Genomic DNA, 72,089 nt, shown 5'->3' with positions numbered 1-72,089 from the left:
TATTCGAGCGAAACTTTTAACAATCTCGCAACGAATGTTCTCGATGTACGCAACACTTCGCAACTTGTTCGTTGATAACCTCGTCAACGTTGTTAGTTACAAGAAACTATATCGTTGAAAAGTGTGCAAGAAAATGGGAGAGGAAAATCTATTACAAAATACATGTTGTTACTGTTACTGTTACAGCCTTTTTATCGTCCCACTGCTGGGCACAGGCCTCCTCTCACACGGAGAAGGATTGAGCATTAATCACCACGCTTGCTCAATGCGGGTTGGTGATTTCAGACTATATAGTCCAGGTTTCCTCAAGATGTTTTCCTTCACCTTTTTATCAGCCATTGGTGTCCAAGATATACTTAGAAAGTACATACAAACTTAGATTAGTTGCATTGGTACTTGCCTGACCTGGAATCGAACCCGCGCACTCGAGGGGATGGTTCTTTACCCACTAGGCCACCACGACTTTTTTAGTACAAAATACATAGTAATGCTTATTTGTGTGCTTTTGTTCTGTTCTTATGCAATTTTTTTTAAGTATAGAAACTCAATTCCCGCAAGTATATAATTCTTTTACAAGTACCTTTTAATAATATGTGGACGAATTACCTACTATAAGAATTTTGGTGACGACCACTTACACTCCTCAACGATTGATCTTAGAATGATCTAGGAAAGCAGATTTTTTCAAAATTTATTCTATTGAAACCATCCTATTCTATTACATACCTATGAAGAAGATCATTCTGCTCTTCTGTCCATACGAAATCCTGGACATATTTATCATGATTACCATTTAATTACACACCAAGATAAGCCAACATCTAAAAACACAATAAACAAAACCTCTTTAACCGTTTCCACACGTTATATTGCCCGCTAGAAAATTCAATGTAATAGCTTTAGAAAAAAACCTTACTATCCAGAAGGCTATTAACTGTTTTGAAAAAAAGACCACTGCACTCGCTTAGTGGCTAGTATGGGAACAAGAAAAAAATTCGTTTACCCATCCTATAACAGGGTTAATGGTTGCTCTCAACCAACGGTGCTCAGTGTGGCCCAAGTTATGGGAGAAAAGCTTGGGCTATTTTTTTATTTCATATCAATCATGTCATCATGAACGAAGGCTTCACCACCATGTAAACATCAAGGCCATCCAGCTCTTCGACAACACGCATATAGTGATATGGCTAAAAAGGACAAAACCTTTTGAGTTAACATAGTGAAGTGTTAGTGTAATGTAGGTATTCATATATTATCCATAGATTCATAGTAAGGTAACTGTAATCAAATACAGCCATATTATATTTTATGTGATGACCACAGTAACTATTTAATTACCGTAACTCTTTATATTTCTTCATCATCTCCCGAACCTTATTCCAACTATGTTGGGGTCGGCTTCCAGCCTAACCGAATGCTGTTGGGTACCAGTGTTTTACAAGGAGTGACTGCCTATCTTACCTCCTCAACCTAGTTACCCGGGCAACCCAATACCCTATGGTTAGACTGGTGTCAGATTTACTGGCTTCCGACTACCCGTAACGACTGCGAAGGATGTTCAATGACAGCCGGGACCTAAATTTTAACGTGCCCTTCGAAACTCAGTCATTAGTGTCCAAGATAAACTTAAAAAGTACACACAAATTGAGAAAATTCGCATAAGTACTTGCCTGACCTGGACTTCTCATGTTTTTTTTTTTTGAATATTTAACCCGCTGTCTCTTCTACCTTGAACTGAACTATCGGTATAACTTCCAGTTAACTTGGCTATACAGTTTAACTACGACTGCAGACGTCGCCCTTTGGATTTGTAATTAACACGAAGAAAAGTTAATAAGCGCTGATTAAATCTTACGCGTGTTTAACTAACTGGCTAGGAACTATGAAATTAAAGTAGACTGTTTATTAAAAATTTGATGCAGTCTGTTGTTGAAGATTTACGTTTTTATTTGAGGTAGGTTATTGACTGGTACAGTATTTTTATTATCTTATAGATGGTATTTTGTGATTTTTATGTATGAATGATTTGAAGTATAGAAACTTGTTTATAATTATTACAGGAGCGGTGTCGTATTTTTCTTGTTATTATATTACAGACTATTACATCAGTGACGGCTATGTATGTTAAGGCGATTATCACACTGCCCCGCATGATGCAGCGTAGCGCGTGGATGCGTTTTTTTCCGTTGCTTGTAAATATCTCCGTTTGTATGGAAAACACGCATAGTCCAACACACTGAAAATGCATCCACGCGCGTTCATGCGGATCACGCGCATACACGCGGAGAAACATGCACCCCCGCGCGTAGGTGCGTGGCGAGACGCAAGGTATGGCACACTGAATCCCACAGTGCCGCGCGTGATTTTGAATGGGCGTGACGTGTATATTTGAAAACGGATCTCTATGAGAGCCGCCGTGCGTGAATCTACAAAACGCACCTACGCGCGTGAGTGCGCAAAAAACCCGCACGATGATGCAGATCTGCACTCCCGCAGGAACGCGCGTAGGTGCGTCGACACGCAAGATGCAGCGTGATGCGGGGCAGTGTGAAGATCACCTAAGTGTTATATACGGCAAATAATATTTTTTTATGTAAAAATCGTTCTATAATCCTAACGTAGCCAACTACATATAAAACAACAACATTTTATACTGAACACACTTTTTTTTTCCAGTGACATTGGCAAACGCTCGTTACTATAAAATTGTTAAATTAATATGAATACAGAATCCACATAAAACCTTTAAACCCTGTCTATTTCAAAATACAGAACTTTTTTCTCATCGTTCGGGATAAAAGTTGGGTATTTTCGATATTTTTGTGTTTTAACGAGTGCTAGGTATTCCATTTCAGGTGGACGGTAGTTAGTAATATTTTATTTTTATTTGAAATAGTTGCCATCCATGTTGTATCAATAGCTAACACCTAGTTACGTTCATGTTTGCTTTGTTAGTTTTAGTACACAGTTTTGTAATTTGTGAGTTTCAATCAAAGCTTTTTTTATGTTTTTATATTGTTATTTAAACCCAAAATCGATCAAATATTGAAATTTTCTAAAATGAGTACGTAACGTATTTGAATAATAACTTTTGCTAAACCTGTGCTGTTTAAGAAAATTCGATTATGATATTGTAGCCTATCCGATAGTTAATGCTATCTGTCAGATAAAGGCTGCTAATAATTCGGAACTAAATGTTATAGATTTTCTTTCAGAATAATTCCTGATAGCCTATTACAGACTATATCAATAAACGTGGAATCTGACTATAAGTCTTATAAATCAAACTCACCAAGTGAAACAAATTATCAATTACATAATATTATATTTTAAAAGCTTTACTCTAAAATAAAATAAGTATTTCTTTAGAACAAACGCAGTTATTGGACTGCGTACAGTTCTAGTGTTTCCATTTTGTTGGCGGCGCGCAGCCTCGCTTGCACTATTACACGTCCTAACCGCAGCTGTGCCTTCGCGATTGTTTTATATCTTACGACTGGTTCATGTACTTTTGGTAGGTATTGTATTTATATATCTGAAGCATTCTCTAAATCTCTTAATATCACCAGAAGTTGAGAAACAATCTTTAGTAAATGACTTTTGCATTTCTGGACTTTTGCACTCTACCTGGGTGTTAATCACAGTAAAATGATTAGACGAATAGAATCCAAATTTGGCATAGAGATAAGTACCCTGTAGGTACATACATAGATGTACCCTGTAGGGAAAATTTCGGCGAAGATGGATGAAGCCGCGGCCTTATGCCAATATATTTTTGGCAGAATTACTATAACAGTAAAAGTTATTTCTAAATATCATTAACATATTCAATGCACGACATAAATAAAACAAAGCAAAAATAGTCGTGCGATCGTAGTCGTTGTCGTATCGTGCTGTGTAAATTCGACAAGTTTCTTAACAGTAACAGCTGTGCAAATTAAGTTCTTGAATAACTACACTACATTATTGCGTCCGAATATTTGTGACCACACAATTTTGTGGATTTAAAATTGAGGACCGGCATTTTTTTAAATAATATCAAATTAATTTTGACACAATGTGTTAATATACAAAAATTCGCAAAAACCGGCCCTAAAATATATAGTTCAAGTAAAAGCATGTTAAAAATAAGACAGAAGGATAAAGAACACTTCCTTATGGAAACCTAAAATCTGTATACAAGACTGCTATGAAATAAGTATTAATGATAACTAGACTAGCTTAAGTGTGTTTTTTTATTGTAAAGTATGGTATTCCCAATAAAACCGTAAGATTATGTGCAACAATCGCTTAGGAAATAACAGTCTGAAAGTTTTTTTCATATTTGGTTCGATATCAAAATATTATATCTCATACCATCTTACATAACCACAACACCATCTCACCACCCCATTCCACGAAGGACAGAAACTTGCAAACTCCACGAACTGGCCAGAAACTAACATATTCGAAAAGTCGTCCATTTATTTCCTAATTAACCCGGTATCCGGGCGATGGATGAATTTGCTCAACATGTATCGTACAACTTGTTTGATTCGATGTCGTGGCGTGAGGGGAGTATGGATAAGGCAGATTGTGGTTTGACAATAACTTGAATATAACCCAATAATACATAATTTTAGAAAGCAGCCATGTAAATCTACTTCAATAATTATGCAATATCTGCGCGTGCAATAAATGGGCTGTTGGCATTGCTACGTTGCCGTTGAACCAAGTCAGACGCAAGAAGCTTCTAATAAAAGAAAGGTTGTATAATTTTCTGCTTCATACACCATCTGCCTAGCCTTTTCCCAACTACCTGTTAGGTCTATTATTGAGGTCGGCCTCTCTCCAGTCCTACTGGTCACAGTTCAAGACGTGTTTTAAACCCCATAATTCCAGCTACCCGGATAACCCGATACCCCTAGGTAGATAAATCTGGTTATTAGACTTTCCAGCTCTTGACAGCTAGTGATCAAAGATGTTGGCAGACGAGATATTTTCCATATATACCAATACCAAGAGAATGGATATTATGGTTGCTATGGTATATAAAATATTTACGTATAAATATTTACGTATTCATATTTCTTGTCCAATCTTCCCACATCTCCCTCGCGTTACAGATTAGTGTATATCAGACATCACATCGTAAGAAAGTTATCTCGTTAGTCAGTTATCTACAAACTTATGGTCAACTCTCCCCGGGGAAGCTTTAATAAATAGAGATTATTGGCCTCTTGTAATTTACGATGCTATACAGAAAAATAAAGTTTTTCGCTTACGAATACGGAGCGAAATTTGCTTTATGAAAGACCCGTACGAAAAGTATGGTTAATAAATTAAGTAATATTGGGATTATAATATTATTGTGGAGGAATTAATATTACTTAAAGGCCATGGTTTTATTTTAGGAAGTACTGTGTTGTTTGTTTTATACGACAAATATACCTTATTTGTAGTGTCCTCAGTAAAAAGAGCAGTGGCAATGTTTTTCCTGTACTTTATTTCTACTTGTACCTCCTTGAACTTGTATCAAAAACTGTGTAGGGAAGAAGTCTAGGGTTGGTATATATAAGGGGACTGACATAAATACCTACTATTTATGTCAGTCCCCTTATATATACCAACCCTAGACTTCAAAAACCAAACACGTTTAGAATTCTTAGACATTTTTTCGTAGATAACATATTTACGGCAAACTGTAAATACCACTGTAATTAATGTATTTCTACTGTAATACCACAATATAGAAATACATTCCTGGTTAGTGAGGACGGACACATCATCCTCCGAGGATGACGTGTAGAACCAGAATTTGGCCTGCCTCCTAGAGTTACTTTATAACTGCCTACCAGCTCTTCAATGGACGAATACGGCCGTACAAAGTTCACACTGCTGACCCAGTCACACGCCGTTCTACTAACAGATTAAACAATATGAGGCCAGAATCGAGACATAAAAGTAAACAGGCAAATTGTCTAAGCATTCAAGCATTTTGCGAGCGTAGCTATAATAATAGCTAGTTCTGTATTCAGTGGCCTTACATTGGTGTCGGGCGGTCTAGTAAAATGTATTGTCTCTAGAAAGTATGATAAACATATCCAAGGTTAATATCAATAAGTTTTTTTTTAATATTTTTAGGACCGAATAATTAGTAAAAAAATGGTAAAAAAATATGTTTTTTTTTTAATTATTTATTGAAATTTAAATAATTACATAGGGGTGTCTTAAGTCTAAGCTCGCCAAACTTTTACGTTTGATGGCGTTTTGTTTCGAAAAAATATATCTAGTAAAAAATTGTTGAAGTAAATGGTGCCTTAACAGCAATAAAATAGAACTTAAAATTGTCTAAACATTCAAGCATTTTGCGAGGATAGCCATATAATAGCTCGTTCTGTATTCAGTGGCCTAACATTGGTATTGGTGTGTGGGGACGGGATGCGAATAAGTGGTAATGGCGTTTAGTTTCTGCGCCTGGGTACGCTTGGTGTAAACTGAATATAATTTTGTGATCTTTGGGGCAAGGTGTGAATGGGGAGTTTCATGTGTCAAAACGAGTGTGTAGTGAAATTATTGTTTGGAAAATGGGATAAATAATAATGGTAGATTCACTTTACTTCCGAAACTTTATGAATTACTTTCTAGAGATAGGAATTTGAATTACTCATATGGTAGGGTTAATAGATGTAGGATATTATAGGTAGATCAGTCAATAAGGGGCTAACAGTTGGCATGTAAAAATGTTATGATTAAAAAGAATGTTTTCAATAAAAATATTCATCCTCCGAGCCTTTTCCCAACTATGTTGGGGTCGGCCTCCAGTCCAACCGGATTCAGCTCTGACCTCCTCAACCCAGTTACCATCAAAATATTGATGGTGTAAATAGTACCCTAGAAACAATGAAATAGAGTTTAAAATTAATTCCTTTACACGTGTACGTGTACACACCAGACGGACCTTGAACTATTGATAGAATTAATATCTCTTTGTTGGTCTTTTTTGTGTGTTCTTCTAGCCAAAACATTTTTATTGAATAGGTGTGGGCCGGTCGCCCCTTATACTTTACATATACAAATATATTTTTCACATTATTAGTGTAACAATGTTTAGGTGAACATTTGAAACTACAGACTTGTATATAGAATCAGATTCCATCTCCATCTTACGACTTATCCTATTTTATTTTTAAATTTTACTAGTTTTAAATTGATATAGGTAAACATAACAATACCTAGCTAGGTATATAAAAAATGAAAATTCTTGATTTGCTAAATGATTTCACTGTCACAAAATTATTAATTTGCTTTTTGACTTCGTAGGTATGAAAATTTACCTTAACAAGTCAAAAATATTCTAAAGTACCTATTATCAATTTGACCCAAGTCTAAAGGTAATATTATACTCAGAAATAATGTTATAATGTTGCATTTATATGTTACCATATAAGTTGGTAGGAGAAAAGGGTCGCGATGGCCCCGTAATAGCCTATCAACCTGTTATTGTGACGATAACTCAGATTTGCGCGCGGCCCTATGTGTGCGTCGGCTTGTAAATATACAACTTTCGCTCGTGTGACAGTGACGTCGTCCGAGCATGACGTGTTCTTATCGCTTTTTGTTATGGGTACAGTCGTTTACAAAAATGTCTAGTTATTCACGAAGAAAATGTTTAAGGAGTCAGGTAGCGTTTCAAAAAATGAAACAACATCCAAAGCTTTTTATTATTACATCTTACAGTTTTTCATTATTTTCTCATAAGTTTTTTCAAATTGACATTGACAGTATCTAAGAAATAAATGAGGTGAAAGGTGAAGATGAATTAAATACTCCTTACATATTTTCTAGCTCGGGGTACGAGGACAATAAATAAAAGTGTGGACTTGATTTTTCAAGTAGCGATTCAGAATCATTATAAATAAATAAATATTTTTATTGGGTATTAAACAAATCAAAAACTAACTTAATAATTTCAATAGATATTTACACAGATAAATAAACATTAAATTACGTAATAACTGTTTTTCCTTAAACAGCCGTAACCCCTAAATAACTGTATTTGTACCCGACTGTACCTCTTGTCACGCACACAAAGTCACTGTATATGTACAAGGGTTACCCACACATAACCGCGCGCAAGACTGAGTTGAACTTACTATAGTACAGTCTATTATGTTTTCATAATATGGGTACAAAATGTTATAACGTATAATGGTAATTTTATAATAGTTTTATTTTATGACCTTTTGGGTGTTGCTAACTTTTTAGAGTATTCAATTGTTTATCTCGTTAGAATTTAAATGAGAAAGTAACTTACAATATCTTAGTGTTGAAAAAATTTACATTTCTTTTTAAATAAATTTTAGTTTGAAAAACATTTTGTCCCAATCAAAATCTCCTCAAACATATTATATTAGTTATGTTTATACTATCTCAAGGTCACACAAATTAATTTCGAATCAATCTGAAACTATTTTTACAAATATACGAAGAAATAGCTATCAATTTACTGCGATTAAGCAAAATATCAGATTCATTGAACAGTGAACTGCTACATTGCTGCGACGTAGCTGACGTAGCAACTGTCTACGCGGCCGCGTAGGCAGAGATTTCTCAGAGATGTTTGTTGCGAAGCCATGCAGCCACTTAACATTTAAGTAAATATGGGAAAATAATATTTCGGTGCATGATTTGGTAACCTTTACGAAAAAAGTCGTTACAGCATACATAGCCATTTTTTTGGTATTATAAAAAGAAAAAACCTGAAAGAAAATCATAAATGTCGGCGTCCATACTTATAATGCTTTGTATGCGGTAAAAAATTTGTTGAACCGATTTATTTGAAGATAGAACAGTCACTAGAATCAATATTCTTTGTTCTAAATAACAGTAAAAAAAGCTTTCTTGCTAAAAAAGAGGAAACAAATTAACAAACCCCATTAGTACCCATTTAGTATCCAACAAACAAAATGAATAAAAAATGGTAAACCAACCCACCACACTCATACATACGCATTATACAAATGCACGGAGCAATAAGTATCAACTTCCCTTAGAGGCTTATCAAAATAAAGGCACGCAATAAACGCGGGAGCATCGCACAAATTGATGCTATTACCGAAATTCACTGAATGTTATGTTTTTGTTAGTAAATTAGTGTTCAGGGAAGGATTGTGGGGTTTTTCGAATAATAATTGTTGGGAAGGAAAATGTGGTGGTTTGAATAAAAATTATGGCTGAAGTAATGTAGGGGAATTGGAGTCTCCACTGGTCCTTATTACCAACTAACCAGTAGGTGAGGACGCGACTACTGTGGAAAATACGGGTCTTATTAATAGGTTGCTCAGGACGCATTTTATAAAACAAAAGAAAATCAATTGTGTCTCCCGTATATCTGGGCGCGTATACAACGGGTTAAATCATAAAACAGTCTAGTTTCTGAAATTTTATGGCTTTTTATTCCGGCAGGGTAAATCAAGCTGGTGGGCCCCTACGACCCAGCAGCAGCCGTCGTAAAAAATCCATTTGGAAACCCTCAGACAGCCTTGAGAACACTGTGACATTGAGGTTTCTTTGGGGATTGCTCACTTCGTGGGAAGAAGAAGACCAATAGGTACTAACATTTTCGGATTTTGAAAAAAATCTACTAGAAGCTTCTGAAAAGCAGTTCGGAGATAAAGGCATATATAAATTGGGTGCCTATTCGAAAAGCCACGATAATCCCAAGAATATATGTATGTATATCTCTCCACAGTACCTGGCGTGTCCGCTGGAGGGCGCCACAGTGTCGTGCAGTGTCGAGCACGGCGGCGAGCGCCATCAGTAGCGCGGCGGTCACCGCCGGCGCCGGACGTGTGCGCCAGCAGGCTCTCCACAGTACCTGGCGTGTCCGCTGGAGGGCGCCACAGTGTCGTGCAGTGTCGAGCACGGCGGCGAGCGCCGTCAGTAGCGCGGCGGTCACCGCCGGCCCGGACGTGTGCGCCAGCAGGCTCTCCACAGTACCTGGCGTGTCCGCTGGAGGGCGCCACAGTGTCGTGCAGTGTCGAGCACGGCGGCGAGCGCCGTCAGTAGCGCGGCGGTCACCGCCGGCGCCGGACGTGTGCGCCAGCAGGCTCTCCACAGTAACTGGCGTGTCCGCTGGAGGGCGCCACAGTGTCGAGCACGGCGGCGAGCGCCGTCAGTAGCGCGGCGGTCACCGCCGGCGCCGGACGTGTGCGCCAGCAGGCTCTCCACAGTACCTGGCGTGTCCGCTGGAGGGCGCCACAGTGTCGTGCACAGTGTCGCACGGCGGCGAGCGCCGTCAGTAGCGCGGCGGCTACCGTCGGCGCCGGCGCTTGGTAACAACATCTCCCAAGCCTGATCGGAAATCCCCCGAAATTGTGTCTTGGCTAAATAGCAGACCACCACTGGTGGCAAGACACCGAGGCATCGCAGGAAGGCCTAGAGGCAGCGATAGGGATCGTGTTATCGTATGTCAAACTGCTGCATCTAACATCTCTCCGATCGTAGCGGTTCACCGTTCCATCGGATAAAGGGATGTTAGACGAGAGAGTGCTCTTGCGTTTGCGCGTATGTTTGAGCACTGTAATATATCCTGCGCATCTGACTGCTTCCGTATAATGGACCCCGATTTGGCGAAGACTAGTGGCGATAGGTTGAGGTAGAGAGGTTCGGGCTGATGCAACCTGAGCTTTGTCTGAGACCTGCACACTAGCGGCTCTGGGGGTGTGAGTACATGCCGTGGTCGTTTTCTCTTTGAGCTGGGGGGACAGAGGGAATCCGGCAGCACCCAGAGCGACAAAGCAGCCCTTTTTAGGGGAGCACTGCTTTCCTTGCTCAGCCTGGGAGGGGGCTAGAAAAGGTGCCCTAAAAAAATGCTCACCCCAGACACTCTTTGGATAGCAGTAACCACGGCTGCTTCCGCATCTTTTTATTCGTGGTCGACACAACAACAGTAATAAACGTAAAACACCTTTACTGACTTTTGGTGCATGGAATGTTCGCACCCTTCTCGACCGCGAGACAAACGCCTGCCCAGAACGGAAAACAGCCATAGTTGCTCGAGAACTCCGCCGCTACAACATTGATATAGCTGCTGTAAGCGAAACCCACCTTGCCGATGAGGGCGAGCTAGTCGAGCATGGCGGTGGCTACACTTTCTACTGGAAGGGCACTGCTGCAACAGAACCAAGAAGGTCGGGAGTTGGTTTTGTGATCAAGAATAATCTTGTGAAGACACTTCAAGAATGTCCAATCCACATCTCGGACCGTATAACCACATTGCGCCTTCACTTAGACGGTGACAATTTCCTTAATGTTATCAGTGTCTATGCACCGACGCTAGGTAGTTCTGACGACATCAAGGATAAATTTTATGAAGAACTTACACAATGTCTCCATAAAATACCGAACAGAGAAAAGATTCTCTTGTTAGGGGACTTCAATGCTAGAGTTGGTCAAGATTATGAAGCGTGGCCTAAAGTTTTGGGTAGACATGGGGTAGGCAACATCAACTCTAATGGCCAGTTGCTGCTTAGTTTATGTGCTCAATTCCAACTTGCAATCACAAACACCATGTTTCGCCTTGCTGCTAAGCACAAAACTACGTGGATGCACCCACGTTCTAAGCACTGGCACCTCATTGACTATGCCATCACGAGGCAGCGAGACATCTCTCAGGTCCTAGTCACTCGTGTTATGCGCGGTGCTCATTGCTGGACGGACCATAGACTAATTGTCACCAAACTGCGTCTTTGCCTTCGGCGACCATTCAGGGCTAGCAGGAAAAAGCCTCAGAACATAAACATTGAGAAACTCAAACATCCGGGACCCCAAAGCAAATACGCTGAAACGCTGGCATGTGATATACACTCTCATCAAAATACCGGTGATATTGATGCAGACTGGAACGCTTTATCGTCGTCCATTCTTGACGTAGCCATTAACACCATAGGGCTAAAAAATAAACGCAAGCAAGACTGGTTTGATGAGAACGACGAAGTTCTTTCTAAAGCTATTGCCAAACACCGAGACCTTCTCAGGCGCAGTAATAACAGCGCACTTATAAGAGAGAGTGACCGTGAGTTGCGTAAACTCACGAGACATACTAAAGATAAATGGTGGCAAGACAAGGCTCAATACATCCAGTCGCTTGCTGATAGTAATCAGCTCGGTGATTTCTATAGCGAAATTCGCAATCTCCTGGGTACCACCAACTTCATAAAGGTACCACTGAAGTCGCTGGATGGTAAAAGTCTGCTGAAAAGCAAAAATGAAGTGTTAGATCGTTGGGCAGAACACTTCAATAATCTACTTAATGTAGATCGAACAGCCGATCTACACTACATAGACAGTTTGCCTCAACTTCAAATAGCAGAAGAATTAGATGATGCCTTGTCTAAACATGAGGTGCTTTGTGCCATCAAACAACAGCAAAATCAGCGTGCGGTTGGCCTAGACCTTATACCAGGTGAGCTTCTGAAGTACGGCGGCGAGGAACTGCATTCGCGCGTCTGGGAAATGTTTGTGCTTATGTGGGAGAAAGAACAAGTTCCTGAAACTTTTAAGTTATCACACGTCAGGGCTCTCTATAAGAACAAAGGCGACCGGTCGGAATGTGGTTCTTACCGCGGTATTTCACTGCTCTCTGTCTCTGGAAAAGTCTTCGCCAGAGTACTTCTAAACCGCCTCAGGAACCTCTCTGAAAAGATTCTGCCGGAAACCCAATTTGGTTTCAGACCAGACAGAGGAACTTGTGAGGCAATATTCGCAGTCCGTCAACTCCAGGAAAAAAGTAGAGAGCAGGGACAGCACTTGTATCTCTGCTTTATTGATCTGGAAAAAGCCTTTGACTGCGTCCCTCGCGAGGCCCTCTGGAAGGTACTGAGAAAGTTGGGGTGTACAGAGAAGTTCATAAGACTCCTGCGACTCCTGCACGATGACATGCAATGTTGTGTAGCGGTTGAAGATGACCAATCGAGCTTCTTCTCCGTCACCTGTGGAGTGAAGCAAGGTTGTGTCCTGGCTCCCACATTGTTTGCATTATATTTCGCAGTTGTAGTCCGGGAAGTATTGAATTCTTCTCCTGAAGGAGTTCGTATTCGTTATCGGACTGACGGCAAACTTTTCAACCTGAATAGACTCAAGGCGACCACAAAGGTGTCCTATGCACATATACAGGACATTATGTATGCAGATGACCTCTGTTTCGTGGCTGAATCCCCTGAAGTCCTGCAACAGCTAGTCACGAACCTTCACAAGCAGTGCTGTACATTTGGTCTAAAAATCAGCATCAAAAAGACAGAAGTAATGTCTTCAGATAATCACGGACGTCAAGAACTGACCATTATGCTTGGTGAAGATGTCCTGAAGCAGGTCGATAAATTTCGATATTTGGGGAGCACTATAACAGCAAAGTGCGACCTTGACGCCGAAATCAATAGCAGAATTGGTGCTGCAGCCGCTGCTTTCGGCAAATTCGACAAGAAGGTCTTCAGCTCCCATGACCTAAAGATATCCACAAAGGTTTCTGTGTATATGGCAGTTGTGTTGCCTTGTATACTCTACTCAGCGGAAACATGGACACCGTACCGACGCCACATCAAGCAACTAGACCGCTTCCACCTCAAATGTCTGCGCAAAATATTAAATATCCGTTGGTTTGATCGTGTGCGTAACACAGAAGTGTTGAGGAAAGCCAATGTAGGTGGCATTGAAGCATACCTCATGAGGAGACAGCTTCGTTGGTGCGGGCATGTACTGCGCATGCCGGATACTAGAGTGGCCAAGCGCATCCTCTACTCCGAGTTGCAGGAGGGCAAGCGGAAACGTGGCGGACAGCTGCTGCGATACAAGGATGTGCTGAAGCGTCACATGAAAAGCTGTTCCATTGACCCGTCTCAGTGGGAGAATCTGGCATCCAACCGCAGAGACTGGAGAAGCCGCGTTAAAGCCAAAGTCTTTGACTTTGAAGCACGCCGACTTTCTGAGTTGGATGCCAAACGAGATGAGTTGAAAGCTCGACCACCTGTAGCTATCAACTACAACTTTGTGGCTGGTACCCTGACATGTCCGCAGTGTGCGCGGACTTTCACGCACAAAATTGGATACTCCAGCCACATGAGAGCACACGCACGCCATTAGGGTCGAAGTGGTCGCCGTTGCCGAAATCGGCGTGGAAGATTATTATTATTATTATATGTATATAGATCCAAAGTCACCAAACGTTCGCCAACCCAAATCTACTTCACTTGTCTCCTCTATACGACTGATTTTACAATGTTAATATAACACGAAATTATTGAAAATCACCCTTATGTCTATAGCCTTAGAGTTGGTGTGATATGCAAGGTTAACGTTGTAGGTCCGCACAGAGGCGTTTGGCGTAGATTCTCTGATTAGTGCTGCACCTGTCGATTGTCGATTATCGAATCAAGTACTGGGTTGATTATTTACGCCAAGCGCTGTGAAGCGTTAGCCACCGATACGACTGACATGTGCTATCTATAATTTGATTAATCCTTGAAGTTGTCATCTAGTCATGACATTTCAATAGACTTGAATTAATCGATATTTATTCAAGATGAGCGTTTGGTAATTGAATTGGTTTTGTTATAAGTTTAAAAGTAAACATTTGCGTTTCGAGAGCTATGATTGTGTTGTCTCAAAATTCAATTTTGTTCCATCATCATTTAACTATATTTAGATTAGTTTATTAAAAGCTATCATTGGAGGCTAATCCTTATTTAACCATCTAATTTTTACAGCTTAATAATTTATTTATTTTTAAATTCCACGTTTTTTTCCTAACATTTTCCTATTCTGACCCAAATCTATGATGACACAATAAGTTATCGATATCGACATTACAATACGGTGACATCACTAAAAGCAAAGCGCTCAACTGTGTTCGCATCCAGTTTCCCGCATATCTTGATTGTGCGCTCAAACACTCAGCTATACATTTTGTGTTCCGTTAATTTTGATTCAATTCCTACTGTTTGTTTTTATTAAAATATACAAACTACACCCTCCACCGCCATAATGTTTGCTGGAGCATTTCTGTGTTTAGTTTGAATGTTTTCATTCCCACGAGAGATGATGATGATGATGATGAGGAAAAGTACATCATAATTTACTTTAGAACCATAACTTCTTCCTATTTTATTAATTGCCTTAAATAAAATTTTAGATCAGAAGACAAGGCTAATCACTACATAACAAATTATTTGGTAGCATTTCTAAAGCAAACTTTGCAATATGTAATTTTTTAATCTGAGTAGTACAATTGTTTTTTTTTTATATTGAATTGTAAAAATTGTGTTGAAATGTATTCACAAGTTAATAATAAGTTCAAATCTTAAAGTTGTATAATTTTATTCAAACTTCTTTCATACTAGTAACGCCATCTAGTAGTCACATTGTGAACTAACTCGGGGCTTAGTTCGGGGATTACGAGAAGCTTGTACACAAATTGTTAACTTGGTGTCTGCTATTATTATAAGCATTTTATTCGATACTATGGTAAATAACAGGTGTAGCTAGGCATTAAAACTTATTCAATATCTTAAAGACTATGTTGAAGGAAATGACATTCTTGAATTATCACACCTTTGCGAGAATTACCTACAGTTTTAGATTTCAGCTGAGGTAGAAATTATGCTGCAGAGTATAGTGTGCTCCGTAATAGTAGTTTGACTCAGCAAATATATGACCAATAGGCCATTAAATATGTGATTTATGATATTATAAACACGTAACATAAAAGTTATTACGCCTGTTTTCCTAAATTAATAGGAGTAGGTTTATCGTTTCATGACATACTTAAGCATTTATTTTAACAAAGCATTTTGCCGCGGTTTCACTCGTTTCCTGTAGTAACTAGTGTCCTTACTGGGATAAAATATACTTAGTCTATGTTACTCGGGACGAGTGTAGCTTTCTGTGAAAGAATTTTTCAAATTGGTTGAGTAGTTTCAAAGCCTTTAGAGTACAAACAAACGAATGTTTCCTTTTCTTTAATTTAGTATAGATAGTAAAGACAAGCAAGATAATTTTGCATTTATAATAATTCTATTATCATTGTCATAAATTAAGAACATCTTACACTAATTACAGCATACTTGTTCCCCATTATTGAATGTAAAATCTCTAACGCAGCTTACCATGAGAGTTACCCTAAGCTACCAACGTAGGGTCCCTACACTCTAAATCTCATTAAGCCAAACTAATAAATTTTATTTTAAGGGACCCTCCGTCTGGATTACAAATAGTCTCATTACATTGTTTAGATAATACTGATAGTGTTTAAATTAAGTACGGATACTTACCCTACCCCTGAGTCATTGGAAAAGGAAGGGTAAAGATTCTATTTGCGATATTTTTAATTGTAATTTTATGAGGAGATTGAGAAATGGTAAGACAGTTTATTTGTGTTAATGGTTTTATTTTGGTACTTTTTTGTTTCTTCAGTGTATAATAGGAAATGGATTCCGTTTTTCACAACAGGAACACAGTAACAGATACATTTCAAGTTGACATGTTATAGAACTAATGTTGCTGGGCTTAATTGCTATTCTTTGTTCGGGTGTACAAAAAATTTGACCGTCCAAACAGCAGTAGCGACAATCTTCTGTACTAAGATAAGATGTCTCCAACTTGTTAGTTAAGATCAGTACTACCGGTACTTTGAGTCTTACCCCGTACTTAGTCCTCAAACCACAAGGTTCTCTCGAAACCTCACCCGTTAACTGAACACCACGAAACCTAGACCTTATATTATGCAACGACTTTAGAGTAAGAGGTTTATAAGTTAAGGACAATGATGTGGATTCTAATAAAGTCTAGATTTAGAAGAAAGTAAGAGATTTGACAAAAAGCTGTGGCTTGGCTTTTGATAGTAATATAGTTCTCGGCAAATAAAGTATACTCTAAAACCAGTTTTTGATGCCTCGCATATGCACAACTTTAGAAAAGCAAAGTTATTCGATGAGAACTGTACGTGATTCAAAATGTATTTCGTTTATTTTAAACGTGAAAAGAGACTTTCGATTTAAGTTAGTTTTACTGGTAAAACGACTGATGGCCGCCAAAATTTGCCTGCACTACTAAATAGGCCGTAACTATGATGCAATGCAGTAATTACATAACCACACTCATATACATTTGTTCCTACAAAGCTGAAGGAACTCCACAAATATTGGAATTACATTACAAGTCCAAGGTGCCACCAAATTTGCGGTCCCATAAACACGTCCTCTTGGCACTGCGGTTTGAGCGCAGTTTGCAACTTTGTTCGTTGTTACCGCAGCTCTCGGGTATAGTAAGACCCGCAGACTGCAAACTTTTAGCCGGCCGATGGTTTGTCAGGGCTCATAAATCAGTATGAAGATGGAGTAGTATGCTTATTGCAAAGACCTGTTATACAGCCGGTGTCAGACCGCCTGAAAATGTTTATCAGAATCCGTATTTTCTTTTAAAAAAATGTTGGTTATTCATCGTTTCAAGTGACCGCCAACTGTTTAGTCTGCAGTGTGCTACTCTACATCTTTTGTTTGAGCTTGATAAATGGGTTAGCTGTGTTTTTGCATCGGTTTGGCGTTTTGAGTAGTGTTGAAAGGAAAATGATGCAGTATTCTACTTCTTCATAATAAATACGTTGATTGGAAATTACTGAAGATGGAATTTCGTAGGCCTTTTGTAGATATTTAAATTACGCCATTGAGTTTAAATTATTTGCCTGGTCTTTTGGTCCATTATGTTACATGATCGAAAACGATATTCTGCAGATGCTAACAGATGAAATTCTTTACCAATTTAAGTTCTAAGATCAACGTTTCCAAATAGAATGCAAGTTATATATTTTTTTGTCTTAGAATAAGATTGAAATCGTAATTATAAATAGAAAATATACCTCGTTTAATGTGATCGAACAAAATTAATAAAACTTGATCAAATAACGTATGAAAACTCAGTTCAAATCAAGCGAATGATTAACTTCCAACGTGTTTGTACTTGTGTTTATTAATGGAATAAACACATCAAAAGGATTTCCGTTTACCGGTCAGGGGTTGCCATAATAAACTGAGCGAATAACGTTAAATCGGTTTACTTATAATGGGAGTTTAATAAACCAATGTATATTAGGATAATTTTGTTGTATTTTTTAAATGCTTAGATCCTCAATCCTTAGAGTTCTCCCACTAGTCTGGTGGGAGGATCGAGAGGTGTGGAGACGTGATAGGAAGGCCTTTGCCCAGCAGTGGGACAATAAAAGCTAAGAAAAAAAATATTCAAGGTTAAAGTATTTTTGTTTGCAATGAAATAAAAATCTAAGAAATAGAATACTATCATATTTACATTTTAATTTGAAGAGAGGAGATGAAGATCAAGTTCAATAGTATGCTATATCCAGCTAATATCCAGCTAACTGACACGACGATGACGTTGATTAAGTCATGATAGCATCTTTTGCCATCATCCTAGGTTTGAACATGTCTTCATCTCCTAAAGAGACAACCTAGACTGAAAGACAGCCTCACATAAGTAAAATTATTTCCAACTACATCATCTTTTTAGCATATTAACCTCTATTATGTCGCTATCAATACCTAAATTTAGCCAATTTCCATAAATTCCAGTATTACCCAAACACAATCACCCATCACCCGTACATTCGAGCTGCATTTACCGACGCGTACATTTACACCTCATTTATTCCGAATAGTTACTATCTGGACCCTTACGGAGTTAATTCACAAATCCCTTGAATCTTGTCGGGTCTCGAATAGAATTTATGCGACTGGCTTAGTTTTGTGCTTTTAAACGTGATTTGTTTGTGCCTGATATGGCTGGGGTTGTTGAAATGATATAGGGGTTGTGTGGAGTTTATAGTCATTTTATATTATGTTGTTGATAATTTTGTAATTTATAATATGTATTTGGTTGTGATAATCATTTACCTATCTCAATATTGTTTTCTTTTATAAAGTCTGTCTACTTCATCTTTATCGTCACAACTGTAAACCATCCACTGCTGGACAAAGGCTTCTCACAGCTAGGGGATTTTCCCATACTCACTGCGTATTCGTACCTTAGAAAAACCACTGTAGCAAATTAGAATGAATTTGTAGATAACTTAAAGTACAAAAGGTATTTCTGTTCCTTTATTTTAGGTAACTAGGGCCCATAGAAACACTACGTATTTTATGTCATCTATACGTATACCTATTAGTTACATTTAAGTAAATAAAGATTTTCTCTCTAGAAGTTTCTGATGTGGATATAAAATATGTATTGAGAACATAACGTATTTTTTTACCTAACATGAAAAAGAGCTTAATAAGGGCTTCCAAATACTCCCCATATCTACAATTCTTAAAATCTTATAAAGTACCTTCGCCCTACTAGTTTGTGTATCGAAACTTGGAATCACAATTAGTTCGAACTGTCGCGGTGAACCGACTACTAACACAAACACTTATAGTTTACTTAGCGTTTCACAAGTTTATTAATAACTAGCTTTCAGACTTACTGAACTTTAACATAAGAGTTTGTCCTTCATGCTCAGCATATGGTTAAAACAGGCACAGATTTTTAAAGTGCAGGATATGAAAAAAACTGAAAAATCCATTTAATCGGACTAGCTGTGAAAGGTGTGGTGGCTTAGTGGTTAGAGCATCTGCCTCCCCATTACGAGTGAGCGGGTGCAATTCGAGGTTAGGCAATTAACAACGAAACAGGCTAAGTGAACTTTCTAAATTTCTCAAGTAATGTTGAACAGTGAATGAAACCATCATGATGAAATCTAGTGTTGAAATTTAAAATAGCCCACCCATTGTGACTACGTCCTTTTCTGGTATGACAAGAGACCTAATAAACAATGACATAGATACTACAAAAATACTTACGATGATATATTCTATCTCGTCCAGTAGACTGCTTTTCATATCCTGTGATGTTCAAATCCTTGGCAAAACAAACATAATTTCCCAAACTAAACTTAACTATAGAGTAAAACTAGACTACTGAACGGTAATTATTAAATAGCTAACGTAGTGGCACGTGTTATTTTTCAGAATAAACAACTGACTATCAGTATCAGGCCACTAAATAATAATGGCGGTTCTCATATAAGGAGATCATCCAGCTTCGCAGGACATATAATAATAGTGCACAAGCATTTGCGCATACACAGGTGCACTCCTTTTTCCCTTACTCTCAAGCCCAATGGGACGGCAATCCAACACGACCAGAGCACAGAGCACGGGTGCATCAATCACCAACTTCCAGGCTCCGGGCTGCTTTGTGAAAGTTTCCAAAGCCTACAAAGCAATTTCGGCCTGGCCCTTGAGTCGAACCCGAGACCTCATGGACAGCAGTCACACTATACAACCAACAGACCAACAAGGCAGATAACTCAATAAATAGGTGACCAAACATTATTGCTCAATGTCCCTCAACAAGCGTTTAACAGTTGGTCCCAGGTGTCATGACCGTATCTACGGCAGTTGTTTAGAATATCAGTAATACCCAGAAGGTTCGTTATTGAGGTCAGATAACATTTACGTAAAATAGCTCTATTTACGTAAAATATTATTATGTAGGTAGCCTATGCAGTAGGTAGACCATAGTGACCATTTAAACCTCTGTGATGATTATCTAGAGCTTAATGCATTAATTTGCCTTTCGAAGCACGGAGGAACTCGTGATTATATAGATAGTCACCCATCCATGGACCAACCGCACCAAGCACTGTTTAAACTTACAATCTATCGCGACTTCTTTAGGATTTCTACTTAAAATATTTTTTCTTTTTATATGTTGGTTCATTGTACCTAGACTAATAAAATGTAGTACTTACCTATACTTACTTCTTTTCTTTAATGAAGGTCATAGGTCATTCTACTGTATTTTTCCTGAATAGCCACACATTGCCATTAGTGGTAAAAGTACATACCTACCTACATGAATTGGAGTTACTTACTAGCGATCCTAAATATAAAGGATGCTTCTTTATCAAGATTTGCATTCATAAAATACAATTTGCTTAACAATTGTTATATCTTTAAGTAGAACTAAGAATTGAATTTAGGTATTTAATTTATCAAGTAATAACTAGTAAGTTTCTGAAGAAGCGTGAAAAGCACTGCTCTCTAAAAATATCATAGGAAAATGGAAAAAAATAAAACGAACAACCTTTAAAAAAAATTTACACCATTATTATTTATTCATACAAAAAATGCTTTGTCAAAATACTTTATACAACGTTATACACAATAGATGAACGTACATGAGATTTTAGGATATTAGGGGTGCGAACATGTTATAAATATTTATGAATGTTTACGTTTTAACCCATATGTGTGTCGGTTTAAGAGCAAAGTCAGTTTGAGTTCAAAACCCACGCTATAACTCAAATTAGGGGTCTAAAACTGCTGCTTTGGAGATATAAGTTAATACGTAAACAATATTTAAGATTAATTAATAATAGGTACATTGGATATAAATAAACAGTTAGGTATTTTAATCTAGTTAGGTACCTATATAATTCGACATGATCAACTAGACAATTTACAGATTTCGTAATAAAAAATGAAAAAAAAATGTCATAGAAAGAAAAGTCGTCGTTATGATGTATTTAAAGCAATGTTTTATGTAACTGCGTCGAATTATAATATTTTCATAGATGAGATAGGAATTACACGTAATAATTATATTACAACCAAAATTAAAATTTACATCCTCATCTAATCTATTTTGTGAACATCGTTACAAAACAAAGCAGCTGCTAACATATCCAAAAAGAAAATCTTTGCAATATTACGAAAACCCATAAAAGAAAATAAGAAAATCACTCCAACTCCCTTTTACAGCAGATACCCTAATTACTATTTGTTCGCTTCTTATTTTTTCCTCTACACTAATCCGATATAAAAGAACCTAAAGCCAGTACTAAAATTTAATCACTAGTAAGGGGACTTTTGTTTTATTTGGGGCATAAAACCAATTTGCCTTTTGCATCGGGATCTACCCCTCTTTTCCTCACGTACATTTTTGTATAGAGTTGTCTTTCTTCCTCTCGCCCTCGCTACCCTTAAGACACTCTGCAATAGTCCATGATAGTAAAATAACAGTAAATTAAAACCTTAATTTAGATATGGGATTATAAAGCCATGATGTTTCCCTTCATTATCTTACTCAGCCATTTTGCTTTCGGAATGACTTTTATCGTATATTTTTATGAAATGTATTTTTTTCTGCATTTTCTTTTTGGTATTTCATTATAAGGTTCCCTATCAAACGTCCTTCATTTTTCGCAAGATCTGCCATTAAAATTCCAACTACACCATATCATTTTGGAGTTCTGTTACATAGAATTAGTTTTAACGTAAACCAACTTGCACTGGAAGCGACCAAACCAATATAGCAGTTCCACCACGCGATGCGTTAAATGTACCAAGGATAATACAGATGTATGCAAAATGCGAAACGTAGCCGCTTCTAGTCGTATAATGGTCTGTGAATGACCGCAAAGAATTTATTGTTAGTGCAATTGTGTCAATAGCCGTTTCCTTACAAGATAATAGTCTGTACAAATATTTGTTAGAGATCTTTATACCACTTGCCAAAAACGTTCTCAATTCAAATGTATGTAATTTTTTAACCGACTTGGAAAGTCGAATTTTTAAAATATATTTGACAAGCTTCAGGCAGGCATCAAAACTGTTTTTTCACGAGTTTTTACTTATTTTAGCAAACGTAGTTTTTCAAGAATGTTTATACTCTTTGTAATTGTCAATTCAAGATTTTACACACTTATTTGCGTAATAGCAAGCTCTCTGACCTTCGAACCACCATGATATTAGAAAATGGCAATTCAATATTAATTGACTTGCAATTGCATTCCTGTACCTATGATAGTAAGGATCAAAATCGAATATCGATCTGTATGTTCCGTTTCGGTGTTCCGCACACAGAACTTAGGTAATTCCATAATACTATTATGTTAGTTGAAGCGGAGCTTAGACTGCGATAATAGAATTAATACTAAGTTAGGCTGCAGTCACATTATCAAATTCCTTTAGTTGCTAAGTCAACGACATTATGCATTGAATATAAACATGACGTATGTATTAGCGTTTGTATAAGCTAGAAATTTTGTCAGAAACGTAAATTTTCTTCTTCTTACAGATTTTAATCACCTGACAAGCCCTAGTGTCAGATATTCTTCAAATCCGCCTATGACCTGACGACATATTATGACACCGAATAGTTGGTAAAATATTAAAATTTATTATTTTAATCCTTATTTTGGAATTGAAAGCTCAAAATTCTGACTCCTACTTTTAGAGAAATTTTTGAGTACTCCATTCCGAACTTAGCAATATAGATATTGGATAATACGTAGTAATTTAAAACGTTCAGATGTAAGAACCTAATTTTGACAAATAGGTAATAAATATTTCAGCTTAAAGATTTATTGCAAACGTCTGGGACAAGCCCTCGGTTTATTAGTGCTAGTCCCTTGAGATCTCAAAGTAATAACTTTAGTTTGAAATCTCATTTGAGGCATATTAATTTAGATAAAGAACAATTACATTGAATTTGTTTAAATTAAGTGAGATGGATTTCGTATTTGATATGCCGTCGGATTCAAATTGAAAACTTGAGCAAATTATTTTACTGTTTTTTTTTTATTCTTTTGATGTAAAATGTGTCATTTTAAATTACAAACGCTTAAATTTATCATGTCTATGATGGTAATAAATTGACAATATTTGTTAACTAGGTATTAGAGAACCTTTTTCTATATACAATCTGGGTTGAGGAGGTCAGATAGTAATTTTTTTTGATAATTTTCAACGCAAAACATAGATTTATGGAGATAAAACATAATGATTGTGTTAATTATTATACATGACTGAATTTAAACATCAAACGGTAAATATTGAAGAACGAATTCGCTCATCATTTAAATATAACCTCGAAAATATTTTCTGGAAACACATTAACTCGAAGATTAGAAATTCAAACATGTTCGCACCTCTTATCCTTAAAACAACTTTTAATGAGTGAAAATTCGAGTGCGTTAAAACAGAGCTTTATACATTACATCTACTTAACATTATTATTATAATTTACAACATTCATATGGATAATCACGTTTTTTTGCGTAAATACTGTGTGCTCATAGAAATTAAATCTGCAATGAAATCGTGGCCTATTTAGTACTTGTGGCTTTTGATTGCTGCAGACGGATAGACTATTTCAAATTCTTTATTCTTTTGTTCTGTTTCTAGAATAGTCTGCTCTCAAGCATTTTTTTCCTCTTTTTTGTTTTTTTTTTTACTTACATTCGGCAGTGAAAAGGCTATTCATTTAAGGTTAAGCTACTTTGAATACAATATGTATACGATCGTCTATTGTTTAAGATATAACATTAACTCTGTCATGTAATTCATGCTACTCTAGAACCTATTTAGTGTTCTTTTTTTTGCTGTATCAAAATGTAACTGTTAATCAAGTGCAATTTATTAATTCTTATGAAGATGATGAAAAACTTCCAGTACATAAAATTACTTGTTTAATTTTATTTACACAGCAATTTATTTCAATAGTCGATTTTATAATTTCATTACACATACGTATCCCAAATAAATTGACCCTGTTTTTCAAACAACGTCACTCACCTTTGTTTTTCCTGCTCCAATGTTGTTCAACATCATAATAGATTACGTTTCTATTCGTCGTAAATCTCCCTTGTTTATTTCATACAGGTCTTAGTAAAGTGTTAGTCATTATACCCGTGCGCAGCCATCAATCGCCGGCTTAATAGTCTGTATCTCACTTACTTTAACGACTAAATACTTCACTTACTTAAGTAAAGAAAAATCTAAAACAAATGCTCCATAATACTACAAAGCTAAAACTAGACCTCAAATTGTTATAACCGGAATTCATTTCGTGGAATCTGTATGTTTTCATTTCATTCTGTATTGGTATCACAGGATCTACAATATAAGGTGGTATCTCTGTTGTTTTTATTACTTCCCTAGGGCACGGAAGGGTTTCTGCTGGGATTTTCAAAACAGTCCTTTTAACACCCTTTTTGGATATTTCATTACCGTCGTCTTTAGATAGGTCGCCTGGTAGCGTTTTCTTTTCCGTTACATTCATTTTATCGTTCAACGTTTCGATGGTGAGACCAGCGTGCAGTATGTCTTGATTGTAATCCAGTTTGTTGTCCATGGCGTCAGGCATTTTGTTGTAAGCGGAGCTCACTATGGGAGGATCCATTTTGCACGTTACGCCGTCGAGGGACTCCTTTGTGTTTTGACTTTTTGTCTCGTTTCGCAGAGAATGCATCCATTTTAATCTGCAGTCGCATACGAAGTTGTTCTCTGCAAAAAGAAATAATTAGGGTTGAGTACTGTAATAGTTTAATGCTTCTAATTTGAGGAAAATAAGTTGGGCAGTGGACATTATAACAAAAACTTTTACAAACAGCCTTGAGTCGAAAACTTTAAACTAATTTACAATTAATTTTGGAATAAAACGGATTATACAACATTTACCACTTTTGTCTTGCCCATTCTAAGCCAACTAAGAACACCCGTAGGCACCATAAAAGAGCAAACTTTCAAAGTGTGTTCAAGTTAATAATAACGTCTCAGTTTCTACACGTTTAATATTCATCGAGTGTTTTAAGTTCACGAAACTCGACATGAGGAAGTATTATGTATTCATTATTACCTTCGAGTAGTAGATTGCTGTTCTGTGGTTTCAAGTTGTCCAATATAGGCTTGATATTGTCGAAAGTTAACGCGTGCAGCTCGTTGGAGCGCAAGTCCAGGGAGCTTAGCCCCCTCACCCCCTCGAACAGCCCCGACGGCAGCGACGCCAGTTTATTGTCATCCAGGGACAACTTCCGAAGTTGAGACAATCCGTCGAACGCTCTCTCCGATATGTACCGCAAATCATTCTTGCCCAATAACAATTCTTGTAAATTCCACAACTCTGCAAACGTGAATTCTGTCAAATTCTGTATTCGGTTCTTTCTCAGATCCAACTTTCTCAGATTCGCCAATCCATCGAATGTCCGGCGGTTCAAATAGTAAATGTTGTTTTTATTCAAATCCAATTCCAGTAAATTGAACGTGTGCTGGAAAGTGCCGTTTCTGATCGTCGATATATTATTCTTGGTAAACACCAGCTTCTGAAGTTTTGGCAAATCATAAAAAGCTTCGGCATCGATATCTATGATCATATTTTCTTCTAAGTTGAGAGTTGTAATGTTGGGCAGATGAGCGAAAGAGTATTGGTGTAAATTTTCGATTTGGTTTTGAGACAAGATTACTTCTTTAAGATTAGTTAAGTTTGCGAAAGAGAATGGTGTAACATCGACGATGTTGCCGTACTTTATATTGATTGACTTCAAGCGTTGTAAATAGAACAGTGCCTTTGTAGGTATATAGCCTAGAGCGCCATCGACTCGGACGTTAAAAGACAAAGTTTGCAAAATTGGTTGGGACGCAAAACTCTGCCAGATGAGGTCGTCGCGCGGTATTCCGCCGTTGAACACCCAACATTCCGCTTTAGTCGCATTCCTGGGCTCTCTAGTATTTTCGCAGTAGCAGTGAACTTTTGAGTCTCTGTCTGTGATATCGCAAATATTCTTTTGGAAGCCCCCGCTCTTCTCTTTGGTGCGCCTTTTGTTGTTGTTGTCCCTGGCGTATACGTTTATTGACATTTCATTAACAAGGGCGAAAGTGATCAATATGTAGATTACGCCAGCGATTCGCCGCTCCATTGTCATCTGTAACAAGCGAGAGTGATTACGTTAGAACACCGTGTTTGTCCAGATTACGTTTAATTTGTGTTTTGTTTATAAATAGTAACTGTGGCACTGTTTGATTTGCATGAAGTGTGTTTGCTGTGGAATTAATTAACATCAAGATTTCGTACTTTAAATAATCTAGCATTTGAAGTTCAAATCTGAACAAATAGATTAAAAATACCACCTAAACAACAACGGAATCTTTACTTCCATTATTTCAAAGAACCCATAGTTCGATACTACCTAATTACCTACACAAAGAAAACAAGAAAAAATAAACCTATCTCTTTGAAACAAACTTCAATCAAGTCTTCCTTTCGACGCTGAAGCGAAACACAAGCTACTGTAATCCCTCAGAGGGCTTACAGGCGCTTTCAAAATGTAATTTAATTCACCAAACGTAGATAATCCAAATGAGTTTCAAATTATTAATGGGCGATAGTGTGACGTTACTGGAATTATGATCCAAACGGTTAATATGATTCGGTAAGCGTGATTTGATTGAGGTCCTAGTATAAGCAGGTTTGTCTGTCTCCTGTCTGCAGCAGTTTTTAACGATAAATGGTGTCTATAACAAGTGTATGATGCAATTTTTTTTTTGTAAAGATATCCATCAACATGGAACTACTGGTTTCGCTTATGGATGGTAACGTTACCATTTGCAAACAAATCGAAATCTGGCAAAATAGATTTAGAAATAATTATGCCAATTTAAATTACATTTATATATCTCTTATATATGACATATTATTTGGCGGGACATCAACAGTTAAATAACTCCATAAAATGTCAGCTCAAACTAAATTTGATTTCCGTAATTTTTAAAATGGTTTCTATGAACTCCACCACATAATTAAAACCGCGGAACAAAGTTAATTTCATAATTATTTGTTTGGTCAACCACTTTGAATATTATTATGAATTTAAACATCATAGGCAGAACTTGCTAACGGCTGTTTGCATTGAATTTTAAAAATCTAATTTATATGTTATATTTTGCTAATCATTATCGATATTTCGACCATTTTGCTTATTAGAAGAAGGCTAAGTATATTTATTTATTTACAAATTTTTGTACACACACATAATAAAGAAAGATGACAGGAAAGAAAGAATTTACAAAGGTAATGCTTATTTCTAAAGAAATCTCTTCCAGCATACCTGCGAAAGGAAAAATAGTAAAAGAGATGTAGACAGTGTGTAAAAAGCAAGCTATATGCTCATTCTTATATCAATCATTTATGTCATTTTATTGCTGATATGACCTTAGAGTCCTAATAACACCTTCAAGAACAGAGCGGGCCCAAGACAATCTGTACTTAATTTTATTCCGATAAATTGCTCTGATTCGGCTATCGGTCTACACGTGATTTCAAGGTCATAGACTGAGGACGATATACAAGACGGGACGGAAACGCTAAGAAGAAGAAGAAGTCTGAACTGATGCTAATATAAGCGTGTGACGTGTTACTGATTAAAGGTTTAAGCAATTGTTTTCTAGAAAAAAAGTGCAAGAGACAGCTAGTTTATTCGTTTAGTACCTACATCTTTTCATTCATTTTATAGGACTTAACATTCACGAATATCAAATCATTAAATTTAACAAGTTTACATGTTTCATAAACATCGTTTCCACCATCGGCTGTGTATTTCCTGATGCCTATTTAATTATGCCTTTGAGTGTACAACACTATGTTACGAATTGAATTACACAATTTATTGGTTTCACTTTGCATTTCTGGGAATTAGTACTGGCAATACCAAAAGCAATCTAGAAATGAATATGAGTATTATAGTGATTGGTTGAAAAGGTAAGACACGAAAATTAATTTACAGTAATATTTGGTCGCTATTGGACCCGCTCAAAGCGAAGTTGCACATTCATTAGAAAGGTGTATGTCTTAAGATGATGCGGTCTGAAGAAAATCATACCACAAAATACACCTAAAAAATTCTCATAAACAAAAAAAAAAACAAAAAAACTTTCCGAACACCTACGGAATACGAAACAAAAACGCCTAATCAGTACCCCGTTTTTCTATTACCCGAAAAGCCGAAACGACACTTAATAATCCTTTATTGGGGACCGATATAATTCTAATAAGTATGAAATTTACAGCCGTTTCGTTCACTGAATCCCAACGGGGAAGGTTCTAGAGGGTAAGTAACTGTGTGTGCAGCATTTTTGGACAGGTCTAGTATGGTAGGTGTTTTTATTGTTGGAGTAATCATGATGAAATCAATGTATGTTCATAATATTATGTATTTGTTGCATAGGTGATATTTTTTGTTGGGGCAAGGTTGAAATACATGCATCTGCATATGTAGATGTAATCAATTGATTCTGAACATTGGATATTTTGTCAAGGTATTGTACTTAGGTAAAAAGTCTTGACGCATGAAGTCAATGAGTTCATTTGTTAGGTCAGTACGTGCAGAAGAATTGTAATCTTTGTCTTTCCTATATTAGGGCAAAATATCTGATAGTTAAAATCTTTCTTTAGGATAATTAAATACAATTATCATTTAACAACTAATAAATAACAAAATATTAACTTCTACTTTCTTTTCTGTTAATAAAACTCTTAGAAATTTTTATCACGTAGCTAGTAATGCCAATATATCATTTTTGGGTACCTATTCTACTTTATACAAAAAACGGTTTAGTTATAGAAACAGTTGCTTAAACAATGAAATTGAATTTGTATCGATTTGTATTAATATCGATAACGAACTTAGATGAACTTGAAAATGGGATAATGGGATGATTATTAAAATTGTTAGTGTCTGAAGAACAAGTCAGACAAGTTATCTGAGTATGAAATACGATAATATGAATGGAAAAGGATTGAAAATCGATTAAAATATTGAATAAAAAATTATACATGGTGGAATTTTGAAATCATTAAAACTACTATCTCATTAAAAATGATTTTTGGATAGGCAAGCCTGTTCAGTTCATTTGACAGAAATTCAAAACAAAGTAGGTACATTGATTGGCTCAATTATTATTTTCATTACGTTTTTTTACTAATAAAAAACATTGAGTTACTAATACAAGCCGAAATCACAAAATCTGTTTTAAATTAATCGACTGAAAATCGATTCACACCAAAAATGCACCGAATAAAGTTCACAACGATAATTGTTTGAGCATAAAGTAATATTGTTAAAAGCGGAGTATTCCTAGTTGGGACCCACAGGTTATGCAAAGAGAATACAGATAAGCACGCTTTATGAAACATGCGTTTGAAAATTTGAATTTCAAAGCGAAAGTCGACGTTGTACAAACGGCAGTTCGAGGCAACTCTTTCTTTTTATATCGTGGATTTTGTTACACCGAACTGTATTGTTTGTTGTTGCTAATTATTATCTTCATGGAATTTTTATTATTAGATTTTATATAAAAAAGCCGGTAAGTGATAATTTGTCACGACACGCTGCGTTAGACTAAGCTCATTTTTGACCGACTTCCCAAAAAGCAAGTTAATATTCAATTTGGATGTTTTCAAATAAATGTTTTTTTATGATTACATGATTATGATTTTAACTTACGCTAAACTGAGAACATGATAGAATAGAATAGAATCATTTATTTGCCATAAACATGTATACATACATACACACGCAGGTGCATTTATATAAGATGGTACAATTAAATATGTGCTTAAAAACATGTTTGCCATTTGCCATGGCATGCAAATATTTGCAAAATTAATTATAAACTAAAACATTAAAACACTAATACTATAAACATTTTCTACTTAAAATCTAATATTTTTTCATCGAGAAACTCTTTAATATTATAGTATGCTCTTTGTACTAAAAATAATTTGATCTACAGTTTTTCTTAAAACAACTGTTTACTTGGAAAATTCTACGTGAAAATTAGGTGCTCTCCCTGTGGCGGCATATTAGGCTGACAAAGTGTAGAATCACTGTATATGACATGTCTGTAAATAGATCTCAGTGGCGTGCACTTGGAGAGGCCTATGTCCAGCAGTGGACTACGATAGGCTGATGATGATGATGATATGACATGTTATCGACACGAAAGAAGAAGACATGAAAATACTTAATGAACAGTTATTTTTACCAAACTGAGGTTTATGTGAACTAAACTCAGGCTATTCCTTCTGCTAGGCCTTAAAATAATGTGCCTAGTACCAAAAATAAAACTTCAATTTTATAAACAAACCATCTTCATGTTTCTCCTTATCTCCCATTGCTAAAAGGACGTAAATACTTAGTGGCTACTTTATCGCTTGGCCCGTTTTACCCCGAGGGACCTAGGTGGCTATCAATTTCCCTAGTTGACTTACAAATGCTGCAGACAGATAAAAGCTAGGTCGGAAATAGGAACATTGTGTGAGATACTAAGTGTGGTTTACGGTCCAATACGCTTAGAGGATACAAATCAATGCTGAATTATGCTTTGTGTAGGCTCGGTATAAGGAAAATAATAATGTTCACAATATTTTTTGTATGTGGGTACTTTCTTTCGAAGGGCACGTTAAACTTTGGCTGTCATTGACCATCCTTGGTAGTCGATACGGGTAGTCTATAAGTCTGACCAGTATTGGGTGCCCGGGTAACTGAGTTGAGGAGGTCAGATAGGCAGTTGCTAATTGTAAAGCACTGATACTCAGCTGCATCCCGTTGGACTGAAATCCGACACAAAAATAGTTGGGCAAAGGCACGGATGATGATGATGAAGTCTGTACATAATAATATTTTCTGGACAAGACAAAACAATATAAATCACCAATCACGAATTACAGAATCTTACGCCGGACTATTGTAACGCCTTCTAATTTTAAGGACTGCAAAAATAGGACTCGATCTCTGTCACACTTACAAACTGCGACAGTAAAGATAAATTTAAGAGACGTTTGAGCATTTCGAGGTTAGAATACTTTTCATACAAAAATAATCTTAGTTAACAACGCTTTACTCACCATATTAATAACCTTTTATAGATTCACCAGCTCAATTAACCAATTCCTAGAACTAGCTTTTGCTCAACTAGATTGATTCCTCCATAAGTAAATATTTGTGCCCCGTACAAATGGAATTAGTTACGAGACTAGACGTTAGTGAACTTCATAATTAATTAAATTGATGTAGACCATGGTCTATTGGCTTGGCATTAGGATATTTTTCATAGATTCATCATCTGCTTAGCCTTATCCCAACTATGTTGGGGATGGCTTCTAGTCTCACCGGATGCAGCTGAGCAAGCTGAGCGGAGCAAGGTGCGTCTGCCTATCTGACCTCCTCAACCCAGTTACTCGAACAACCCAATACCCCTACGTAAGACTGGTTGTCAGACTAACTGACATCTGACTACCCGTAACGACTGCCAAAGATGGTCAAATGACAGCCGGGACCTACAGTTTATCGTGCCCTTTGAAACACAGTCATTGGTGTCCTAGATATACCTATTTAGAAAATACATAAAACTTAAAAAAAATGTATGGGTACTTGCCTGACCTGGATCCGAACTGACATGTCATACTCGAGAAATTGGTTCTTTAACCAGTAGGCCACCACGGCTAATTTTATCTTAGATTAAGAGAATATTATTGCCATTATCGTCTTAAGAAGGCAGAACATAGAACATTCAGAATTCACTACGCATACTTCGGGGCGATTCGGTGTAAAAAATCCAGACTTAAATTTGTATGCTCAAAAGAATATATCTGTTCGTCTCGAGAGATTTTCAGTAATAAATCTCTTCTATCAAGTGGGACTTTGGCGTTTGTTTTTTATCTAGATACTGCTAAAGGGGAGAAACGGGTGGTTCTTTTGTTCCAACTCGCCTCGAGGGTGCATTTAGGGTATAACGATTACACGTTGATTCTGCAACTTTTATGGGGTGAAATGAGACGAAATGGACCACTTGTGGAATTGTATTGTGAATGAATAGGCAACGTTATTCGTGGCATGTTTCAATCTTTTCGAGTAAGTCTCGTAGGTGCAATTTTAAATTCAGATTTTTAAAATGGTGGGTAAAAAGATCGTTCGATTTATTATTTGAGTTTGGTGGTACCAAAGTCGAGTTTAAGGAGAACGAAATCGATATTATATCGGGTGTGTCGTTCATAATCACATTAAATTCTATCACATGTACTTCATGATATTCTATAGCGAATTGTAAAAAAAATAACATAATCCATTCAGTGGTTTAGCCACAGGACTCATTTTTCGTGTTCATAATTTACAACATCATGTGTAAAGCAGAGATAAAGTTAGGAGTATCGAATGTTTTGATCAGTTGACAGTTGTCAGTTCTCAAGGGAGAATTTCAGCTGTTTGTAATGACTGACTTCTATATGGTGTTCTAATTTTCGCACATTTTTATTCTATTTACTTTGTTTGACAAATGATTTTTTTTATTTTCACGTATTTTTCTTTTTTCTTGGTGTTAATCGACATATATTAACCAGTATATTAACGCATTTCATTTAATGTGATTATGAACGACACACCCGATATGTTTGAGATTATTTTATTAAGCAAAGTTTTGATTAGATTTTGTATTAGATCCAAAAATACCCAAGTGTCAACTTTATTAAATGTGGCATAGTATTTTTTTAATGGTTGATCATTTTACATAATATTTTGTTTAGTCACCATAAAGGTTTTCAATTTTGGCACTGATATTTTAAAAACAGGCTATAAAAACATTTCAAGTTAGGCTTTTTAAAGTATATTAATAATCTGGCTATTATGATGATGATTTAGTTGTCAAATGAACATATTAGTAATTCGGACACTATGTCATATGAATAACACCAATAACTAATGACCAATAACTGACACGAAACACTAAATATCAACTTAATGAAATACAATGTGACAACATAAATATCATAGACCAATAGTAAATTACTACACAATCATTTGTAGTACCATCCATTACAGGTTAAAGTCAATTTGTTACAGAATCCTAGTTATTTTCATAATATCTCATATGTTTAGAGTAACCGCACACAGCAAACTTTTAGTCGGCCGATTGTTTGGGCTCATATTTCAGTATGAAATATAATAATAGTGCGTATATTTCACAGATTTGCTTATTGGACCGTCTGAAATCTTTTATTAGCAACAAGATTTTCTTTAAATAAAAATTGTCAACCTTCGGGAGAACTGTCGTTCAACTATTTAGTCGACAGTCTGTGGTACGGTTAGCTTTCAGGTAGAATTTATGGAACTTTCATAATAATGTATTCTCATTCGTAGGTTTTAGTCCCTGTAAACTATTTAGGGATTTCAAATTAAGTGTTCTAGAATTTTCGGCGCTATGTTGTAGTTGTTATCAGAATGTGGGTGTTTTCGGAGTTTAAATAAGTTAGTCGTTGTGGGAGCTTTATAAAGATTTATTTATAAGCCTGTATATTATAACGTATTCTAATATTGAAGGCAGTATTTTATGAAGTAACTGACTAAAGGCAGATCTAAATAATAAATTATTTATTTAACGACGTTGACCTTCGTATAAGACAAATGTATACAGTTCTAAGTTTCCACTATTCCCCACGTCTCTGAAGCTCTTTTATTATATTGATCAATAATAATTTAAGACAAAACACGCTTACATAAATGACCGTGACAAAAATACCTTAAGGAAAAAAATACCCAAAACAAACCATGAAAATAAGTCTAAAAGCATAATGAAACTCATCAGAGGTATTGCTATTCATTGTAGCGAGAGTTATCTCGAGGAAGCAGGCAACGTTTCCGTGATAGATTAAGGATCAGCCGAACATAATCCCAATTCGTCGCTTATGCTTTTATGTAGTGTGTCTTAAGGTGGGTTATGTCTTGATGAGGCTGAGGATTGTTAGTAAATTACTTATGTGTAAGAATATGTTAGTTTTTCTTGCAAAAGTGTTTTACCTACTTGTTTTTATTAGGCACACTATCAAGTGGTCTGCAAGCTCTAGCCTATCCCTAGTGTTAGAATGTTGTCTTATTCTAAATACGCAAATTATAAATAAAATAAGCGCAATCGTATTTTTTTTTAACATGCTCCGGACGGTTTTTGACAGGTGTAGCTATTCATTGTTGTTTTCCATCAAATATCAACTTAAAGTTGTTAGGTATGCATGCCGAAAATTATATAGGTAGGCTTTATCGTGCACAGAAAGTAGTAAGGTACCTCAGACCTTAGTGAAACTGCGAGAAACGAGAACAACGAACTCTATATTATCATGCCAATTTTATGCAACACTAAGATCTGTCTACAAATAGGTACTTTCAAACCAAACACCATACCAAAACGCCCATAACATAGCCAATCTAATTCCCCCATCCATATCAGTCAAGGTTATCATCAAAAGAAGCCATGTTCCCTAATTACCCGTTTAATTCGCGAAGGTTGTCGCCAATCTCATCAGGTGACCCAAGATGGGTTTCAAAGGTAAGCCCCTAAATGTGGCCTAATTACTTTTGCCAATATTACAGGGGGATGCTATAGAAATTAGGGACGTACGGGGATTTTTGGATGGTGGGCGTTACTCGTTTGGTTTGAATTTTTGTTTCTGTAACAACTGTAGTCTTTTGTTTCGATAACATGTTGTATTGGTTGGGAAACTTGAAGGGGTTAAAGTTGTAGGAAAAGATTTATTTTATGTACAATTTGGAAATCAGCGACTGTCCTGTAGTAGGCGCTTCTCATTTGTTAAAGTGTGGAAATGCTATTACGAGTGCCCCATCTCAAAATTCTGGCCTTTATCATGAGAAGTCAATGTTCATGCTCAGTATTAACGTTATCTGTACGTCGATTTTTGTGCTGAAACTCTTCATCCCGAAATCTTAACAATGTCCCTAACAGAAGTTAATTAAAATAACAATAACTCATACATACATAAAAGGGCAAAGAATCCCGTTATCCCGGGTTTAATCAAAAAAATATCCGGGTCCAACATCATAATACCTTTTATATCTATTATGATATAATCTATTCCCGGTCCAGTTTTCCCGGGGGATTATAGTCCGATGATTAAATTGACGTTAATGGCAAAAGTGTTGATTGATTGCGTTCATAGTTTGGGAATAATGAAGTTTTCCTGGCTATCTTGTTTCGATCAAATTCGATTAAAAAGGTTCCGATGGTACTTGTACAGGGTTAAAGGTGGAAATATTTGGGCAGATATTTATCAGTTAACGATTCTGATTTCACGTGCTTTGTGAAAAAAATAGTTCAATTTCAGAAATATTTTATGATATACCTATTAATGGATGTTTGTTACATGTCGTTATGTACCTACTACAATTTATTTATAAAGGTTTTACAACATTCTTGTAATACAAAGACTTACAGTAAGTTTTTGTATTTTATTTCTAATGTAAGACTATTTACATTCACATAAGATATAAGATAATTCACATTTCAGTAGACTTTTAGATGTAAGTTCCAACGGAAAAACTTTTTACCAATAAAAAAAACTGAGAAAAATTGAGTAATTACAATAACAGTGTAATCACATAATAGGTTCTGTTCCAAAAGTTATTTGGCTGAGCACCAGCGCTCGCCAATAGCAACCACCTCGTTAAATCTTACACCATTTTAATATAAGTGGTTCAACTTGTTACATTTTGTGGTGGCCTGTCAGAAGTATGAAGTTTTTATGTTATGGTTATAGAGAGAAAATATTGGATTCCTCCCTAAATATAACTGGTATATGGTCATTGATCACATATGCCATTATTATGCTACCTACGACAAGAGTCAAAATTGCAATCTTTAGATGCATACGCAGTGAACTTAGCTAACTACTTATATGGTACATACCTACATGCTAAACATATAAATACAATCAAAACAGTCTGTTATTTCACGAGAGCCAAAGTACCTATACTAAAAAAAACTTGTTGATGACTTCGGAAACTCAAATTGTTGTGACGTGAATTAAACCTTCTAATTACACACTCATCTCTCCTAAACAACATTGAAATTAACAAAATTACCACTCCTCCTCTCTTCTAAGTTTCACTCGGCCCATCAGAGTCCATAAATGCAACTACTATTTTATATTTCCACCTTATCCTGTACATTTTGGAACGCAATAAAGGATTACGAATATGAATAACCCATTCAGTTTCAAACCCACCAAATCATTACAGCCTGACTTATTACGCATATAACAGAATTTCGCAGCATTACATCGAATCATGTCCCGGATAACATTGCCAGATAAACCAGCAAACACTAAAATTGAAACATAGGTACTACGAAATAGTTGGAATTCATACCATGGAAATTAATTAGTGCGAATTATTAGCTCAGTAGGAGCCGTACACTGTAAACTTTTAGTCGGCCGATTGTTTGGGCTCATAAATAAGTATGAAGATGGTAGTACGCACATTACAAAGATCAGGTACTTAGCCGATGTCACACCAATTGAAAACTTCAGAACTCTCAAGACTTGGACAAAAGATTACCATACCGATCCAAAGAGATAATGTTGCCAGTCTCTTGGGCACTCTCCCAGTGGACAGCCATGGGATGGAGACGAATTCTTTAACTTTAACTTTAGTTACAGCTATTTTTTACTATATAGTATAGACTTTATTGATTATTGTAAAAGTATGACAATGTTTTTGAATGTGTAAATTAAAAAAATATCTAAAAAAACTTTTTTTGGTCAACTGTCGGCCGACCATTTAGTTTCCAGTGTGTGGTACTCACAGTATTCTGACGATGTATGGACATAGCGATTCAGAATGAAATATACAACGGTACGGTTAGAATATGGCAGTCAATGTGGGCAGTGATCAATGTTTAATTACACATTCGTTGTGTCCAATTTTAGAATGCTAACGGTATTGGGATTAGATGTTTCGGTTTTAATGGTTGGGGATTGTTATTGTGGAAATGTGTGGACGGTGTAATGATAGCGATATAATGATTGGTTTTGACGTAGGCGAAACTGCAAACCTAACATAATAAATTCAAGAAAAAAATGTTTCTATTGTATATCTATTGTAATTTTATATGTTAATGTATTGTAATCTGCAGATTGACGAAAGATTTTGTTTAAATCAAACAGGTATAGTACCAAATACCAGTAATTCAGACACTTAAAATTTTTGGGTCATTTGAGGTTTGAAAGTAGTAAAAGTTTGATTCTAGTTTTATTTATACACTTATTCACGGGTCAAGTGGATAAAAAGACTGCAAGAATAAACACGTCAAAAAATACACAGCTAAAAAAACGACCAAAGAGACTACCCGTCTCAAAAAACTCCTCACACCGAAATCACATAAAAGTCCCATCACCGTTTACACAATTGATTGTGCATCATCATCGCAATTTCTAACTAGTGTTTGGCAGACAACGTGACCAGTGTTGCCAACATCATGTAGTCGCAGTATTGTCACGTGTTCGCAATACCAAACCATGGCAACACATTTTATTGGGGTTTATTGTGGATTATTGGGTGCTGATGGGAATTTTATTGATAAAGGTTAATATGGGGTAGTTGAGTCGGAAAAGTAAATCGAGTAGTAATTTATTGATTGTTGGTAATGGGATGTGTGAGCAAATGTGGTGAAAGCCGAAAATAGACGATTTAGCGATGAAAAGCTGTATTATTATTGTGTGCTATGAACACATGAACACATAAAATCTCACCTAGTGGTTATGGGTTGCCCTGGTAACTGGGTAGAGGAGGTCAGATAGGTAGTTGCGCATTGTAAAGCACTGGTACTCAGCTGTATCCGTTTAGACTGGAGGCCAAAGCTGTATAAGTAAAAAATTACAGACACGCAAAAAGAAAACTCAAAGATAACACTAAAAAAAGCAGACAACCATATAAACTTAACGATAAACTTTACTAAGGCAATAGATACCACCAGAATCTCAGAACAAAACCAGCCCAAAACCAGACAAACTTCAAACAAAATAACTCCCAAGACAGCCCGAAAAACTCACAGAACCACTTTATCCGGCCGCTTTTTACAGCATATAAGTCATAGCTGGATTATACTACTAAAAACCTTTTTGGCAACGCATATTCTGGTCGCTGCCAAAGGGGACAGTTGGGGTACGCGATCATACTTGGATGTCCATCAAAAAGTTATTACTGAGTTCAGTACTTGAGACGCATTTTTTACTGCACTTACTTGTTGGTCGGTTGATCGTCGAGTGTTCGAATGTGTGCCAGATTGCGGAGTTGGGGTTTTGTCGCCTATGGTTATAAGTGGCTAGCCCTGGTAAGATTTAATAACGTTATTTTCTGCTGTTGGAAATTAAATTGAACCATGGTATTTTAGGAGTTAATGTTACATTCTAAGCAATAGCAATAAATACGTTAGTGCCAAGGATAGCGATAAAACAAGGATAAATGACCTCTATGGTGCTGCTATGTGCTATTTGCATGGATTTTACTTTACTGTCCAAATTCAATCAAATCTTTTTTGAGAAAATTACTACGGCATACGATATGAACTTACAGCCAAGAACACTATACCAAACTACATTTTTCAATTCAAAAAGTAACTTTTAACTTCACACTTTCACCCACACCAAACCATAAACACACCATAATCTAAAAAAACCACGTGCTGCCAAACACGAAAATATTCACGATATTCAATAAACAAAATGGCGTCTAAAACTGCATGATCAGCCATGAGTAGAACCGTATTTATGTCCAATAAATCATGCGGAACAGAAATTCAATCAGGCGCCCGAAGTGAGGATCGCGGTTATTTAATATCAGACTCTTATGTTGCCGCTGTTTCGGAGTCTCGGTTTACGAGTACAAGCCTTTTTTGTTGTTGTTTTTCACTCTTTCTTTTGTGTTCTTTTTTGTGGTTTGTGAGGTATTTTTGAACTTCGTTGGGACTTTGGTAATCAAATTATCAAAGTTAGGTGTGTAAATTAGCTTTGATGTAGGGATATAGTTTTGTGCTTTGACATTTAGGTACGAGTACATTGGGTCTTATGAGCTCATGGCAATAAGGGTAGCTCACATTTGTACCTACATAACATTATATTCATACCTATGTGACATCCAAACAAACCCAACTACTAAAATTATTAAAAGAAATAAACAGCAATTGGCTGAAAACCTTACAAAATAACACAAAACAACTCGGTAACAATCTGTATTCAAATCCGCAAATAAATTTATTCTCTCGAAGCTTGCTCTTGTTCGCAATCCGGCCATTAGGAGCAGACACAATGCTTTGAGAAATTCGATAAAATCAAAACATTGAATAGCTAAAGTTTCTGCATCATTTATTCATTAAAGAATCTTGACGGCTCCTCTTCGAGGATAATTCGATCCTCGCTTTAAAATCAACTGTAGCTGAATTGTTCTGTTGAATGATGGAAGGGCTGAGACGGTTAATGTTGAAATATCAGGAGACTGATATTTTGTAGGTATTCCATTGTTTAGGTTTTGGTAGGAATTTGAACTCGGATTTTTTTGAGGTTTTGTGATATTAATTTTAAGAAGAATTTTTGGCTTATAATATAGCAGTAGATATTTGAATTAAAATAATATTTAAGCGCTCAAAAGACTGAAGCGCTAGCCACTGTGTGGAAGATTAGCAGCAATACTTTAGATAACAGCTAGCTAAAACTTAAAGTTATCCAATTTTTTGTCTTCAAAAGTTCCTATTATCTACTTTTTGTCCCAGTTATCAGTTAACCAAAGAGTTTCTTTTGATATCAATTCATTCAAACAGATTACAGTTGATCTGAATCCTTCACTATACAAGTTCTTTGTCCTACTTCACCAAAGTCTGACTAAACCGTAAAAGGTCATAATATACAAGGGATATTAAATAACCTTTTACGATACACACCTCGGGTGCCTAATAGAATTTCTGTTACGCACAATGTATCAGGTTATATTTCTGCCTTCGGTTTACCTTATGGGATCCGGATGTTTTCGATACTTTTGTATACTAGTAGCTTCCGATCGCGGTTTCGCTCGCGTCCCGGGGGAACTTCTTTCTGCATGTTGATGAAAAGTAAAAGAGCGTATTTTTTTATTTTGATTTGTGTAAGAGAGCTATTGTTATTGCCAAGTTTCGTCGAAATCTATTCAGTCGATTTTGCGGGAAATTGTAGCAAACAGTGCACACATTGAAGGTAATCATTGTTAGTGTGAAGTGTAATGGTGTCGGAATTGACTTTGTAACTTCTTCTGGAATCTGGATTTTTGTGTTATTTTAACCCATTAGATCTAGTATCCAAGATTCAGTACCCGATTCGAGATAAGAGTGATTTACGAACCACGTATATACCTACAGGTTTAACATAACGCTAAAACACTAATTTCACTGAAGGTCTTGTGACATTTAAATGCCACGTCAAATTACATAAAAAAATAACAATCTCATTTAAATTGCAAACACAATTTCTTAAAGTAAAATACTAGAATTTTGAAAAATATATTTTTACAAGAAGGTATCTTTGTAATTGAAGTCTTTAATGTTAGTCTATTCAGATCAATTTGAGTTTCACGATTGATTTTAACGAAATTACGCTTACCTGAGTTATTCTTAGTAATTGGTGATAACATTATAAATGGAAATGTTATTTTAGTTCCAATTAACAGTACTTGAGTAGTTTTCAATTGTTTTTTAATTTATATCTGATTGTTTTATAAGTCTACTAGCGACCCGCCCCGGCTTCGCACGGGACAACAGTAATTCCCCTCTATTTAATGTATATTATTAAACATATAAACCTTCCTCTTTAATCACTCTATCTATTAAAAAAACCGCATGAAAATCGGTTGCATAGTTTTAAAGATTTAAACATACAAAGGGACATAGGGACAGAAAAAGCGACTTTGTTTTATACTATGAAGTGATGGAACTCGTCTCTAAGTAACAGCTGCAAGGGTCGATCGATCATAAGGTTAACGCTAGGCGCGGTTTGTCCATCGATAGGTGACCATCTTGTCATGACGAATTCCTCCGTATTTCGAATGGTACGGGTGTCATTTGGACATATTTAGCAGTCGTTCCGGGTAGTCCTTCAATCAGCTTTACCGAGGGGCATCGTATTGCCTGGGTATCTGGGTTGAGGAGGTCAAATAGGCAGACAGTCCATGTAAAACACTGGTACTCAACTACATGCATGACTTAAAGCTGACCCCAACATAGTTGCGAAAAGGTATACTTTTTGCGGGTCTATCTTTTGTAAAAATTGATATTGCCCTCTTGGTAATAATATGAATTTTTGAAAGAGTTCAATTATGCAAAATTTATTTGAGCAAGAAAATAATTTGTAATAACGTGGGTTGAGGCATGACCCATGTCAAATAGGCTGTCAATTTAATAAAACCGAAAAGAGTGAAACAAAGACTTTTATCGTGTACTCGAACATGAATTATTATCTGGTATAATGTATGTAGCATAAAGAGATATTGTAAATAACAAAAAAGGTTATCTACGTTTTACAGGTTTTCAGCCACCGAAACGATGTCTGAGTTAGATATAATTCACAAAAGTCCATTCCACAAATTCATTGAATCACAAAGGAATTATGGTTAACAAATTAGCATAGAGATGTGACCCTAAAACTACGATATATGTAATTACTAGAAGAGAATTCATATCTCTAATTCGTATGAAAATCTGTGCAGTTAAATGTGACTTTATCGCGATGAAATTATACACGGACAATAGATTGCATTGATTTCGATATATTAGTTTCCTTGATTGAAAACTACACAAGAAATATTCTAAACTACGTCTCCACATACATTGCAAGGCCTAGAAAACAGTCCCAAATTCGAGGGGACCGCCAGAACATCCCGTGGGGCCCATAGTTCGGGTTTACGAGGCTCTTTAAGTAACACAGGGAAATAGTTTCGTTTAGCTCGGTCAGGTTACTGAGTCCTCAGTGGTTTCACGTCGCTCTCCTTAGTTTTATGTTGCCCTGGTACTTTTTGAACGATGCTGTTGGTGAATAATTGAGTGGGAGGACAAAATATGGGGTTTAGATACGTTTAGTTTTGGGTTTTATGGTGGGTATAAAATTGTTTGGTAGGGCTTAGAAATTAGTTGGAGTTATTTAATTTTTATTAGTACCTTACTATGCAACAAGCTGTAACGAAATCTTGACCTCAACTAACTAAATAGTTCAAGTTCAATAGTTCACAGTCCAATGAATTCTTAATTATTGCAATTAATATTACCGTTATTGTATCTAAAACACTTTAACAATGAAACTAACGAAAATAATAGTATTTTTTTTACAAAAAATTCTTAGTCTTTCAAACCTTGTTACCGTCTAGTCTCAATACAGTTTTATATCGTTATTATATTTTTTTATAAAAATCTTTGTAAAAAAACTAGAAGATTAAACTTTGAGGAGACGATAGCACCTCTCTAGTAATTAATTAAGTTTTCAAAGTACTTAGAGTTTCACTGGCCCTTATTAGTTTTGTTAAAATAAATATTATGAAAATGGCTTTCAGATTAATTAAGGATAAAACTAGGAATGGATTAAAACCTGTCATTAAATTACAAGATGGTTTTTCTCGTTATTTCGTTTGTAATAATTAAAAATAAAAATACAGATAGAAAAAAAGCAGTTACTTTAAATAATTGCCTTGATATTTTTCAATAAGTTGACATTTTCATACTTTAGTATACCAAAAACTTCGTGGGTGTTTGAAAAAAAATAATTAAATGTATTTTCGAACACGTTATTTATGAGTCCTATCGTTGCACAAATTCTACGAACCCTCTAACAAATACAAGTCCTTTTGGTACTCGAAATGCACTTAGGGATTATATCAATCAAATGTACTACTACACTTGTACATACCTATATATATACATACAGATAAGTGCTTTGGGCTTCCGATACCTTTGGAGTGCTTTTCCAAGGATTATTGAGAATCCATTCGTTGCACATTTGTGGCATTCACCACTTCTGTTAAATTTGCGTGTTTTACGTGAGTATTAAAGGTCCAATACGAGTATTTAATATCTTTAGTTACTTGAAAAATAAAAACTGGAGTAACACCTAGAATATACTAAGCATTATCCAAAATTATAGTTCGGCCATTCAGAGAATGCGTTCCTGACACGTCGCGATTGAACTGACGACGTAACTACATTCATTGATTATTGATATAATAATGTTGTTTTAATGCTCCTCAATTGTTAAAACGGTAAACAACCAGCAAAAATATTTTTATCGTAACTGCAACGCCATTGCAAAGTTACGTCGTCAGTTCAATCGCGACGTGTCAGGAACGCATTCTCTGAATGGCCGAACTATATTTGTCCTAATTTTAAAATATCATAAAACTATTTGTCGAATTGCTGTATTTAAGTTGATATAAATGCACACGTAATACTCGATTTTCAAACTATTGTAGGTTTTTTTTAATTAGGTAAATTTTATCTTCACATATTAAAATGTTTTGTAATTTTCAATGTTTATGACACGATATATGCGAAACATTACAATTTGTTCACCTAACGTAGCGTGAAAACCCGTGTTTTCGCAACACTGCATTTCTTATCAAAGAATATTAACGTTTAAAGGCGCAATTAGGTAAGTGAAAACGTCAAGCGCACGAAAGGTAAAAAGCATGAGAATTATAAAATTCTTTGTTGAAAAACTATCGACATGCAAAAACGTTGTTAATTTCAGTACTAGTAATTGTTAGGTACATTTTATAACGTTTTTGTTTAAGAAAAACTCCCGGCTTTGTGTTGAAAATCACTTGTAAAGAGGCAATTATGTTCAAACTTGTATTAATAATTTTACGCTAAAAGTGGAGTTTAAATTACGTTGTGTCACGAGCTTTGGAATATAAAGTACATAATTATTGTAAATATCTTATTTTAAAAACCTTTACCATAGCGAGAGCCGTATTTAAAATCGTTCTCAATATGGCGCTTGGGAACAGTTTCAAACATTAATTAATAAATCAATTTTATACGAACGTACTTTAGTTCATTAAAAACCTTTGGGCCAACGTTTTAGTCGTAAACGAAAATAACTAGTTTGACGAAATTATGGACTTTGGGCTAGATTATTTTTGTTAATATTTTATTCAATACTCTATCCAGAGGTTTTGCGGTCAGTTTGGTAGCGCAACCCAAAATTTTTGACTATCAAACTGATTGCAAAATATGGCGACTGCCTAGTAAAATGACGAGTACCTAACATTTTACTACCCAACAGTACCTAAAGTTTCATAACTATAACAACAAAGTAATTGATATGAATTTCTACGCAACTCGAAGTTACCTACAGGTATACATTTCACATCTCACGTGAACACCTGAACCTTGTAATAAACTCGTAACTTGCCCAACAGATATTGGCCAAGTAATTGTTCTACAGAGTAATCCTACCCTCTAGTTTGAAGCTTGAAATTCAACCTGTTTTACTACATACATGCAATGTTGTAGTTACTGTAGCAAGAAACTAAAATACTTTGTTTAGAAATTACTTTGGTTTAACTAAGTATACTGCAAGATAAACTAATACAAACACAGATACAATAGTATGTAAAATTTAACAGAAGTTACTTTTTAGGATCAGTTGAAAAACGTGGAGATAGCGATTTGCCAATCAAGTTATGTCCCTTCTTCTTACACAAACACCATTGTTATTATATGGAGACTTAGGAAACAATATTGACCGTTAATGTAGCAACAATTGTAATATCCTAAACCCCTGTTCCACTGGTTACCGATAAAATTTCAGTTAGTTATCCGATAGCTAATTTTATTTTGCTTATAAATTCTGCCAGATATTGCTATGTGAAACCAAAAGTTATATATAATTTATCTGTCAGATAGCTTAGAGACTTTATCAGTATCCGCTGACACTAGCCATCTTTTAGCTCAACAGAAACATCACAAAAACAAAACACAAAACTACCAATAAACAACAAAAAATAAACAGAAACAACTATGCATTTGCAACAAGCATTAAATAAGCAATTGTTACTCTATTTTATTGAGGGCACGCGAATTCCAATGTTTATACTGCAGAATAGTCCATCTGCCGGCTAAAATAACCTGCGGATCAATTTGTATTCATTGAGTATTGTTTGCCTCGCTTTACACACCAAATGCAATGAAAACTTTGGTCTAGTATTAGTTTTCAATTTCCTGACTCATCTCGTTCGTGTATAAGAAGATCTCACGTGGTTTTGTGGATTTATTTTTTGTTAACTAGTTTGGCTTTTTTGGCTCTCTATTGTTTTGGTTTACATAGATTTACAGCCAGTTTCTTCATCAAAAGTTAAAGCCAAAGTAAAAGTCAAAGTAATGTCTAAAGTAAAAGTAACGGCCAAATTCAATTTTTCTATTAGTTTTGCTGTCACTTTAGCCTTGAAAAAACGTATTTGACCGTTACTTTTACTTTAGACATTACTTTAACTTTAACTTTTGATGAAGAAACTGGCCGTGAGACAAGAAATTGTTCGAATTGAGAACCTCCTCCCATTATAAAACGATTATGAATATACATATACATACGTACTCATGCAGTTACATTCTTCTTTTTGTTCAGTATTTTAAGGCTTTAAAAACTTGACAAATGTTAAAATTACTTTCTTACTTTCTATCTGGAACTTTGTTAATACCATGGCAAAAGCCTACTTATACTAACTATACATACACGAATATTTTTAACCAAAGTTTCTATGTAGGTATTGATGTATGGACGATTGTACCTCTTTCACTTGAAAACTCCTGGATGAATTTTGATAAAACTTGACAATAAAATAGAAAAAGTAGATTATATATTATTCTAATATATAGCATTTTTACTTTCTGTCCTCATGCAGGGATTAATTCACAAGTAAAACTGCGGGTAAAACTAGTGAATGAACAAACTATTAAGGGTCTACTAATGTGGTACGGATCGCAAGACCGTCAACCACAGCGCGTTAGCAAGCTGATTTATACTAGTTCCTTCTTAGTTTGAGTGGAGAAATTTACAGCCTGTTACAAAACTTCCTGGTTGCCTTTGTAACTATTTACTGTGGTGTATGACGTTGAAGTATTCGTTTGGGTGAATATGCTGCAGAATAACGTATTTAAAACGTATAGAATACAATGTTAGTATTTTTGGTATTTGAAAACGATTAAAATTAATTTAATTCTTGCGGATTATGCCAGCTACAGACCTGTAACAGTGCATAAGTCTGACAGCAGTCTTACCAAAGGGTATTGAGGAGGTCAGATAGGCAGTCGCTCCTTGTAAAACATCGGTACTCAACTGCATCTGTTCCCAACATAGTTGGGAAACAGTTCGGGAAATGACAGAACTGAATACAGTTGAACTATGCAGTTCAAAATGCGAGTGAATAAAGACATTAATATTTTTGCGTTAACGCTTTTATATTAAGTTAAAAAAAAATTGCGCATCATAAGCCTAATGTCTAATCCATCTTAAAGTCTCTATTGCCACTAAAAACTTATACTCTCAAACATTTTCTAGCCCATATTCTTGTCTAAACATTACCGTATCTCCAGAGCTAGTAATCGTGGCTCCCAGACAAGTGAAGATCAAAGCAATAAAGGCCATGTTTGCCCCGGGAAATGATATCCATTGTAACTTTACAATGTTTACGTACAGTAGACTTTGTGCTTTAGAACTTTAGACTTTAGAACGTTGAATTTTGTATGGTTTTTAGTGTATTGGTTCTATTTTTTGTGAGACGTATATTATAGACATATATTAGTAGTAATTTTTATTGGCTAAATGACAATTAACATACTTTTTAGTTCTATGGAATTTCTTATGGTGTTGTGATAATTATTTATTCTTAACCCAACAATGAAGCTTTATCTTTTTATGTTTTGTCTCATTTTGATAATTTTGTAGATTTTATCCTGTTGCTATTTATAACCGACTTCCCGACAATCTTCCTAATTTTCAATTTGGATATTTGTATTTTTCTCGTAGATATAGCTGTAAAATATGTATAATAATACATATTTTTTCAGTTATATTTCCAGACCACTGCCTCCATTATATTAATTCCTAGAGCTAAATCACACACACGCACACTCATACACTTAATCTAACATATATATCAAGCACGTATATATAACAAAAGATTGTGTATGTCCTTGGTGAGATAGTGAACAACCGCGGTGAGATCCGGAGAGGAAGCGGTCCACATTTTGCCTCAGGATATTCGCTCCGGCTAACATCCCTAACACGACTCGCTTTACCGAAACCTTATTCTTTTAGCATTTAGCTGGCATTCTTTTGTTTTGTCCTTTTGTTGGTATTAGTGAATTCAAAGTGTTTCGATATTTAAAAGGTGTCAAAACACATCATGTATGTTGTACATATCTTTTTTTTTTTTACGATGGTATTCCATAAGCAGTCTATACTAGAAATTCAGTGCAATTTATTAGCAAAACAATGGATAGATCGGTAACAGGAAAATGCAGTAAGTTTATTTGAGAATTCAATATTTCAGGAAGAGTATCATGTCATCAACGAATCATGTAAAGCAAACAATGACTACAACATAAATAATAGTTTCAGTAACACAAGACCTAATAACCTGATTTCCACTAAAAGATTCCTATCAAGAAAACCGGTAACATCCGCTTTAACCATTTATACCCTCGGTTGTTTGAACAAAATTAACATGAACCACCCATAAAAGTGTAATTGAATTCCAATCGTATAACAGACGACTGTTTACAGACCAACATTCGAATGGAAACACCAAACAAACCATAAAATAAATTTATGTCAACCTATCAAAATCGATATGTACTTACGTACAAATAATATGTAAGTAGTTTGTGGGCTAAACCCTAATAAATAAACATGAAAATTGTATGGTTGTGTATAGGGAGGCAGGCGATGAAATATGGAGCTAGGATTCTTTGGTTTATGTAGTTAGTAGGCGTTTGTGGAACATTCTAGGTACTGTAACTAAGCCTTGAAATATTATATTTGATATAGATTTCATTAGTGGTTGTTGTTAAGGTGAATTTGGGTATAAATGTCTATATAATGACAATATGGCCGTTTGCATATTTGCCATACATACTGAACTCGTTGATAGGACTGCAAAAAAAATACGGGTCACGATTTTTAAACAGTGAGTTTCGTTGTGATTTTGATCTTAAACGATCCGAGTAACATTACGAAAATTTCGATAATTAATTGACCCAAATCTTTACGTTCAAACATTAAAATTCAATGAGCACCATGACCCTTTATCAAGCCACAACTCAGACACGATAACCAAATTTATTCGAGAAAATTCTTCGACATCAGGAGTCGTCATAAAAATGTGTGTCACGGACGAAAAAAGTCGAGTCGAGCAGTATTGGTGTTGGATGGCTTCCAAAATCAGAAGGTTTGAACGTTGCCCGTTCAGCCGAAATCAATTTTATATTAGAAACTGCCATTACTGTGGCAGATAATATGTTGTACGTGGTAGATGTTACTGAGTAATACTGAGTCACTGTAATTGTTTGATTTGAGGATGTGAGCTGGATATTTTAGGGTGCCTGAGGTTGGAAATTTTTGTGAAGCAGATTTTTGAAAATTGGGTACTGGATTGCTCGTATAGGTGGTATAGGTAATTGCAGCTACGAAATAATATTTTGATGGAAGATTTTTGTTGAATAAGGAAGCAAAATTGAATAGAATTTAATGTCTAATTAAACCTATTATTTGTAATGTATATGTAATATGCGGGTTGGTGATTTCAGACTATATAGTCCAGGTTTCCTCAAGATGTTTTCCTTCACCTTTTTTATCAGCCATTGGTGTCTAAGATATACTTAGAAAGTACATACAAACTTAGAAAAGTTGCATTGGTACTTGCCTGACCTGGATTCGAACCCGCGCCCTCACACTCTAGAGGTTGGTTCTTTGCCCACTAGGCCACCACGACTTTTGAGCAAGCGTGGGGATTAATGCTCAATCCTTCTCCGTGTGAGAGGAGGCCTGTGCCCAGCAGTGGGACGATAAAAAAGGCTGTAACTGTAACTGTAACTGTATGTAATATACAAATACTCAGAACTGCTCTAGTTTGTGGTGTGCACCTATATAATAATTACTAGAATTATTTTAATTTAAATAAACATTGATTTAAAATTCTTACCTATTTAATATTCCCTCCGCTCAAGGTACAAAACCTGCAAACAAAAAACAAAATAAACTTTAATACTTCCATAAAAACTAAATTATTGCTTTTAATTTAAAACAGTTTGCAGCATACAAAAAGTATTTTACTCTTTATTTAACATAACTGACATTTTATTACAGGCAGCTGTGCGTCGTTTAAACTGTGTATATTATTATATTTTCTCAGAGTTCTGGATTTTTCTCAGGGTTTAAATCGAGTTCAACATCAAAGGGTGTCAGGCAGGTGAACTGGCAGTTGCAAAATAAAATATTGGACAAAAGGAATTGTTTTTAAAAAAAGTCGTAGTGGCCTAGTGGGTAAAGGACCAACCTCTCAAGTATGAGGGCGCGGGTTCGATCCCAGGTCAGGCAAGTACCAATGCAGCTTTTCTAAATTTGTATGTACTTTCTAAGTATATCTTAGACACCAATGACTGTGTTTCGGATGGCACGTTAAACTGTAGGTCCCGGCTGTCATTGAACATCCTTGGCAGTCGTTACGGGTAGTCAGAAGCCAGTAAGTCTGACACCAGTCTAACCAAGGGGTATCGGGTTGCCCGGGTAACTGAGTTGAGGAGGTCAGATAGGCAGTCGCTTCTTGTAAAGCACTGGTACTCAGCTGAATCCGGTTAGACTGGAAGCCGACCCCAACATGATTGGGAAAAAGGCTCGGAGGATGATGAATTGTTTTTAACCTGGAATATTTCCCGGTATGAAACGTAATAATCATGTATGTAAATACATTAAATACGTAAAGTAAAATTATTTATGATAATACAATGTTGATTATAATATGATTGAATTCCAAGAAAGCTCTGAGAGGTATTCTTTCTTACTTTAACAATGTATAAGGGAATTGTTTAAGCTTAAAAAAAAGAATTGTTATGATGTTATGACTTGATATTTTCAGTCATAATACAAACAGTTTCTACTCAGAAATCGACATCTAACCACGGCCCTAATCACACACATACATATTTGAATGTGATTTTTGATAACTTCTAATGTTGTTCATGTTAGAGAGTATGCGAATGAATTACTATTACATTAGTAAGCTTAGTTTATATACAGGCAGCGCCTAGTACAACAACATATTTAAGTTTAAAAATAAACCATCCTTTGTCCTCCCTAATTTATACACCTCACAGATAAAAACGAGCCACCTGCCTCAACGTTAGACAATCCAAACCAATTTATGCGGAACCACGAAAAAACCGCCAATCAATTAATAAGTAATCACTCACGCCACAAACTCGAAATTTACTGTAAAAACCTCCACAGACAAACCGTCATAAAATACCTTTCACAATTCACCAAAGTACTTGCTTGAAAGGTTAGTTTAAAAAAAACCGGTCAAGTGCGAGTCGGACTCGCGCACGAAGGGTTCCGTACCATTATGAGTAAAAAATGGGGGAGCCCCAAAAATATTTATTGTATTCTAGTTTTCAGTATTTATTGTTATAGCGGCAACAGAAATACATCATCTGTGAAAATATGAACTCTCTAACTATCACGGTTCATGAGATACAGCCTGGTGATAGACGGACGAACGGACGGACAGAGGAGCGAAAACAATATTGTCCCGTTTTACCCTAAAAAAAATTGCTAAAAGCGCTTATACATTTTTCACTCGGCTATGGCTCATTGTGATTCACAATAACCCATCTCTGTTATATGAGGAACGCCTAAATATCCCTCGGGAGGAGTGAACGTGATGTTGTTTTGAGTGAGGTATAAAATATTGTACTAGGATGTGGCAGTGTCTAGATGTGGCTAGGTTTAGTTTTGAAAGTATTTGAAGTGATCGGTAAACACATTTTTCGGATGAACAGAACTGTGCATCATTTCGGCTTTCGTCGTTCTCATGGAAAAAATGAAACAAATGGTTCAGAAAATAGTAATTTAAAATAGTGTATATTTTGAGACGCGTTTTATTTAACTCAGATGAACGAATGACTAAGCTGTTCAATACAGAAGAAATTACTTTATTAAGTGCATCGAATTTTGAAACAGAAAAATATGTTCTTGAAGTAAATAAAAGAAAAATATGTTCTTGAAGTAAATAAAAGAAAAATATGTTGATGATTTCAATAAAAAAAAATGTTTTTACTTGACCCCTAAAAAATTACCTCTTCCATTTACCCTATCTCTTAGTGAGACATCACGCATAATAACATGTTTTACACCCGCCCGTAAGATTTCCAACAGGGGATGATCGGGGGCAATGTCTTTATGTTCTTCGTAAATGCTGCATCCCCATATTGAAAATTACTGAGGGTAGCTTCATGTTTTAGGCCGATTATTATTTTATAGGATGGTAGTCTGATTTATTTTTTTGGGGTCTTTGTTTTATGTAGCTAACTGATATTTTAAGCAGTTGAAGTTTGGAGTCACATTCACTTGTCTTAAGTTACTTTAGAATCTGGACAGCATGTTCGTCATTAAACTCAATGAATTCAACTCTATGAAAACTTTTAGTATCCAAATAGTTATTTAAAGTTAAATTTTGACACAGGAAGGGCACTTTTATGACTTAGACAGTGATCTCCCATCTACGAAAAATAGTCTTTATAATTGTACCTAATCAAGTTTTACAAAACGACTTGATACCTATAACTGATGATAACTTCACATTTACTAACGAAGAAGAGTAAACGCATTTACCCATACTGCGCAATCTCCTAGCACTAGTATGTTACTTCCACTAAACTATTTACCATCTCGCATCCACCAAGTTAAACCTAGAACTCCATCAATCACTAACTCTATCTAATCTCACACTAGTACAAACTTGCCTAATTACTTACAAACACATTTACAGTTCATTATTAATCTGAAGCATTTATACGCAAAATTTCCTCATAAATATGATTTATTAAGCACATATTTAGACCAAAACGCTTCGGTCGCTTCAAAGCCTTTCTGTCTATTAGAAATATTTTCGACCATAACACTGGTTCAGACAATTTAAGACTCTATTTACACGGGAATAAATCCTACTTTTGCTTGTATGGTAGTTTTGATGCGTGGAATGTAAGCTTAGCTAGGGTAACCACAATATTATGTTGCTAAAATTGGATTTTCGATGTTTTGAAACCTGTGAATGTTAAGTTTGGTTGATATAATGCAATAATGGTGTTCGTGATTAGCTACCAATTAACATTAATTAATGATTGAAATATTCAATGTAATTAGCCGGTACAATTTTGGTTGAGTTTGTTGCTAAGTGACATTTCTGTTTGAGCTGTGCTATTATTATAATTAATTTGTAAAATACTGAAATACGAATTACTACTTATCAATTTGTAAACTGTGTTGTTTTTTATATGAATTTTATTTAAATATTCATATTTATAACGTTCGCAAATATTTTTTTGGCAAATATTACCAAGCTGTTAATTAAACATTAATACATTTAATGCGTTCTTTCTAACTAAGGATATTATATTACAATTTTTTATTCCAGTTTTGCTTATACGATAATTGCACTAAGCACTTTAAAAAATATATAATTTCCTCTGCATTCTAACTTTAGATAATAACAAAATGTCTATTTAGAAATCAACTGAACAATATAACTCAAAACAATATTTTATTCGTCCCATGGTCATATGAATTCAGATCCGATATTGAAATAGAAATTAATGTATTGTATGAAATCGGACTACGCTGTGGCTACGATGTAGGCGTAGCTGCTACGCTTGCTACGAGTTCGTAGCCGATTATAGGTTGGATCCGCGTCGCCGTTTTTGGATTTAACTCACACTAAAAGCTGTTACCAATTTGAATCCCATTATATTCGATTCGATATTATCTGAATATATTGCTCTGTTCACTTATTAACAAGACAATAATAGTTTAAAAATAAAACCGATTTTTGTTATAGAAGACAAGTACTAGTAAGTACTAAAGGGATTTAAAAAATAAATTCAACAAAGATACCTAAAGAAATGTCAGTCCTTAAAATCGACTGCTAAATTCTTTTTAAAAGAGCTCAAACGAACACAGTACAACCAAATGAGCTCCATAATAGTACAAAAGACAGTTAAGTACAACACAATGGTACTAAAAAGTGCCATTTTGTATCGCAGGCAGCTGATACCCTACTTTTAGTCAAAGCACCCAATCAGCATACAAATGTTCTTATAAACCTGTATAAGTTTACTTTCTATTAGTTTCACTACATTTAAAAGGAGAATAAAAACGTTTTTTTTTTTGGGTATTCGTCCGAGTTGGCGTGCCAAGAGATTTTGTTGAGGTGTTACTCGCCAAGTTTCGTTGCTGATGCCAGCAGTTTAGTTAAAATTACGAAGTAGGGAAAGATGAGCGGAGATGCTATAATGCAGATAGGTCAGGCGCCTTCTTCTAGGTCAAATTCATACATGAGCATGACCACAACGATCAGTTACGAGTGAGTTGCTCTTTGAGACATCTGTTAATGGTTTTTAGTATCACAAAAAATGTTCGGGTCCCAAGAAAGTGCATAAGGGTGGAAACAGTAACGGTCCTCGTTCCCCGCTCACCGACATTTTGACGCGCTACTTTCATAGGCGATTTTCCGCTATGGCAACTCCGCTAGTAATTTTGTTCTCCATGGTTAAAACGTAAATACAATGTTGTGTGTCGGTCTGTCGAACGTGACCACGATTTTTGCATACAAAAGCGATACGATCTCGATACTCTTTTGTCATGTCGGGAATTGTAAAGTGTAAAGACTCTTGAAGAGGATAGCTTGAAGCTTGTTGATAATTTTTGGAACGAATTTTCTTTGCAAGATTTTACTATGTATAAGTTGTAAAATCTTCGCATAAACCTAATTTTCCGTGTACTATGAAGAAGTTGTTAAAATCTTTGCTTTAAAAAAGGTTATACCTGTACCGTTTTTACCCACGTGAGTATTTTTATGCTAATATGTTATTCTTATCAATTTAATTACGCTTAAGCTGACCAAGAAGAATTTGATCGATTCACAGTTCACAGTTTTGCCAGAATTTTGATAAAGTAAGAACAAATTTATACTTGAAACTATACACTTAATCATGATTATCCAAGTTTTATTTACCTCTTTAACTACCACAACATATTTTATAACAACCCAACCAAACTTTTCAAAAACCTCTTCCTCAAAATTACCTCTATCCTTCCAAGTCTAACATTATAGTACCTTCATCCGAACCAACAATGTCTGTTCCCCCTAGTTACTCAAGTAAATGTAAACACACATACTTACCTTACATTGTCTCATGGAGTGGCAATTTGGCGAATTAAATTTTGATACGGTCGTAAAATGTACTGACAGGTAGGTTTATATATGGATCGGTTACAATTTCAGTGACTTGAGCTGTAAATAATGGTTTTGGTTGTCTGAAATAGAAGATCTAGATAGACGTGATTTGAAGTGTTACATTGTGTTTTAAATGTCTACCAAAATTGTTCGTGAATAAAAAAAATACCTCGGTACGAGCCCAGTTTCAGCACAATATTTGCGCACGAAAGTTACAATTTCGCGGACATTAAAGAAATGTTAGCAGATCATTTGTTGCTACGTTGTCGCGTGTTTTTTTGTCTAGCTTTTTTTCTATAAAACTACTTGAAAATAGACCTTTGTGTTTTAGTTAGGAGGAACCCATCAGTTTGATAATACCTGTCTTGTTCACCACCAGAATCCTAAAACCATGCCTATTCTTACCCCGGCCTTCATTATACCTGTATGGCCAATAATTCTACCTAAAACTACCTTTCCTAGCTACCTCTCAATAGCCTTTTGGCCTTTATCAGTAAATAACGGAGTAATTACCGTAGTAAAATATGTGGTATCCAAGCTACCAAAAAAAAGACCAACCGACATACCTTGACCTCCACATTCCTTTATTGCAAACTTAATTCTAACATGTGTTATGTGTCTTCAGATAATGGTCGAGTAACTAGATCGGTTACCAACCCCCACTGTTTGGTTTATGATAGCGAAATTTCTTTTTTAGTATAACAACGTTTTATTCGTGAAAAAAATATATTTTCTCTTTAGGATAAGAATGGGATTTTTATTGCATGGAAATTGGTAGAACTGTAGCGGACGGTAGAAAGGTTTACAAAAGGAATATACTGCATGGGAGTGATACGCGTATTCAATAGAAATTCGGAAAAATATCGCGGTCCAATAGAACCGGGAAGAGAGTTATTGTAATTCCGAGATACACATAGTTACTTAGAAAGTAAAATGCTACAGAGTATTATTATATTGTAGTTTCATGTAGTATCCTATAATTTATTTATTTATTTGTTTGATTTACAAGACTTCAAAGGTCAACAAGTAGATAACTTATAACGTAGAAGTAAATAGCTCCCCGTACTATTTCGAAAATTGGCTCAGCAAGTCCAGAAATTACTCCCTACAAAATAACGTACTCCCAAACTTTAACTCTTTATACTATAAGTATAGATTCTGGCACAAACCACAAACCATAATGATACCTACATAACTATAATCCGAAAATGGGTCCCAGAAACTGTCTTACATTTCAGAACTAAGGAAATATCGCCCTTATTAACACTATTCTCTATACACCTACCCACAGAGTAAGAAAAGATGAGTGGAGATGCCATAATGCAGGTAGGTCAAGCACCTTCTTGTAGGTAAAATACATACGATTGGTATGACCAAAACAATCAGTTACGAGTGAACCAACGAGGCGTTTGGTTTCTTTAACGCATTGGTTAACGATTTTCACTATTACAAATTGATCGGGTCTAAGGCACGCGTATTAGGACGAATAGTAACGTTCTTCGTCCCATTCACACCCGCATTTCGGCTTAGGAGATATTCCGTTATGGCACCTCCGCTAGTCATTTTTGTTCTCCATGACACCTACCCTTCTTTAAAAGTTCTGCCCGAGTCCATGTTCTTACATTCTAAGTTACTTACCCTTAAGGAAAAGAGGGTGATAAATCTTCCATATACATGTAGGTATGTATATCATAATTATTTATTATATAAGTCTTAATGTACGGATGAGATTATTTCCTGCGCATAAATGGATTTTTTTTCACTAGTGATATTTTAATACTAGATTGCGTGACCACAAATCGCAGGTTTAAAGTTCTTTAATCCAACTTATATAGTAAGTTTTATGTTTGGATGTTTGTCCATCTTTCAGGCAAAATCTACTCAATGGAATTTGATGAACCTGAACAGTAACATAGCTTTATATCAAAACAATATTTTTATCCATGTGTGGCGACGTACTTCCGTTGGGACGCGGGTGGAAACTAGCACTTTATAATCAAACATGACTCTAAAATAAATCTATTTATCACCTTTCAGGGGACGTGTTACTAAATACATAGGAACTCACTTAATTACGAAGTTTCAAAGGTATATCGGCAAGCCATGTGTAAAAACCACTGGGAACATGTTACGCAATGGTAATATAGCTATATTTATAGTTGTAGATAGTTGTACGGAACCCGCAATGTATTAGGGCGACTTGTGAGATGAATCTGTGTAGAGTTATTAGGATGTAGATGTGGTATAATTAATACTTTTTTAAGTGTTTATCGGTGATGAAGTTTTGAACTATGTTCTATAGGGAAAAAAGTTGGGCAAGGTAGAGGTTGGTTTTCTTAAAACCTGAAGTCGGTGCAGTCAGTGACATTTATTATCATTTCTAAAGATCTAAAGATCTGAATTAAAGACGAGCCAGGAAGGAAGTTTTGTTGCATTTAGCAGCTAAGTAATGTACTTTTAATTTAAAGGTGGTTTTATTTCACTGCATGCAAACAACTTAATAATCACCTTACTTGACAAAAGCATATTAGATTTTTTATTATATTGCACGGGTACGCAAAAGATACTAAGGACAAAGAGTATTATTATTATCTTCCTCATCCTTGACCAACTATATCCGCCAAAAGACATTGTCTAGAATGGTCTTGTTAATGCGAATCGGTGTGATCATTAATCTAATGTCACAGTTAAACAGTGACAACGCTATACGTGTGAAGAGAGTAGAAATAAGTAGACGACAGTATCGTCCATTCGAAGTTGGTCTTTGTGGATTATTATATCTGTATGTAATTTACGTGTATATGTTCTAGTTTCTGACTTTATCTACATGGACCATCATTTGTTGGGAATAAAAAATCTATACATTCCTAAAAAATGGGATATACAAGATATGAAAACCAAGGAAGGATAGTCCTGAATAATCTTGACAAATCGGAAAGTTAGACCATTTAGTTAGTATTCCCAGCACGATCTTTTCAGCTGTGAAAGCGGTACAAATATTATTCAGATGTATACTTTATTATTGAAGGAACAGGTTCTATGCTATAATTTGAATATATTTACATCAATAATAATACATGTTTGCCAAAAATAAACAATTTTGAATTTAAATAAACAAAATTCAAAGAATATTGACAATATATCAGTTTGCCGGCCATTTACTTCCCTATTTCTTTTTAATCAACATTATTTTTACAACAACAATAAAAATCATTACAAACCCATACAAAATAAGAAGATTAATTCAATGACTCTCAAAATAACTATAGAACTGCACACCCTACGTCTTAAAACACCACATATCTTTCCAACATCATTGGCACTACGCAAGGGGGACTCTTCAACTTCAAAGAAATCTTAGCTCCATAGGATTATCCTCAAAGGCCTTAGGGTGCCTTCAGATTGTCGTAAACTATTATCTACTTAGCATTATACGGTACAATGTGAGGGATGATTTGGACGGCTTTATAATTCAGTGTTGGGGATTTTGGGGGAGAAATAATGTGAGTAATGTATTAACATTTATCTGGGTACGAGGTCTTATATTCAAGTTATAACTATGTTTTTTATGGAATTTTCATACGAGTGTTTTTTTTTTTTATCTGGCGTTTAAAAATATGGTCATATAACCATTTCAACAATGTAGCTGACAAAATCCTGTGCCGCATTTATCAAAATTAAAAATACTACACAGATTATTACGCTGCATGTATGTTATGCATAGTGAAATTCACAATAATTATTCTTATAATCACAAAGTAAACGATACCTTTCAAAAACTCCAAAATCAAGGTAACATTTCTCTCACTATAACACCACCTTTACTATTGATATTTTCAGCCGAATAGTGAGGAACTCGAATGCGTGAAATCGGTTTATCTGAGCATCGGCAAAACGGGATGTGTGAGTTTCGCATTGTTTGATGTTGATCGGCCATCGGGTAATAGAAAATTGATTTGGAAGCGTTCAGCTGGACGTTAAATTGGGATAATTTCCTTTTATGATTATGAGCTGGGTTAATCTTTATTTGCTTGGCATGGTTTTGGGTTATTAATAACGAGTATGATAGTTTGGTGACAATGTTTACAAGGCATGTAGTGGGGACACCTTAAGGTCGGGTTCCGTGGTACCTACTCGTACGTTACCTTAGAAGCTTTAATTGTAGCTTCTATAGAACATAGAATAAAATATTTTGTTGTTTTTTTGTTTCATTTGATAGCTTATTTATTTTTTGGGTTTTCCAGTTAATGTTTATGTAACTGTCGAAATGAATACAATTTCCCCAACCAAATTTATTCGAATAATAAATCGGATAATTAGTAATTTTCCGTGAATTTTCCTTACTGTAAAAGAGTCACAGTTAAATTCAATTAAAGTCAACGTCCGATATCTTTAACCCGTTTTAATTCGAATCAAGTTTAACTATCGAGTAATGTTTTACTGAGTAATTTGTTCAGGCTTAAAGCCCCAATCAACTGCTCTCTTGCTGATTGGGAACGCACTCCATCAACAATTAAATGCTTGACGAGGGGCATATAATTATGTGGACTTTGTTGCAGTTTGTGCTAGTAGCAAGCTGTTAAAACGAGCTTTGAGTCATTTTGTAACGGTATTTTATTTTTTCTGTAGTTCAAGATCGATTTTTTGGTTGTGATGCTTTCTTAATGACTCAAATTCTCAAAATTGTTGATGCCAAAGGTTTTTGTTTTTTTTTTTTTGTTTGCTATTTATTTATAAAACCATACGAGAAAGCACCACTTATAAAACCAGTTTTTTCACCTATTGATTCGGTAAATGTAAGTGTGAACTACAGTTAAGTGTTCCAGTAAATTTTATTTGAACACAAAGCACCAAAAAGTCCTATTTGCTAGTGTCCAACCCAATTTCTGTTTTCTTCAAGCAAACCAAAATATTTCCACTTGCATTGCACAAACCACGGTATAAAAACAAGATAGTAAACACTAGCTGGCAAGCAAGAACCCGGACCTTGCTATCTCATATCTTGCCAGCGATATTTTTTGCCCACTCCGGCTCTCAGGCTTAGGGAAAAATGGTAACACTGATAGTGGTCATGGTCAAGAGTGGCTACAGATTATGGTGTGTTTTTTGGCCTTTGGAGCTGTTAAAGATGGTTGATAATTATACTTTTTGGTAGTTATTCTTAAAACTACAAAAAAGTACCATTAACCTTTAATAGCTGCAAAAAACATTCGTTAGATTAGGAATTAAATGTTTTGATAATAAAAAACATATTTTGTAACTGTACTTTCAACAGTTTAAAGTAATAAAACGTATTATATTTATGTGTCTCGAAGTAACGATTGTGTAAAACTTTCAGGTAGAACTGGACAACCAATGACTGATTTAAGATGAAGAAAGTATTTTGAGGAAAGCTTAATTAAACACAATATAAAACACACACAAACGCACCTCTCACAATAAACGCATATACCTGCTCCGTTCCGTTGTGGGTAAAAAACACACAATATGATACATTTTTTATTTTTTCATAATCTTCAGAATTAACAGTAACTTGATTCAAATTCTTTTCTAGAGGAACTATTGTTTCTCTGTTTAAGAAATAAAAGAAAACAAAAGACGGTAAAATTCGCCTTGCTTTTTTAGGCATCGTTCACACCAAACGTATTGTCCGCCGCTGACTGTGAGCGCGCGTTACGCAGTTTATTGCTTTTCCATATATATTGAAATTGTCGTTCACACCGAACCGACTATACGCTGTTACGTCGTCTGTTGTAGCTGACTCTCAGTAGCCGATTATTTTACTACGCGACTATGCACGGCGGACGCGGATTGGCTACGCGGACGCAGTTGCCGAATAGCGCCGCTCCGCCGCGTACGCACCGCCGCTCCGCCGCGTCCGCACCGCCGCGCAGTGATGCCAGATTGGGGGGATTCCCCACAAATTTGGGGGTATTTTCTGCCCACGGGGGATTTTTTGGGGGGAACAATCCTTTGGGGGGATCAGCGGGGGGATTAAAAATTGGCTTGGAGGGAGTTGGAGGATTTTTCGGAAAAGTTTTATGACTGAACGCGACCAAATTACTTACTACTTCATTTGATTCCACCATAGAACCACACACAAAAATGCAGTTGGTGATAAAACTTACGGACATATAAGCAAATTGACATTAGGAATTTTGTCGTTGCCTTTTTCTAACGCTGTTGTGGAAAGAACTTTCTCGCAAGTTGCGATTGATTGAGGATGTGTTAATTTTAAAGTAACTTCAAAGATGCTCAAGAGATTTAACTCGCAGAAAATGTATGGAACTGCAGCCGACGACGCAAGTGAGGATGCTGATCCAGTAATGGAAGCGATTGCAAAATTATTATAAATTATTGTATTTAAATAAATATTTTTCTATTTATATTTTATTTTATTTTATATTTTTTAAAAAAATACACTAGTTTTATCGTATGGGAACCACGAGTGATCTCAGAGATCGTTTATAAAATACTACGAGCAACTTCAAATACTGAGCTCTTTTATGTGTAGAATAGTCGGCCGCTCAGCGTACGCATCTAGTGTGAACCTACACGAGCGTATTCTTTTGTTCACACATGTAGCGCATCGTACGCTATAGCCTATTGTCGGCTTGGTGAGTACGCGTACTGCAGATTGAGTCGACGTTCACACTGAGGCCGACTGTGAGTATACTCACAGTCAGCGGCGGACAATACGTTTGGTGTGAACAATCCCTTAGTAAACATTTCACTACGCCAAGTTGACTGAAGCAGAATTTGGAATATAACTAGAACGCGACGAACCGTCTTGTCACATGTCAAGTACATTCAACCTTTAAGACCTTTCGGATATATTTTCTTAGAAATAAAAGTATTTTCATATTCATATGAGCTAAACAACACCTGGGCTCGCTTCACGGATTGAAACCGTTTTGTATTTTGGAAAGCGCTTTGATGGTCATAGTTTACAAAGCTCTTATTTATTACTAGTAGTTTCACGTGGTTTTATGTGGACTAAGATAAAATACAGTCTTTGTCACCTGGGAATAGTGTAGCTTTCTAACAGTGAAAGATTTTTTAAGTAATTGCAGTAGTTTTAGAGCCTTTAGGGTACAAAGAAATAAGAAAATATATATTTTTAAATGATTCAATACAAATCTCTATAGTCTATACTAATATTATAAAGAGGAAAACTTTGTTTGTTTGTTTGGTTGTAATGAATAGGCTCAAAAACTACTGGACAGTTTTTAAAAATTCTTTCACCATTCTAAAGCTACATTATCCACGAGTAACATAGGCTAAATTTTATCCCGGTGCGGGCAGTAGTTACCACGGGACGCGGGTGAAACCGCGGGAAAACGGCTAGTTTTATATATGTATATTCTATTGTTCATTGTCATTGTTAAATAGAAGGTATGAGCTAAAGAGTACTAAGTAGAAAGATTTCCTTAACACGCGAGCGTAATAGGGTAGCATCTGTTAGTAAGGAAAAGTAAAAATAGTGCTTTTACTATTTAACAAAAAATTAAAATGTGGACTTGTAATAAGTTCACATTTTTGCTATAAAAATTTCAAGAACTATAAGTGTATAAATATCATTACAATTTAATAATATGAACATTCTAAAGGGACATCTATTTTTTTATTCAAAAGCATCGTGTCACGTTCTTTTAACGCTGTCGAGGGCTCAAGCCAGTTTTATACAGAAATCATCGGGGCGCGAATGATACAAGGCAGTTTATCATCCCCTCATGTCATATTTACCCCTGTTTTTTGCGTTCCCTCGGATTTGGACCTTTCAGTTTTGTTGTGTTGAATGTCTTTTAAATGCTTGCAGGTTAGGATTATTATATGATTTTTTTTTTTGGTGTTGAAAAATAGGTTTTTGTCCTTTCAATAACACTTAAATATAATTCCGGTAGATAATCTCACCTGTCTGTCTATTGTTTTTCCAAACTATATTTGAGTCATCTTTCTCTCTCAACTAAGTACTCTTCGATATAGTTGCCTGGGCAACCCGATACCCAGGTAGACTGTCTTTACCGAACACCCGTAAAGATTTCCAAAGATGTTAAAATGAGTTATAATGAGCTGGGACCCACCAATTTAACGTTTGTAAGCAATTTATTCTCAGCAGCTAAAGCTAAAAAATCGAACCTAACAGAAACAAAAGACTACAAAACCTTGAAAAAAAAATCCTGACAACAGAACCTTCACTTAAATGTCCAACACCCACTCGACAACCACTTTATACAACGTTGGGTAAGCAAGATGCGTGCCGAATACAATATGCTTTGACCTAAACCTATATTGAAGGGGATGAGGCAAAAATTGCTTTGGTAAGCAGGTCAAATATTAGAACCTAGGTCTTGGTATAGCTTGTTGGATTTATAATTCAGTGTTTATTTATTTTATTAAGGTGCATTTAGAACAACTGAATATCATCATCATTTGCCTTTTTTCGTCTCACTACTGGGCACAGGCCTCCTCTCTTGCTCAATGCGGATTGGTGATTTCAGACTTTATAGTCAGTGAACTGAAGAGCCAATCGAAATGACTTGCTTCTTCAATTCTATTGTTGGTAGTGAAAGCATATGAAAGTTCTTAACAACTGCTCGCACGTTCTAGGTAATCGAGCAATCAAGTTCTAGGGATCAACCTAGCGAACTTTCTAGAATATTCCATGTATATATTATTTTAAGAAGGCAGAGAAAAACAAAAGAATTGGTATATTTATGTTAGGAAAATAATTTGATAGGTTCGGTACAGAATGAGCATTTAAGGTTAAACGCACCTTAACTTGAAAGATAAAATTTGTCATTTATTATTCCGAGACTGAAGTGAAATGATAGTAGATAGGTGTCTAGGCTTAAAATAATGGCCTATTTAGGTGTGCGGCGAATTTAGTGAAGAATAAGTTGTCTAGACTCTTTGGTAGGTCAGTAATGTTATTCGTTGTCGTGGGCTTATAAGTGGGACACTCATTTATAAGCAGTGAGTTCCAAATGAGGGTTTTCTAAAATGGCGTCCACGAGGTGGCAGCACCGAGTCGTCAGGTCCAGGTAACTGTCAAAGTGCTTATCTTTACTATGAATAGTGAACGATTTTAGTGTTTTTTTATTTTATAATTAAAGCACTGCATTATTGTTTTATTATTGCGGTTGAGTAAATAAAAAAAAACTAAATCATATTGTGTTAACAAATTTTTCAACAAGCTTTTCCTTAGTACCAGTGACTTTTGCACCCTCTCTCTTAGCTCAATTTTTAGTTCGGAAACCTTATTCTGACCGTAGTCCATAATAAAATCAATAACACTTCCAATATAACAGAATTTCAATAAACAATAAGTTCGGCACCTACAATTCCATACTATTTGACAGCTGTTTGGACCAGACGCATACGTGGCGCCACCCGGTGGCAGAAAAAATTTAAAAAACCCTCATTAGAAGGCGACAAATTTGGCACAATTTCTTGGTCTTTATTTATTAAACTGGAACAGAAAAAAAAAATAAGGAATAAATTGCATTCTCAAACGTATGTTTTGTCGTAAATTATGTCATAAATAAAAATCAGTTTGCTTTTGAAAATTATAATAACTCTCCTTTAGTAAAGTATGTCCACCATTCATTTGATTGTACATAACCAATCAAGGAAAACCTCTTTCGAGACTCGGATCTATCGATATAATAAATAATATCGATACAAAAATCTTATATGTATATAGCTTTATCAAACTTTTATATGTATAAACGGTACATTTAGCTCGATCTTTTTAAGAGCAACAGAGATGAAATTATTTGATGTCCTAGTAACAACATACTTTGCATAATTTTGTTGTTCCAACATAAAGCTTGGACTATCCAGGCAGCTATTTACTTGACATATACTTTTTACAACGCTATAAAGAAATTAATATATCAATAAACTTGTGAACGTAAAACTTCACGACTTTGTACTTTATTAGTTTGCTGAGCTTTATATTCGCAATATGATGGTTTTTGTATATTGTATAGTACTAGCCGTTTCACTGGTGTCCCGTTCAAACTACTGCCAGTACCTGCATAAAAATAGCTTATACCTGTTACTGGGGAGAGAAAATATTTTTTAAATTGGTTCAGTAGGTTTGAAGCCTTTACGGTACAATCGAACAAACAAATAATGTTTCCTCTTTAATTATATTAACATAGATGAAGTTTTTTAGGTACCGAAAGACCGTCTTAAGTTTTCCACCCGTTTTCTATCTATGTCTTTGTCCAAATCAGTCAAGTCATTTACCGTATAGTATAGGTACTAAACAGAAATTGTACCTAAATGCAACTTTATTATAATGCTGACTATCAGAATGTAATTAATATTGTCGACGTTGACACTATCAGATATCCTTACTCTAATAATGTCGAATTACCTCTAATGAGCTAAATTATAGTAACAGGTAGCAGATAATTAATATTAAACATGTTTCATTACCTATATCAGATATAAATTATAGCGCTTCACAAATTACAAGCATTTTTTGCTGTCCCACTGCTGGGCCTCTTCACATACAGAGAAGGAATGAGCGTTAATCACCGCGCTTGCTCAATGTAGATTAGCAATCTCAGACTTTAAAATCGAAATTCCTTATAATGTTTTCCCGTCATGATGTTGCAAAGCAAAATCGGTGTTATTATTTTCCTTTTTTAAACGAAGGCCATTCACAAACACTAAGTAAAAGAAGGTATTGTTCTTCATTCTAGCTCAATGCTACTCGTATTCAGAAACTAAATCTAGAGATAAACTTTTAAGGACTTCCAAAAAGTTACATTAGTACTTGAATAAAATCCAGGCCTGGATCTGAATTGAATTCATGCGGGTATATTCAGCCTTGAAAAAGGTTCAGTACCCTTTTGGCTGATATAATATTTGCTTTTCTAAGATCTACACAATATTTTGGCCTCACAAACTTTGTAATTATGTCCCATCTTAAACCAAATGTTCCTTTACAGTATTTAGCTTGTACATAGTACAAAATACTATGTAGTTTCTAAGCACTGTTGTAACAAGATATAGGTCATATCTTACCCTTCACACCTTTCACCTTTTGATACACGCGTCCTTACATGTTGACCATACTACCGTTGCTAATTCTACACCGTGCAGACATTTTGCTATAAAACTTGAAATCTTAGACCGTTTAAACAACCGGAATCTGCATGAACACATCTATATGCGAGCGAAGTAACGCAACAAACAGTGATAGCTCAGGCACTTTCGATCTTATCGTTACGCACGCACACGACAAAATTGACAAACACAAGAATAAACTTACGATTATGAGAATTTTGGTAGAGGGGAAGAAACTACGATGGCGTATCCGGTTGGTTAAAGTCTCTAAGCTTGTAAGACGGAGGTAAGTTGAGAGGTACGACATCTACTTAGATATTAAGCTAAGTAAGGAGATATATGCATATTATAAAAGTAAACAGGTACAAAACTAAGTAAAGAGAGTGGACGACAAGATGTAGTTGATTTCCTTTGATAGCAATAGAAACGTAACGTCTACATGTAGATAGATAAAGTAACATGGAGAAGCTAGTTTGAATAGAGGATAAAGGATTTCAATGAAACAAATTGACATGCAGAAAAGATAAAGTAACCTTTGGCTAGAAGACATGTTACTCGGCAAAATAAAATAATCTCTAAAAGTGACTCAAAGTGGTCTGCAGTATACTATTCTTAAGAATTTCCTCAAGACTGATCTAGACACACGGCAGTGTGTCCGCCAAGTTCGAGCAAAAAAGCCGGCCGTGGGTTATATTACACGAACCATTTCGGGCCAAATTCGACCCCCCTGTAACTCAAAATCTATTTTATTTACGCATATCAAATTTCTAGTATCTGTTGAGACCCCCTCACTTATCTAAAATACAAAATTTCATTAATATACCTATTGTAGGTCTTGAGATATTGACGTCAGAAAATCGCTATTTTTACTATACACTTATTCACTGACTCACTCATCAAAAACCTAGACCACTTCCAATGGTCGTATTGACTTGAAATTTGGCATGGAGGTAGGTCTTTATGTCAAGTTAAAGGGAAAAATCTGAAAATGGCCAAGTGTGAGTCGGTTTCAAAATAATGAAGGTGTTTTATACCCGGTGTAAATTTATTCCCCTAAGGAACTAAAACGAACTAAATTTATCTATATTTATATAATATATCTTCGAATGGTACAAAGGTTTGTATTTAGTCAAAGTAAAGTAAAAATCTGAAAACGGCCAAGTGTGAATTACTTTCGAAAATAACGAATGTGTAACTTTGATCCACGAACATAATATATGATAACATGTCATGTCAGTCAGTTGGTAAATCTAGTCCATTTAGTTAATCTAGTTCATTTCTTTGTAAGAAACATAGTGCATATTAAAAAATCTAAAAAATAGTATAAATGAGACATTTCTTTAACTAACTTCATCATAAGAAAAAAATAAAATAAACAACCTTACAAAAATAAATGAAATCCCACCCAAAACAAAAATGTGAAAGACTGCCAAGTTCGATAATATGGGAATGCTTCGCCTATAAAAGAAGTGAGATCTGAATAAGTACCAAGTTCCATACACATACCTCAGTTAAAAATAGTTACTTTTTAATGATGATTACTTGGCAAGTTTTAATAGAAAATTAAATACTTGATTCATTGCGTTTAGTAGGTTTATAACAAGGTGTATGAAAACTTGCCAAGTAACATCATTAAAAAGTAACTATTTTTAACTGAGGTATGTGTATGGAACTTGGTACTTATTCAGATCTCACTTCTTTTATAGGCGAAGCATTCCCATATTATCGAACTTGGCAGTCTTTCACATTTTTGTTTTGGGTGGGATGAAAATACTACTAAGATACATTGCGTGATAAATAAAAATACATAATTTGGTACGTTTTTTTTAATGCAAAAAGGTCCGAAGTAAAAGTGAGGCACTAAGCTTAATTTACCGATGTGAGTTTCGATTTGTTAGAAAATTCACTCAAATACGCCCACAAATTGCATCACACAGTAAACATACACAAAAAACAATAACCCCAACAATTAAAGACCGCACAAAACAAAAGCCGACAAATTAACAAGTGGGAGAATTTCTCCCGCATAAGTGGGAGAATTTTTCCCACACGAGTGAGAGAAGAAGCTCGCTCACTTACCCTTTGTAAGGGCGCTTGAGACATGACAGTGACAAGTTGACTCAAGTTTGTAGCAACGTTTTGGTTGTCATGTAAGCTTTTCAGGGAAGAATGTTTGTGTTTGATATTCTCGGTTAGATTAGATTTTTGTGTGTGTAAATTATCAAATATCTTCACGCTCACGTATAAAAGTGGGATCGTGTATAAGGTTAGTAATAGGTGTGAATGGATATAAATTAGCAGTAAATAACTGCGACGAAATAAAAAAGTCACATGTGTTGTTCAAGGTGTACCTAACAAAATGTAATTCAAATTATAATTATGTTGGATGTCTCTATTAACACAATATTTATATAAAAAATTGTTTACTTTGTACGTTACAAAATTTGACAATTATTCATGTGTTGTACAATCATAGTTTGTAAGGGCCTTAAATTCTACAAACCTTAAGCTACATAAAAAAATACATGAAATTATTGTATACCTACTCACCAAATAATACATTAGTGAACGTAAGATTCTAAGCCCTCTTACCAAAGGAATCACACATAGAATATTTCTATCTAATGCTCTTATTCCCCTAACTTGACCGTTGAGGCATAAAATCTTCTTAGGGGATCTGTGTCGCTCTTAAAATACGGGTAAAGCGGAGGGCAGACAAGCGAAATTTTGTTACTTTCCGAGTAGTTGACGTTACGTAATTAATGTTACAGTCGGGTTTATACCTGTACTTAGGTAAAGTAGCTAAGTAGTAAAGTGGGTTGGTTACCAATCTAATTAGAGTGTGGCTGGATATCTACTTAAGTAAATTTTATTACACCTTTCTATGAGAGAAACGGATAATATTAGTAAATTCAATATAAGCATGAACAGCTGCTTTTTAACTTACACAATTCAAAGTGACATTATTTTTTACCTGGAATAACTTTCGAGTTAACATTAACGTTGGCCAAAGCTGTTTACGATTTAATCACATTCTATGTTTAAAATGATATCAGATTTTATAAAATCCTGTATTGTATCATCTATGTTTTAAAACGGTATTATAATTCTTGCTATACAAAGTATGTTCACCAGGAAGAACCGTTACGAGCTTAGCTCGACTTTCAATCAACAAGCTAACCAGGCTCACGACCCAGCTTGCATACTATAATAGCTATTTGCCTCCCCAGTGACGCCAACCGAAGTAATAATAATACAAAGTTTAAACGAAAATTCCTCCACACATATTGCGCCACAAATTGTTCCGAGTTACGCTTGTCTGGCCTCACCCTAATGGCTTTTGGATTAAAATCTTTTTACGTGTAATACGTCTTGATGATTAAAAGGTTGCATTTAATGGATTTAAGAGTTCCTTTTAGTGAGATTGTTAATCTAAATCCATTACTTCATTTTTTTGTAGCTCTGGCTGGATATAAAAGTGCTAAGTGCACATTAATAAATAACAGAAAAAAATTACAGACATATTTTTACACTAATGCATCAGGAGAAAGATTAGGACTGAGTTATAAATCTATGTTTTACTTTCTCTTTTCGAAAATTTTAACATTCTAACAAAGAAAAAAAAATAGGTCCCGGCTGTCATTGAACATTTCCTTGGCAGTCGTTACGGGTAGTCAGAAGCCAGTAAGTGTGTCGCCAGTCTAACCAAGGGGTATCGGGTTGCCCGGGTATAACTGGGTTGAGGAGGTCAGATAGGCAGTCGTTTCTTGTAAAGCACTGGTACTCAGCTGAATCCGGTTACACTGGAAGCCGACCCCAACATAGTTGGGAAAAAGGCTCGGAGGATGATTAACATTCTAACAAAGATTTTAGTGATTTCTCGCCTGGGACACTACTTAAGTTTGTGCAAAATTAATATATTCTGAGTAATCAATTTACAAATCTTGTATTTATAAAATGAGCGATTCACTTGACACCAATGAAATTTAATCTATTTTACTTAAATTTACGGGTATTAGGTTCAAGATTATTATGTCAAAGCGTAAGTACAATGGTTTCTCGCTATTATGAATAGTGTCGAATATTTCTCACGTTTTTTGGCTAGACATCGGTGCGGACGAACTAACACGTACGATTTGTCACAGATTCAACAATGGCCACTCTCGGGGGACATACTTGGCGAATAAAATATTTCTAACTGAATATAGCCTGTTTTATGTCTTTATGTTTTAACTTTATTGTGTTGTGCGAGAAAAAACGTAATTGTATTTAGTGAGTTTTTTTGGAGAAACTTAAGTCGATGTGAAGGTTTAGGTTTTTACCTATATTATTACATTTTGGAACATTCAAAAAATAACAATCACTTGGAGGAGTTTTAAGTCATAGACAATGTATGTATGGAGAAGACTACTAATCACTAGCTATTTCCCCGCGATTACACTCCCGTGACCTAGGAACTACTGCCCGTACCGAGACAAAATGTAGCCTGCGACAGTCAGTAATAATATAGCTTCTCAACAGTTACATAAGTTTTCAAATCGATTCAGTAGTTTCGGAGTCCTTTAGGGTACAAAGAGACAAAAATAATGTTTTCCCTGTATTATATTTTTACGAATATTATGATTGCAAATTGGAAGTTTTTTTTAATGACAAATATATTACAGCTCTCAAAAAACTACAGATCACCAATAGCCCTAATAAATAAAGGTCGCATACTGTACAAAGTGTTCCCTTAATCTTCGTTATGGGCATGATCACTCGGATAGTTGCCAAGACGAGCTTAGCTCCGAAGATCTATAGCTTCGTGCCGGTAGGACATCAGGAGAAACCTTCGCTTTTATTGTATGGGAAATGACTGAAGAATTTAGTTTGATGGGGGTAATTTCTCATGGTTTTTGAGAAAGTTTGGAAAGTAAAATCTTGGGTGGGGTGACCTTGAAGTTGGTAGGGTTTTCATTGTTAGATTTTGACAATATAAAGAGTTACCACTGCCCGGTAAACAAAGGTCTTCAGAAGGAATTAAGATAGATTTAGTCAGTAAAAGTTATTACTTCCACAGCAAGAGGGGTCATCTAATGATGTCGATTAAAAAAAAGGTTAAACATATACAACTGGGAATGTATTCACTTTCTTTTCAAGGTTGATTTTTATTGATAGTAAAGTCCAAAAGGCGTTTCGCTAAATTTCACCAGGAGTCTTGTGTGCAATCTTTACCAAGTTGCCACAATCCCTTCCCCCACGATCTTAACATCCACCCTTATCTCAAGGCCCAGTTTACTCCAAATAAAGCAACACAATAGAAAAACAAGAACCATCCAAACTCCAGCTTAATATATCCGGCCATAAACTTCAATATATCTTCCAGTGACAAATATTAAAGTTTGCGGTGGTACGTTAAACGTAGGTATACTGGCTGGAGTCTTGCCAACAGTCCGAATTAGAACCGCTATATATCAGAAGAGAATTCTAAAGACACGAAAGTAGGGAAGAGTGATTATAAGTAACTTAGGGTTGGGTGGTATTCGAGTAATTGGTTGCTAGGGTGATTATTTTGTTCTTTCATTTTGTATTTCGTATGCGTGAATGGCATGTAATTAAACATAACAAAAAAGGAATAGTATAAAAAAGTTATTTAGAAAAAAAAAAAAAACATAAGCCACCTTCTGGTACCGTCAGGTAAAGACAGCTTGTTGTTAAATAAATTTACTTACTGGAGGACTTTATTTTTATCTTAGATAGTCAAATAAAATCAATGGGTATCTGCAGATGTTTGTTCGTTGTC

The 72,089-nt window shown here is 35.5% G+C and overlaps 1 protein-coding gene across 1 annotated transcript; it reads right to left on the bottom strand.

Annotated features, from left to right (window-relative positions):
- Positions 1-21,175: 21,175 nt before the first annotated feature.
- LOC124636561 (connectin-like) lies at positions 21,176-49,949 on the bottom strand. The gene is made up of 3 exons (XM_047172696.1): positions 49,916-49,949; positions 25,732-26,794; positions 21,176-25,379 (listed from the first exon to the last, which is right to left on the bottom strand). The coding sequence occupies exons 2-3, from the start codon at positions 26,792-26,794 to the stop codon at positions 24,856-24,858; spliced, it is 1,587 nt and encodes a 528-aa protein (XP_047028652.1). The 5' UTR covers positions 49,916-49,949; the 3' UTR covers positions 21,176-24,855.
- Between the last annotated feature and the right edge of the window lie 22,140 nt (positions 49,950-72,089).

Source organism: Helicoverpa zea, chromosome 14 (assembly GCF_022581195.2).
Source record: "Helicoverpa zea isolate HzStark_Cry1AcR chromosome 14, ilHelZeax1.1, whole genome shotgun sequence".
NCBI classification, from domain to species: Eukaryota; Metazoa; Arthropoda; class Insecta; order Lepidoptera; family Noctuidae; genus Helicoverpa; species Helicoverpa zea.
Note: the sequence above shows the minus strand (reverse complement) of the source record. Positions and strands in the feature narration are given on the sequence as shown.

What these genes read in the sequence shown, in the direction of transcription:
- LOC124636561 (XM_047172696.1), bottom strand. Translation starts at nt 26,794, where the DNA reads ATGACAATGGAGCGGCGAATCGCTGGCGTAATCTACATATTGATCACT. An exon ending in CAGCAATCTACTACTCGAAG is followed by an intron (nt 25,380 to 25,731) that starts GTAATAATGAAT and finishes TTCTTTTTGCAG; the next exon opens with AGAACAACTTCGTATGCGAC.